The 71,747-nt window shown below is 42.1% G+C and overlaps 4 protein-coding genes and 1 long non-coding RNA gene across 14 annotated transcripts; all 5 read left to right on the top strand.

Annotated features, from left to right (window-relative positions):
* The first annotated feature begins 27,022 nt into the window (after nucleotides 1-27,022).
* LOC102079319 (P2Y purinoceptor 14) lies at nucleotides 27,023-34,467 on the top strand. 10 transcript variants are annotated; one of them, XM_025906112.1, is made up of 4 exons: nucleotides 27,023-27,531; nucleotides 31,006-31,093; nucleotides 31,198-31,400; nucleotides 31,583-34,466. In XM_025906112.1, the coding sequence occupies exons 2-4, from the start codon at nucleotides 31,007-31,009 to the stop codon at nucleotides 32,220-32,222; spliced, it is 930 nt and encodes a 309-aa protein (XP_025761897.1). In that variant the 5' UTR covers nucleotides 27,023-27,531; nucleotide 31,006; the 3' UTR covers nucleotides 32,223-34,466. The 10 variants fall into 10 exon arrangements, with proteins under 10 accessions (XP_025761897.1, XP_025761894.1, XP_005464541.1 ...); XM_025906109.1 differs by having other exon boundaries at nucleotides 31,141-31,400; XM_005464484.4 differs by having other exon boundaries at nucleotides 27,023-28,524; nucleotides 31,141-31,400.
* Nucleotides 34,468-35,489: 1,022 nt separating this feature from the next.
* On the top strand, nucleotides 35,490-37,641 carry LOC109201138 (uncharacterized). The gene is made up of 3 exons (XR_002061144.2): nucleotides 35,490-36,302; nucleotides 37,299-37,413; nucleotides 37,519-37,641. It is a non-coding gene; the product is annotated as an uncharacterized LOC109201138 (long non-coding RNA).
* Nucleotides 37,642-37,709: 68 nt separating this feature from the next.
* Nucleotides 37,710-38,602, top strand: LOC112846544 (P2Y purinoceptor 14-like). The gene is made up of 2 exons (XM_025906135.1): nucleotides 37,710-37,778; nucleotides 37,958-38,602. Exons 1-2 carry the CDS (start codon nucleotides 37,729-37,731, stop codon nucleotides 38,550-38,552), a joined length of 645 nt encoding a protein of 214 aa, XP_025761920.1. The 5' UTR covers nucleotides 37,710-37,728; the 3' UTR covers nucleotides 38,553-38,602.
* Nucleotides 38,603-51,387: 12,785 nt separating this feature from the next.
* On the top strand, nucleotides 51,388-52,423 carry LOC109196862 (P2Y purinoceptor 14-like). Its single transcript, XM_019351366.1, has 2 exons — nucleotides 51,388-51,620; nucleotides 51,808-52,423. The coding sequence occupies exons 1-2, from the start codon at nucleotides 51,388-51,390 to the stop codon at nucleotides 52,421-52,423; spliced, it is 849 nt and encodes a 282-aa protein (XP_019206911.1).
* A 13,721-nt stretch (nucleotides 52,424-66,144) lies between these two features.
* On the top strand, nucleotides 66,145-67,641 carry LOC102080206 (P2Y purinoceptor 14-like). Its single transcript, XM_019356688.2, has 2 exons — nucleotides 66,145-66,583; nucleotides 66,682-67,641. The coding sequence occupies exon 2, from the start codon at nucleotides 66,752-66,754 to the stop codon at nucleotides 67,289-67,291; it is 540 nt and encodes a 179-aa protein (XP_019212233.1). The 5' UTR covers nucleotides 66,145-66,583; nucleotides 66,682-66,751; the 3' UTR covers nucleotides 67,292-67,641.
* Nucleotides 67,642-71,747: the final 4,106 nt, after the last annotated feature.

Here is a 71,747-nt window from a genome sequence, read left to right as displayed (position 1 = left end):
TGTCCATTTTTATTTCTTTTCTCCCTCTTTCTCTCTCTTGTCGCTCACCTTGCTCTTTGGTTTCTTTGCTTCTCTTTTCTATCACTGCGGCGATCACCTGTTTCCCTATCCATCCACAAACAACACCGTCTATTTCTACATTCTCACTCTGCACGATCACGCACACACATGCGTTTAAAGGCAACACATTTACAACAGCCACACAGTGCACACAGATATAGGACACACACGCACACATTTGCTCATATTAGTTATTATGCACACACATAGTCAGACCTATGGAGCTTCTCGCTGCGCATTTTCTTCTCTTTATTTACAAAAAAAAATATGATGTGTTTCCATTTTCCTCACCCGTCTAAGCAAGACTCACAGCGTATGTCATTAGCCACAAACACACAACTATGGGCACGCTAAGGTTTGTCTCATGGAATGTGCATGGAGCTGGCTCTAGGGAAAAAAGGTTAAAAATACTCAACCAACTTAAAAAACTACAGGCAGATGTTGTTTTATTACAGGAGACCCACATACCTGTCACAGGTTTGAATAAACTTAAAACACCTGAGTTTCCTAATGTGTTCTCAGCCTGTTATAATTCTAGACAAAGAGGAGTAGCAATTCTAATACATAAAAATATTAATTTCACAATATTCGACATAGTTATAGATCCAGAGGGCAGATTCCTAATCGTTAAACTATCTATACTTAACCAAAAGCTATGCATTGTAAGTATATATGGTCCAAATGTTGATGACCCCTCATTCTTCCACGGTTTTTTTAGTACACTCTCCGAACACCTAGATTGCACAATTGTTCTTGGGGGAGACCTCAACCTGGGACTAAATGAAGAAATGGATAGGCTCAATACAGCAGGAACTTAGCGTAATTGGCAGTCCACAAATATAATCAAACAGTATATGAGCGACTTTGGTCTTTGCGATGTATGGCGCTCCCTTCACCCCGACAGTAAGGAATATTCTTTCTTCTCACATGTTCATCACTCCTATTCTCGTCTGGATTATTTTTTGGTCAGCAGCTCACTGCTGAGTGACATTTCAGACACTGAGATTCATCCTATACCTGTCAGCGATCATGCTCCTGTATCTTTAACACTAATGCAGAAGAATAATACCACACCAAGTAAAAACTGGAGATTTAATACATCGCTGCTCAAAGATGAAGAGTTCATCAAATACTTTAAAAAAGAATGGACTCTATATTTAGACTTTAATGACATTCCTGGAACATCAGCATCTGTCCTCTGGGAAGCAGGGAAAGCCATGATGAGAGGTAAAATAATCTCTTTCTCATCACATAAGAAGAAAGAAGAAAACAAAAATATTCAGGAACTAGAAAAAAACATCAAATCCTTAGAAAAAGCCTATGTATCACACCAAGATCAAGAAATATTAAACAAAATACGCAAAACAAAACTAGAATTAACCCTTTAAGACCTACCATAGAACCAAGTCCGCCAGAGCTTATATTATATTTTTACATGCTGTAGTGCCAATTTTGGGAGCATTTCAAGTTGATATACATCAATACAACCATTATAGCCCAAATTTTAATAATATGTATGCATTAAGTGCATAGTAATTACATAAATTGCAAAAAAGTGCAATAAACTTGTTTTTTTAACATATATTTTTAGTAAGAGAAATTTAAGAGGCTTATCCCTCAAAACTGTAAATACAAAAAAGTTGCACAAACTAGTTTCCCACCACAGGAAATTTATTTGAAGTGTCTTCATAGTTTTACTTTTGAAATACACCAATTTTTATATACTGCAGGAAAAACGAAAATAAATATTATAGTGCAACTTTGCAAAAAAGCAGCATATGCATCAAAATAAACTATTTCCAGCAGTGCAATTCGAGTTCTAAGCATCCCAAAAACGACACAGAAAGTCATAAAGTCAAAGATAACTTTTAAAAACACCAGTATAGGCTCTGAGGCCCTGATAGTAAAAAAAACTACATTTCCGCGAAATGACGTCACTTCCGGTTTTGGGCAGGTAATGGCGGACATGCGAAAGTTCACGCTGACGTCCAGTGTTGGTCAAGTTACTTGAAAAAAGTAATCAGTTACTAATTACTGATTACTTCCCCCAAAAAGTAATCCCATTACTTTACTGATTACTTATTTTCAAAAGTAATCAATTACTTAGTTACTTAGTTACTTAGTTACTTTTTAAAAACACGATTTACAACCTGAATAGGTGATAAAGCGATAGATCTTTCAGCCCAATTCTACTTTTTCTGCATAATCCATCATACAAAATGTAATCAAATGGAAAAGTCTCCTTTTAAAACTTGTTTTATTAGTTTTAATCTTTTAACTTTATGCATCAAGCAAAAATTAAATTATATGCAACATTCTCTGACTGGAAGAAATTTGTTTAACATTTAAACCTATTTTCTGCACATTCCAGCACATAAAATAAAATATTTTTTTGTGTTTACACTCACTCTTTCAAATAGATGCAAGTAAAACACAGCAGAAAATAAATAAAATCAAAGACTAGCGGTCCTGTTGCTCTATTTTCACCTGTAAAGCAGGACTGGGGTAGGCGGAGGAGGTTTACCCTGGTGCAGGTGTGCCGCAGCGGTCAGTGGAAGAATCCGCGAGTTTCTCTGTGAATTTCACATTACGTCGTAGTACACTCGGTGCTTGCTTGGAAGTTTAGGGGTTTTTTCGCTGTAAAAAGAAGTTTTCTTCCCACGCACAATGGACACTAATGTTTTTGTCACTTTTTATGGAATCAAACTCAAAATAAGGTCAGTACTTCCACGCTTTAAACGCTGCATGCTACACTCTGTCCCGCACTCGATATATTATGATCTGCAGACAGCTGTTGTCACGAACGTCGCACTCGCTTACGTCACTGTCATGAGACGTTCTCGCAAAAAATCACGGTTTTAGTAACGCGGTAACGCAGCGTTCCTACGTGAAAGTAACGGTAATCTAATTACCGTTTTTGCAATAGTAATCCCTTACATTACTCGTTACTTGAAAAAAGTAATCAGATTACAGTAACGCGTTACAAGTAACGCGTTACTGCCCATCTCTGCTGACGTCTATTCCAAGTAGGAAGTGTTGTGAACAGCTGATCGGGTCGGCAAAACGTCTTTCTGCAATATTATGTTTTTGTTGCTGCAAGCGCTTTTTATGCAGTTTTTGCAAAGCTATATGTGGAAGGAAACCATGACCTAGGACAAGCTGATGGCATAAGATGTAAATACAACTTCTCCGGTTTCATATGTAAAAAAAATTATTGCTCTAGCTTACGTGGTTGTAGAGCTACCGGGATTTAAAAATAGTTACGCAAAACGGAGCGTGCCCGCTCCGACCGGTTTTAAAGGGTTAAATGAAATTATTAATAAAAAGACTAAATTCTTAGTACAAAGACTTCGCCTGCAAAATTATGAACACGGTAACAAATCCGGACAATTTCTTGCTAACCAGTTAAAAATCAATAAAGAAAAAACAACTATATGTGCTGTTAAAGATCTATCGGGGAACACAATATATGACCCTGGAAGAATAAACAACATTTTTAGGGATTTCTATGAAACTTTATATACACCACAAATAAACCCATCTAAAAACGAAATTGATCAGTTTTTGGACAACATAACTCTTCCAAAATTATTAGACACTCAAGCAATGGCACTGGATTCGCCACTGACGCCAGGTGAACTCCAGGAAGCCCTGATAAGTATGCCCAATAATAAGGCTCCAGGTCCAGACGGCTTTCCTGCAGAATTCTACAGGGAGTGCAGAATTATTAGGCAAATGAGTATTTTGTCCACATCATCCTCTTCATGCATGTTGTCTTACTCCAAGCTGTATAGGCTCGAAAGCCTACTACCAATTAAGCATATTAGGTGATGTGCATCTCTGTAATGAGAAGGGGTGTGGTCTAATGACATCAACACCCTATATCAGGTGTGCATAATTATTAGGCAACTTCCTTTCCTTTGGCAAAATGGGTCAAAAGAAGGACTTGACAGGCTCAGAAAAGTCAAAAATAGTGAGCTATCTTGCAGAGGGATGCAGCAGTCTTAAAATTGCAAAGCTTCTGAAGCGTGATCATCGAACAATCAAGCATTTCATTCAAAATAGTCAACAGGGTCGCAAGAAGCGTGTGGAAAAACCAAGGCGCAAAATAACTGCCCATGAACTGAGAAAAGTCAAGCGTGCAGCTGCCAAGATGCCACTTGCCACCAGTTTGGCCATATTTCAGAGCTGCAACATCACTGGAGTGCCCAAAAGCACAAGGTGTGCAATACTCAGAGACATGGCCAAGGTAAGAAAGGCTGAAAGACGACCACCACTGAACAAGACACACAAGCTGAAACGTCAAGACTGGGCCAAGAAATATCTCAAGACTGATTTTTCTAAGGTTTTATGGACTGATGAAATGAGAGTGAGTCTTGATGGGCCAGATGGATGGGCCCGTGGCTGGATTGGTAAAGGGCAGAGAGCTCCAGTCCGACTCAGACGCCAGCAAGGTGGAGGTGGAGTACTGGTTTGGGCTGGTATCATCAAAGATGAGCTTGTGGGGCCTTTTTGGGTTGAGGATGGAGTCAAGCTCAACTCCCAGTCCTACTGCCAGTTTCTGGAAGACACCCTCTTCAATCAGTGGTACAGGAAGAAGTCTGCATCCTTCAAGAAAAACATGATTTTCATGCAGGACAATGCTCCATCACACACGTCCAAGTACTCCACAGCGTGGCTGGCAAGAAAGGGTATAAAAGAAGGAAAAACTAATGACATGGCCTCCTTGTTCACCTGATCTGAACCCCATTGAGAACCTGTGGTCCATCATCAAATGTGAGATTTACAAGGAGGGAAAACAGTACACCTCTCTGAACAGTGTCTGGGAGGCTGTGGTTGCTGCTGCACGCAATGTTGATGGTGAACAGATCAAAACACTGACAGAATCCATGGATGGCAGGCTTTTGAGTGTCCTTGCAAAGAAAGGTGGCTATATTGGTCACTGATTTGTTTTTGTTTTGTTTTTGAATGTCAGAAATGTATATTTGTGAATGTGGAGATGTTATATTGGTTTCACTGGTAAAAATAAAAAATTGAAATGGGTATTTATTTGTTGTTTGTTAAGTTGCCTAATAATTATGCACAGTAATAGTCACCTGCACACACAGATATCCCCCTAAAATAGCTAAAACTAAAAACAAACTAAAAACTACTTCCAAAAACATTCAGCTTTGATATTAATGAGTTTTTTGGGTTCATTGAGAACATGGTTGTTGTTCAATAATAAAATTATTCCTCAAAAATACAACTTGCCTAATAATTCTGCACTCCCTGTACAAAGAATTCTGGACGATTCTAGCACCAGTTTTTTACAGAATGTTGTTGGAAATCAAAGAAAATGGCAGACTTCCATCAAATATGAATTCTGCAAACATTAATCTCCTGCTAAAACCAGGCAAAGACCCTGTATTTCCCTCAAGCTATCGTCCAATATCCCTTATAAATGTAGACCTTAAAATAATCTGCAAAGCCCTCTCAAAGAGATTAGAGAAAATAACCCCCCTCTTAATTCATCCTGACCAAACTGGTTTCATAAAAGGTAGGCACTCATCAACAAATGCACGTAGATTACTTAATTTAACAGACTACTCATGCAGTAAAAACATTGAAACCATAATATTGTCTCTTGATGCAGAAAAAGCATTTGACAGAGTTAACTGGAAATTTCTATTTGCAACTTTACACAAATTTGGTTTTGGAACCTCTTTCATAAACTGGTTAAAAATATTATATAATTCCCCAACAGCTTGTGTCAGAACAAATGACCAGACATCCTCCAGCTTCTGTCTCCTGAGGGGCACCAGGCAGGGATGCCCACTCTCCCCTTCACTGTTTGCAATTTTTATTGAGCCACTAGCAGCAGCAATTAGACAGGCTACAACAATTAAGGGCATAAAATGTAAGAATGTAGAACATAAAATCAGCCTTTATGCGGATGATGTGTTACTTTTTCTCCAAAACTCACAAACCAATATCTCTGGGGTGATTGCATTGATAAATTCTTTCTCAAGAGTCTCAGATTATTCAATCAACTGGTCAAAATCTACAGTTCTTCCGATTAATTGCTCCTTCCATAATTCTTCTCCTACACCACTGCAATCTGGAAATATAAAATATTTAGGTATTAATGTCTCTCCTAAGCTTTCAGAATTAACTAAATTAAACCACATCCCGCTTTTAAAGACAGTAGAAAGCGATCTAGCTAGATGGAAATCTTTACCCATATCACTCATGGGAAGGGTCGCCGCTATAAAAATGATGGTCTTGCCAAAAATAAACTATTTGTTTTCAATTATCCCAAATAAGCCATCACAAGATTGGTTCAGATCTCTAGACTCATATATTTCTAAATTACTTTGGAAAGATAAACCCCCACGTATCAGCTTAAAAACATTACAAAGGACCAAGGATAAAGGAGGATTAGATCTGCCCAACTTTAATCACTATTTTTTAGCCAACAGGCTTCAGTTCATCTCTAGATGGTTTAAACACACCTTCTTAGATGAACCTTGGATAGATGTAGAACAGGCACTATGTAATAATCTAGAAATTTCAGACCTACCATTTATCAGTTCAAACATCAAACGACATGAACGCTTTAAAAGCATCAACATCAGCTCTTCTCTGACAGCATGGTGGGAGTTTCTAAAAATGACGGAGTCCTCATTAATCCCATGCAAACGTACACCTATCTGGAACAATCCGGACATATTACAAAACAATAATATGATAAACTTTCCAGATTGGAGTTGCAAAGGAATTAAATACTTGGAACATATATTGGAAGGAACAGACTTTATTTCGTTTGACAGACTAGTTACACAATATGGGATCAACAAGAAACGATTTTTGGAATATCAACAAATTAAATCCATAGTAAAAAAGAAATTTAATCCCAGTGAAGCTGAATTACAAACACCACCAAGTGTGGTACATTTTTTTAATCTAAAACCCCCCAAATTGTTGTCTAAAATATACAGAACACTTTCTAAAATAGATGAATCAATATCCCTTCCTATTGCAAAATGGGAAGCAGATTTATCAATCAGCTTAGACCAAAACCTTTGGTCTCAGATATGCTTAAAAACCTTTCAGTGGATCAGAAATCCCAGTTTGCAATTAATACAATACAAAATATTACATAGAGTGCACTATACTGGTCATAGGATGTTCAAGATGGGCTATACGTCTTCCAACAACTGCTCACACTGTCTAGCAAATACACCGGACAATTACATCCACGCTCTTTGGTTCTGTCCACCAGTTCAGAAGTTTTGGCGTGAGATATGTGAAGACTTATCAAAGTGTCTGAAATGTAACATTCCAGCCTCCCCTTTAGTGTGCTTGCTGAGCAACTTGGATGAGGTCACTGCAGAAATAAACACAGCCCACATTGTTTTTACAGCCCTATGCATTGCCAAGAAAACGGTCCTCCTTAACTGGAAAAATAAAAATAATCTTAATTCTAATCAATATAAAAACCATCTAATAGATCACATTAGTCTTGATACAGCCTCTGCCACCACATTTGATCAATCCCTTTGGGCTCCTTTGATCGACTTCATCACCTAGTGGGGGTGGGGGGTCATGGTTTAGTCCTGCCTTCGCTATTGTGGTTGATATGGGGGTAGGGATGGCCTTAGGGCGTCTGGGGAGTCCCTAGGGACGTTTTCCCTGGAAGGCTTAACCCAGGGGATGTGGCCATGACCTGGTTAGGGGCTCTGATGGCTCCTAGATGGTGTTTTCCTTGTGGCTGCGTACAGCGGAGATGGGGGAGGGTCTGTACTGGCGGACGTTGGTTACTGGGCTGGTGGCCTGGTTGCCCCCGGGTGGGTCCGGGACGGGCGTGGAGGCTTGGAGGTCTGGGGGTGCTCCGCCCCCGGTCTGGGGTGCTGGCAGGGCCTTGGGGCTTGGGTCCTGGCTGTTGTGTCGCCGGGGCTGTGGGCGGGTGGGTGCAGGGGGGCTCAGCCCCAGTGCAGGGGACCTCTAGTGCATCAGCCCAACTAGGGGGCTCTCTAACTGGTGGGGAGGTTGTTACATCTTTGCAGGTGGTCTCCTCTCTACAGGAGCTCACTTTGCAGGTGGGGGAGAGATATAGGAGAGATAGAGAATGAACTCAACCTGGGTGTCTATTGTCTTGTGTAGTTTGGGAGATGATTGGATGATGGGGTGGGTGCAGTTTTCTCTGCGGTGGAGTCGGGTGGGCTGCCCCAGACTCTGTAGGGCTGGGCGGTGCTGCTGCTGTGGGCCCCGGTCTGGATGGGCCTGGGCCCCCTTGCCCTGGTGGGTTCCAGAGTTGGGGGTGCCTACTGGGGTCAGCGGGGGAGCTGGCCCCAGGGAGGGGCCACTTGCCCCTCCCTTTCTTCCCTCCCCATCCTCAGCTACCTCCCTTTTCCCGCTCTACCACACCCACCCACACACGCAGGGCTTGGGGTGCAGATCTGTCACCAGGGTGCAGGGGAGGCACTCCCCCTCTGTCCCCTTCTGGCCACCTGTGCCTCAATTTTATTCTGCAACCTAGACATCCAGATTACTCACACTCTCACATAACACATACATATAAGGCCTTGGGGGTGGGCACGTTTTACAGCATCCAGAGGATGGTTGGTGTATTTCAACCCACCTCTGGCGCTGGTGTCCTACCCTCAATTTTAATGCATATAGACACTGAGGGTTTTCGGGAAGAGCCGTGCATCTCTCTGGCAGGAAGCACCATGCCCTCCTGTGTTTTAAATGCACTTTAGAACAGCACACAGCAACACTATGAGCAGGCGGGGGGAAGTTTGGGGTCTTCACTCACCCCAGTTCTGTTAGCCGTCAGGGCTGGGGGGCTGGGAGGAGCTGCTGGCCGTCAGATTGGGGTCAGGGATGCGGGGCCTCCCTGCTACTGCAGATAGGGGGGCGGTCCGCTTGCCTCCACCCCAGAGAGAAGGGTTACATCTCCTGGGTCTAGGTGTGGCTTGCCCCTCTGGGGGCGGGGGTACCTGGACCTGGGATACAGAGTATGTTTGGGGAGTGTGAATGTCTGTGCAGTGTCTATTTGTGTCTGTCTACATGTTGGGTAAGTGCCGTGTATATGGGGGTGGGAATGCACGTTTGAGTCTGTGTGTGTCTGTTCGTCTGTGTCTATATGTCAGGTTGGGTCTTAGACTCTACCTCTCTGGGAACATCTCAGGCCCTCCAAAGTACGGAGGCCTATCTCCCCTCACCACACTCCCTGCCGGTGGCTGATGCCCTCAGACGTTGGTGTGCTGGTGGTTCTTGTCAACTGGGTCTGGGCACTCATGTATGTACCGACTCACTCCTGGTGGCCGATTGGCGGGGCCTGGCGCCTGTGGCCCGGCTGGGCCCCTTCCGGGGAGTGGGGTGCCCTCAGGCCTCTGGGCCTGAAGCTCGGTCCTCTCTGGCGCAGCTGGCTGCCGGCAGAGCCCGCGGGCACGTCACTGCAACCCACTCTGGCCTCTGCTCTGTGGCTGCTGGGTGACCTCTCGTTTGGGGCTCTACTCAGCTCTTCCCAGGAGGGTGGCACGGTTGCCCCCCCTTTAGTGGTCCTCCTTGGGTCCTCATTCTCTGGGGCCTCTGGATGTCTGGGGCCTGGATCTCCTCCATACCTGCTTCATGCCCTGGGGAACAGGGCTATGGCTCCCCACACTCCCTAGCAGATCGTTACATGGAGAAACCTTTGGAATACAAGCATGCTTATCCACACAGGTGTACACACGGGTGTTCACAGACACAAACTACACCTTTCTTGGCTGCTACCTCAAAGGACATTGTGCGCTGTCTATCTTGCGTGTTGCACAATACCATTTAATATTTAGTATCTACTGTTATCTACTGCTAGCTAGTTTATTGCGATGGTGCTGTATTTATTATGTTGCTCTTTTTTGTTTGTTTGTTTTCTCTTCTGTTTTTTTTTCTCCATACAGGTGATCCAGGTGTTTTGTTTGTTTTCTTTCTTTCTTCTCCCCTTTCTCACCATCTCTTCTCCCCTCTATTTTCTTTCTCTCCCTCTTTCTTTCATTCTTTCTCCCTGTCCTATCCCCCAGTCATGTCTGTCCCGACTGTAAAAACTGAAAATAAAATAAATACATGATTATAATAAAGGTCAATCAAATGGACCAATATGGCAAAGCCATGATGATCCACTTGGTAAAGTAAATCCGCTTGGCATCTCTCTTGGCCTTAAGACAACAATTCTGATGGCTAAAGATCTAAACGGGACAGGGAAAAAAACCCCAAAACAATTCAATCGTGCCGATGGTTAAAAGTTATGGTAATTTGACCTAAAATGACAGGTTTGGCTCCACTGTGACTAATTAGTGAAGTTGGATGCTGTCTGCTTTGTCTTCTCTATCCAGGTATCTAAAGATCGTCCGACCTTCAGGAACTCATGTCCTGCAGTCAGTACGAACTGCCAACATTGTCTCAATGGTCACCTGGATTTGTCTCCTGGCTCCATCAGTTACTTACGGCATCATGTTTTTAATCACCCAGAAACCTCTGACCTCTATCCCCAGCCACTGTGGGCTCCTCTTTAGTGCATCAGCCTGTTCTTCAAAATCCTCCACACCATCTGTGCCATCATCTTCCTGTTGGTCTTCATATCCCTGGTCTTCTTCTACTACAGCATCTCCCGCAGGGTGTTGCAGGCACAGCAGACACAGCTGGCCTCCTCCAATGCTGAGAAGCTGGTGAAGTCTCGCAGAAACATCTTGGTGCTGGTCAGCATCTTCTGTGTTTGTTTTGTCCCCTATCACCTCATTCGACTTCCCTATGCTTTTCTGTGGACCAGTTGCTCTGCGGGTCCAGTATTGTTCTACTTGGAGGAGGTGGCCACCATGGTGTCAGTTTTCAACATCTGTCTGGACCCTCTTGTTTACTTCTTTCTCTGTAAGACTTTTTGGGCTCAGGCGAGCCAGAGAATTGTATCAATGGGGACAAACATCTAACAAGCAAACAATAGCAAGAGCAGGAGCAAGAGAGCAAGTGGACATTGTTACAGCAACAAGTTAAATCAATGAGCTTTAAGGAAAAGCTCCCACACAGACAACTTCAGTGTTCATGTGTCAGCTTTTGTCTGTTCAGCCTTTAGGGTGTTCTCATATCCTGCTGATGTAACACAAAATCAAAAATCATTTTTCTCATTAAAATCCCGTCAATTAAATCTGATCAAATGCACTTTACATCATCATTACTATGTAATAATGCAAAGATAAGCTGTGGCCTCTACATGTCTGCCTCCACCCAATCAGATTCACAGTTCTAACTAATAGTCTTGATTGAGCTCATGATCTAATCAGTCCTCACGGGACAGTTATAAAACTCTTTAACTTTACTTTATTAGTTACATAGACAGGACAACAGTAATGTATCTATTTATATGTTTGTATGATGTGCACGTATAACCACAGGAGCTACTTCCTGCTCCTTCTAGCTAATAATAAAGTGTGTATAGTGTTACAAAGTGTGTGTCTCTTTGGTACCTTGCATTTAAATATCTGTTGTTATTTATGAATAGGAAAGATGATCATAGAGCTGCAGGAACCTGGTGACACTTACTAACATTTGGTTTTTTTAAATGACGCTTCATGGGACGTCTGTGCTGTATTATCTCAGCCAGGGTTTTATTCACATAAATGAACAAAACAAAGCAACAAAATTAAACCTAATCTGAAAAATATCAGCTAAAATAAATACAGTGGCTGAAGCAGCCCAACACAGAAATGACCAGAAATCACACTGCATGTATCTAATAACATGAGCTGGTGTATTTTAGTGTCGACCATGACTTGACAAGAATTGTTTTTCTGTGGATCGTATTTAGGCTACTTTGTGGTATCACTCCACTAAATGTTCACGCTAAAAGATCTTTTTAAAAAAGGTGTCCTATCTTTATCATCATATGATCTGTAACGATGTTCAGTTTGAGCTCAGGAAGTAGTTTGAAAGTCTAAGACCTCGGAGCATCATGAAGGAGGCCAGAGTTCTCAGCCTTCCTGTGGTTTGCAGCTTTTTTTCTGATTGGCTGCTGTTTAAGTGAAGAACTTTTCGAATTGCTGATTAAAATTATTTTTAGATTTGGTCTGTAATATCTTTGGCCTTACACTTTAACACAAAACAAGACATATGCATTTGTTACCTTTAGAAAACAATAGTATGTGAGTGTGTGACCGATGCTTATGAAAATCCACATTTTAAATTACTAAACACCCACTCATTTAGTAATTCTCATAAATGCCAATCTGAAAGTGCTGCTGAGCCTGAACCCGATTAACATGCCTGTTGTATAATCAGAGATGGTGAGAGCTGCTGTCCCCTAACTGTGCGTTCATAATAAGTTAGTAACTCACAGCACAGCAGTGAAAGCTGAGGCAGCAGAGCACCTCGCGTGCTGCTCTTCCATCAGTTTCCATCAGCTGGTGCAGCTGGTTTTGATGAGCAGGATGACTAAAACAGTTCAAGATAACATCAAAGAGCAGCAAAGAAGGAATGTAGTACTGATCCCCAAGCCTTTAGAAAAAAAATATGCAGTATAGATAAATCAAAGATCCACATCCCCCAAAAGTTCAGATCAAAGACAGATTTTCATGGAGGTGGAAATGCTCTGTGCTGCTGCTTTGCTTCCAGATTGCATGTGTTTAATTATGCATCTTGTTGAAGACTTATTGCTATAAGTTATAAGAAAAAAGTGCAGACACATGACTGATAAGAAATAGACGCGTCTGTTTCCTGTGAATACAAGGCCAGTAAACACGAAGAGGAAATGGTTGCATGTTAGAAGTGTGATCACTGTGTGTTTCATGATCTACAAGAATATCATTAGACTGAGAGGACATAACGACTCAAGCAGCTTTCCCTGCTCACTGAAAAATTCAGAAATACAGGTGAGTCTTGCTAGTTGCTCTGTGGGCACAGGTGTTTCTTCCAAAAACTTCACGTACAGTTATCTGAACAGTTTAACTAAAAGCTCTGCTCATAGGAAAGATGTACAAAACTTTTTCACAGCTGAACTACAGCATTATAAAAACATGAGTGCTACAGACATAAAATCTGAAAATGAACATTTCATACTTCATACGATAATAATCATAGTTTCACATCAAGAATTTTCATCTTTTCGGCATGCTTTGTGAAGCCAAGTACAGCATCTGTGATAAGAAATATCACATGGAAATATTCAACATTCACTGTTTTCTTTATTTTTCCACCCAACAACATGAAAATTTACTTAATGTAAAATACAAATGTTTCCTTGATTTTCAGTGTAAGGCATGAAGAGCTGAACCAGTGTGAAACTTGATGCATTATATGTGACAGCTTAACACCTTGCTCCGATTCAGATATCATTACATGGACTATGGAGCAATGCCATGTTACTATCTCTTTGTAAAACAACATGAGGAAGTGACTCATTGGTCTATGATTAACACTAGACTCTATCAAGCCAGACACTTTGAAAGACGGATCTGAATGAAAAGGATTAAATTTTCAGCTTCAGGAACATGGTTGACCCAAAAATCATGACTTCGCCTTTGAACGAGACCTGTGATCCTGTCGGCACATCAATCAACCCTTTCTTTATGCTGGTCTACAGTTTGTTGTTTCTGGTAAATTTCAAATCTTCAGATTGTGCACTGTTAGAAATTTGACAAAAGACCTTTGTGCATGTGCTAAATTCCTGTTCTCCATGCTCTGTGTCTGTTCAGGTGGGTTTACCCCTCAATGGCTTGATCCTGAAGTTTTACTTTTGTGGAGCTCAGCAGCAGGCATCAAGCAGTTTGATGGTCTACATGAAGAACCTGACAGCTGCTGACTTCCTGCTCTGCCTCTCTCTGCCACTGCGCATCGCCCACTATGGTAGCACATCAGTCATCGTTTGGCAGCTCTACTGCAGCTTTGGAGCTTCTGCCCTCTTCCTCAACATGTACGCCAGCATCTTATTCATGTGCTATGTAGCTGCCAACAGGTAAGAAGCCTTTACTGCTATTGACTACAAAAAGTGTTAATGACCAAAAACCCTTCCTGACTAAATTATGAATGTGTATGCACTGTTGCACCCAATGTGACCCTGTGTCCTGTATTGAGATTTACTGCCAGTTAAACTCTCTCTTGCATCACTTCCTCCAAGGAACAGGCACATGTTGTATTTGGACAGGATTTAATGCAAAAAAAATGTGAAACTCAAATGATACAAAATACAGAAATGTCACATAAACTCAAGCTTCTTTCTATTGACATGTAAAACACATCATACGTTTCAAATCACTTTATTAATATCATATACCCTGTCTGATAATTGAAAACAAGTAAGAAACTTACTCATGTTGCCACTCAAAGGGATTTAATACAGTGGACGGCTTTAGATTGGAAAGAACAACCATGTCTTGCTTCACTCATGAGCAAGCAACTTCCTATCACACTTCTAATAACTAACAGTTCCTGAAAGCAGCAACTCAGTGATATTAGTTTCAGTATTGAAACTAATATCATGAACATTACCTGTCATATTCTCATGTTTTTGCTAAGGATTGTCTCATTGCACTGAAGTCACACTGGGTTAAATAGTCACACTTGGGTCTAAGGGGAATTTAGTATTTATTATTATTTGTTGTAGAAGCTCCAAACACAATTTCATTGTTCTTGACAATGACAATAAATACTTGAATTGAATTGAAAAAAAAAAAAAAATTGAAAAAAGAATTGAAAAGTATGATAATCTCAGGCACTGTGTTGCAGCACCCCCGTGAAGATGAATTTTGGTTGAGAAAACAGACAGTGAGTGTGATGGAGTTCTACAGAAAACAAGCATTTATTCAGGCATTTGGAATATTCTTTTAAAAATACTGTTTTGTTTTGTTTTTTACTGTTTGCAGGTTTTTTTTGTCTGTGCTATTTGCCGAGATTACTTTAATGATGCTAATATCACTGAAAAAGCATGGAGTTGATACTGTCACAAACAGTTGGAATTTTTCAATCGTGCCGATGGTTGAAAGTTATGGTAATTTGACCAAAAATGACAGGTTTGGCTCCACTGTGACTAATTAGTGAAGTTGGACGCTGTCTGCTTTGTCTTCTCTATCCAGGTATCTGAAGATCGTCCGACCTTCAGGAACTCATGTCCTGCAGTCAGTACAAACTGCCAACATTGTCTCAATGGTCACCTGGATTTGTCTCCTGGCTCCATCAGTTACTTACGGCATCATGTTTTTAATCACCCAGAAACCTCTGACCTCTATCCCCAGCCACTGTCAGCACCTCTTCAGTGCATCAATCAGCCTGTTCTTCAAAATCCTCCACACCATCTGTGCCATCATCTTCCTGTTGGTCTTCATATCCCTGGTCTTCTTCTACTACAGCATCTCCCGCAGGGTGTTGCAGGCACAGCAGACACAGCTGGCCTCCTCCAATGCTGAGAAGCTAGTGAAGTCTCGCAGAAACATCTTGGTGCTGGTCAGCATCTTCTGTGTTTGTTTTGTCCCCTATCACCTCGTTCGACTTCCCTATGCTTTTCTGTGGACCAGTTGCTCTGCGGGTTCAGTATTGTTCTACTTGGAGGAGGTGGCCACCATGGTGTCAGTTTTCAACATCTGTCTGGACCCTCTTGTTTACTTCTTCCTCTGTAAGACTTTTTGGGCTCAGGCGAGCCAGAGAATTGTATCAATGGGGACAAACATCTAACAAGCAAACAATAGCAAGAGCAGGAGCAAGAGAGCAAGTGGACATTGTTACAGTAACAAGTTAAATCAATGAGCTTTAAGGAAAAGTTTGACATTTTAGTTCAGTGATACCAGTGTCATGGATCCCAAGTCCTCATGAACCACAGGAGTTTGTACTGAGCTCAGAGATCAATAGAAGGCTGATCTCAGCACAAACCCACTCCCACACAGACAACTTCAGTGTTCATGTGTCAGCTTTTGTCTATTCAGCCTTTAGGGTGTTCTCATATCCTGCTGATGTAACACAAAATCAAAAATCATTTTTCTCATTAAAATCCCGTCAATTAAATTTGATCAAATGCACTTTACATCATCATTACTATGTAATAATGCAAAGATAAGCTGTGGCCTCTACATGTCTGCCTCCACCCAATCAGATTCACAGTTCTAACTAATAGTCTTGATTGAGCTCATGATCTAATCAGTCCTCACGGGACAGTTAATATCTGTATAAAACTCTTTAACTTCACTTTATTAGTTACATAGACGGGACAACAGTAATGTATCTATTTATATGTTTGTATGATGTGCACGTATAACCACAGCAGCTACTTCCTGCTCCTGCTAGCTAATAATAAAGTGTGTATAGTGTTACAAAGTGTGTGTCTGTTTGCTACCTTGCATTTAAATATCTGTTGTTATTTATGAACAGGAAAGATGATCATAGAGCTTCAGGAACCTGGTGACACTTACTAACATTTAGTTTTTTTAAATGACGCTTCATGGGACGTCTGTGCTGTATTATCTCAGCCAGGGTTTTATTCACATAAATAAACAAAGCAAAGCAACAAAATTAAACCTAATCTGAAAAATATCAGCTAAAATAAATACAGTGGCTGAAGCAGCCCAACACAGAAATGACCAGAAATCACACTGCATGTATCTGGGCGACCGTGGCTCAGGGGGTTGGGAAGCGGAAGGTCGGAAGCGGAAGGTCGCCAGTTCGGTAACCGGAAGGTCGCCGGTTCGATCCCCGGCCTTTCTGTCCTGGCCTTTGTGTCCTTGGGCAAGACACTTTACCCTACCGCCTACTGGTGTTGGCCAGAGGGGCCGATGGTACGATATGGCAGCCTCGCCTCTGTCAGTCTGCCCCAGGGCAGCTGTGGCTACAACCGTAGCTTGCCTCCACCAGTGTATGAATGTGAGCATGAATGAATAATGGCATTGTAAAGCGCTTTGGGTGCCTTGAAAAGCGCTATATAAATCCAATCCATTATCTAATAACATGAGCTGGTGTATTTTAGTTTATTTTACTTGACAAGATTTTTTTTTCTGTGGATCATATTTAGGCTACTTTGTGGTATCACTCCACTAAATGCTCACGCTCTTTTTCATCATATGATCTGTTACGACGTTCAGTGTGAACTCAGGAAGTAGTTTGAAAGATCTCGCAGCGTCATGAAGGAGGCCAGAATTCTCAACCTTCCTGTGTGTAGCGACTTCCACAGTCGCTAGAGGCCGGGGATGGAGCTTGCCTCTTTGCCTGACGGGCTGTCAACTTATGCAATAATGCGAAAGGTGGAATTGTTTGCTTATTTATTAAAGTGCTTTGAGAGTTTACAGAGTAATGTGATCATCTCACGATTTGGACTCTTACAACGTCACAGGCTCTAATGTAACAAGGCAAAACATGTTGTGCAGCGGTCAACAAAAACTACGGCTACCCAGCCCTCCTCTCTGTCAAAATCAAACCCAGTGAATGACAGACTGACAACGCCCATTTATGTCACCGCTAGCACCCACGTGACTCCCATAACAACCAAACAAATGAAAACCCAGTGATCATCAAATTTTATATATTTAGTTATGGCTCCTACACACCAGCCCCTAATTATTAGGATCCCTTCTAATAATTACCCAGAATTAACCAAGTAGGAGACATAAAAACATGCAGAGAAAAGTCAATCATTTACTGTATTTCAATATTACCCACAGGAATCCCATAGGTAGCCTTAAAGTCTATTTTTAAAGGAAAATGAGAGACATTTTATGTCCAACTACAATCAAAGTCTGATAATTGGATCTAGAAGTCTTTAACTGTGATCTGCCTCCAGCAGTAGACACAGTTTGGTAATAGGTCGATCCAGGCAACTAGTCTGAGTCTTAATCCGAACTTGACGAACAAATCCTCTTCGGTCCGGAAAAGTCTTTATCACACGTCCCATTGGCCAAGAGTTTCGAGGTGCCGAACTGTCCATGATGAGAACCAGATCTCCCACGATGAGGTTCCTCTTTACTCCAATCCATCGCTGACGTTCCTTGTTGCTGTAGTAGGTATTCCTTCACCCATCTTTTCCAAAACAAGTCAGACATGTATTGGACTTGTTTCCATCTTCTGTGTGTGTACATATCAGTGGAATGGAATACTCCTGGTGGTAATATCGGGGAGGTCTTTAACAGAAGAAGATGATTAGGGGTCAAAGCTTCCAGGTCGTTAGGATCCATTGAGGCTTTGGTAATTGGGCGGCTGTTAATGATGGCTTCAACCTCACAAAGTACTGTATGAAGACCTTCTTCATCCAGGTTTTGTACTTTCATTATGGAATTAAGTACTTTGCGAACCAGTCTTATCAGTCGCTCCCAGGTTCCTCCGTGATGTGAACCTCCAGGTGGATTAAAGGTCCATTTAACTCCCTTTTGCAGAAAGACATCATTGATTTTCGCCTGGTTCCAATGTTCAATGGCAGTTCTAAGTTCACGTTCAGCACCTACAAAGTTGGTTCCATTATCAGAACGCAGTTCTCGAACCTGACCTCTTCTTGCATTGAAACGTCTGAACGCATTAATGAAAGAGTCAGCATCCAGTGATGGAGAAACCTCAATGTGAACAGCACGGATAGCAAGGCACGTGAATATAACACCGTATCTCTTCACCACGCTCCTCCTACTTTTCACACTGAAGGGTCCGAAGTAATCCACTCCCACCTGCGTGAATGGAGGTTCATCTGGAATGATTCTTTCATTGGGCAAATCCGCCATCTGTTGATTCACTGGTGGAGCATTAAGACGTCGACAGATGACACATTTAGATAACACTTTTCTTATTGCTGTACTAGCTCCAATCAACCAGTACTTTTCTCTTAGCTTAGACAGCATGTGGTTACGACCACCATGTCCAACTTCCTGATGTATATGTCTAAGCAAGAGCTCGGAGATGTGTTGATCCTTTGCTAGTATTATGGGATGTTTCACCTCAACTGGCATCGATGATCTACTGAGTCTCCCACCCACTCTGAAAATTCCATCTTGCAGCTGTGGGCAGAGTCTTCGCAGAGGACTTGATTTTATAATGGGTTGTCCCTTCTCCAGACTCACAAGCTCCAAGGAAAATCTCATCCTCTGACAGAACTTGATGATGGCAACCTCAGCTTTGTCCAGATCTTCCACTGTAAGATTCTTAATCACAGATGTCCTCTTAAAGTTCCTCAGCTTTTCTTTCACAAATGATTTCTGTTGCTCTTTACTGACCTCTGACTGTGGTAAGCTTGAACACAATTCTCTCCTTTTCTTCACAAAGGACAGAAGCAAGTCCTTAAATTTCAGCAGCCATGCCACTGACTTCCTAAGACGTGTCCAGGTGGAAAAACGTTTAAACAAGCGAGTAACAGAATTTTCTCCAGCTTGCTCAACACTCACTGTGGCAACTGTTTTTACCTCAGGATCATCAGATGAAAGCAGACTGATGTCATTTGGGTAGACAGGCCATTCACTCCTAGATTGTAGAAGATACTGAGGCCCAGATAACCATTTTGTATTCTTCATAAAAACATCGGCTTTCACTCCTCTTGAGATTACTGACTGTGTCCACATATCTCCATTGTGACGATGATGAAACTCTTAAGATTTGTGAAACTCTGTTGGCCACAAAAACCTTGAATCTTGAAGTCTCACTCCTGATGTATTTAAGAACAGAAGCACTGTCTGTCCAAAACACAGAATCCAGAAGTTCCATCTGCAACTCTTTCCTCCAGAGTACATCTAATCGACTGGCCATGGTTGCTGCAATGAGCTCCATTCTCGGGATGGTAAAGGATTTAAGAGGAGCAACACGAGCCTTTCCCATAACAAACGCACAGTGTTGTTCTGAACAGATGTTTTCAATCAGCAGATAGGTCACTGTTCCATACCCATCCTCACTGGCATCACAGAAATGGTGCAACTGAGCACTCGTGATTTCTCCAAATCCATCAGGTTTCAGACATCGACTCACTTGAAACTTGCTCAATAGCTGGAGCTGCTGGAGCCATGTTAACCATCTTTTGGAAAACAGCTCTGGTACATTATCGTCCCAGCCGATTCCTTCCTTGCATAGATCTCTTAGGATTTTCTTAGCAGTTAAGACCACAGGACTTAGCATTCCAAGAGGATCATAGATAGAACTGACAATTGAAAGGATTCCTCTTCTGGTGAGTGGTCTGTCCTTGAGCAAAATCTTGAACTTAAAGGAGTCTGATTTTATGCACCACTCCACACCCAAAACTCGCTCAATCATTGAGGAATCCAATTTCATGTTCAACTCTTTCATGCCTGTTGCTCTGTGACTTTCAGGAATGGCCTCCAGCACTCCAGGCTTGTTGGTAATCCACTTTTTGAGCAGAAATCCTCCTTTGGCACACAAAGAAACCAACTCTTGGTACATTAACACTGCTTCCTCATCAGTTCCAACGGACACAAGACAATCGTCCATGTAAAAACAGTGCAACAACTTCTTCACAGCTTCCTCACTGTAGAGATGTCCAAAGTCATCCGCACACTTTCTGAGTGCAAAATTGGCGCAACTTGGTGATGAAGTTGTCCCAAAGAGATGTACATTCATCCTGTATTCAGATGTTGGTTGTTCCAGATCACCTTTAGGCCACCGGAGAAATCTCAATAGATCTTTATCTTCAGCTGGAACCATGACTTGATGGAACATGGATTCAATATCTCCCATAATTACAACTGGCTCCTTCCTGAATCTTGTGATCACTCCTATTAAAGAGCTTGTAAGATCAGGTCCTTGTAAGAGTTGGGAGTTTAAAGATGTTCCATGATAACTCACTCCACAGTCAAACACAACTCTGAGTTTCTTCTTGGTCGGATGGTAAACACCATGGTGTGGTATATACCACAGCTTGCCATCATTGCGATCGATCTCCTCTTCCGGGACCTTTTCAGCATAACCTTTAGCCAGGAGCTCATTCATGAAAACTTTGTCCTCAGTATGAAACACTGTGTCTCTCTCAAATCTCTTTTTTAGAAAGTGCAGACGTTGTTGAACAACTTTCTTATTGTTTGGCATACTGATACTGGCATTCCGAAAAGGTAATGCTATCTGGATATGACCACCCACATATTTGGCAGAGTTAGTCACTATTTCCAGAAATCTCTGATCCTCTCTTGACAATCCAACCTGTTCATCAACTTTGCTCTCAGGAAAGTCAATTTTGAACTGTTGCTGCCAAAGCTCCTCCAGCGTGACAACAGAAATTCTGTTGACTGTAACTTGTGGATGCTTCTGATCACCTGTAGCTTCACAGTTTCCTGAAAGTGGCCCATTGATGGTCCAGCCAAGCCTTGTCCTTACGGCATACGGTCCTCCATCAACACTACACACCACTTCCAGAGGTTCCAAGGCTTTGGGAATGTTTGTTCCAATCAGAAGTTCGATTCCTGCATTTATTTGAGGCAAGTTTATGTGTTTTAAATGTGACCATCCTTCAATATCTCCTGGTGTTGTAATATTTCCTTTATGTACAGGCATGGACTCCTGTGTGTACACTGTTGGCAGCTCCAGAAATTCGTCCCCACAAAGAGCGGCAACCTCCAGTCCTGATAAAGTGTTGCTGCTCACAATTCTTTCCTGGCCCATGGTTCTGAGGAGGATGTTTCCTTTCCTTCCCTCAAGGTGTAGTCTGCGCATCAGACTCTCAGTACAGAAAACTGCTGTGCTCCCTTGGTCCAAAAAAGCATATGTTGTAATAATATTGCTTCCTTTCTTTGACTTTACTTGGACAGGTACAATGGGCAGTTTACAGTCCTGATCTCCAGCCCCTGTAAGACCACTCGACACCAATGTGCTCACATGCGGCTGCATGTTCCTGTCGGTCTTTTCAGAGGGTGTACTTTCTTTGTGCAGGATGGTGGGATGTTTCCGGCTGCATTTAGAACAGGAAATCCTCTTACGGCAATCTTTACTGATGTGTCCTATACACAAGCAGCCAAAACAGATGCCATTTTCCTTTAAGAAGGTTATCTTCTTCTCATGAGCCATTTTTCCCAACTGTGCACATACGTCCAACATGTGCCTTCCTCCACAACAAATACAGACGTTCCTTCCAACCTGATTATTTTTAATTTCCATTTCCGCAGTCTTAGGTGTACTCTCCACAACTTGCATGGTGGTGGCAAAGCTTGTTCCTTTATTTCCAGGTCTGCCTTGATACTTGGGTTTACTCATCCCTTTAGTTGGTAAAGAAAGCAGAGAATCTTGAATATTACCGAATACAGGATCAGTTAATATTCTTATTTGCTTCTCCAAAAAGTCTGCAATATCCATAAATTTGGCTCTCCTTTTATGCTTTTCTTGCAGGTCACAAACATGGCTTCTCCATCTGTCCCTAAATTTATACGGCAATTTTTTAATAATGTTCACCATATTAGAAGGCATGTCCAAATCACTCAGATGCTGCACCTCCTCCATTGCATTACAGCATCCCCTGAGGAACAAACTGTAGTTCTGAAGAGCTTTTACTTCCTCTGTTTTAATCGATGGCCATGAAAGTGCCTTGTCCAGATATGCAGCTGCGACCTTCTGTTCATCGCCATAGTGCTCCTTTAACAGTGATTTTGCCTTCCAATAACCACGATCTGAGTTCATTTGTTGACAGCTTCTTACCAATTCCTTTGCATGGCCTCTTGTGTACTGTTCCAAAAAATATAAACGATCACTGTTATTTTTTGTATTGCACTCAACTGCATTCTCAAATGCTTTAATAAATGAATAATATTGAAGTGGATCTCCATCAAAATGAGGTATTTCTCTCTTTGGTAAGGAAAAGAGGCTTTGCTGTTGAATTAAAAGTGTTGTTATTTCATTTTGTTTAGTCATTATTCCAATAACATCATTTTGTGGTTCCAGTTCCACCATACCATTTGTATGACAGTCATTTTGTCCATTTGCCTCAGATGGGTTTGAAGGAATAACTGAATATTGTCGAGGATGATTATTTTGAGAAGATTCAGTCAACACTGCTTGTTGCATGACACATTCCTGGGTTTTTTCTTTTCTCCTGTTTTGAGTTTCAGCATTAGTCAATGAATTTTGTTTTGCAGAGATGTGAGGTATAAATTCCAATGCATCAACATTAAGGGTTTGTTTAGATCTTTCATTGGAAATGTATGAATTCATTCCATCTGAAACTTTTGAAGATCCTTTTTTACTTGTTATACTTTGAGCTTTAAGGACATTTATTGTTGCCATTTTTTCAGCAATTTCAGTGTTCAACTTTAGCCTTTCCTTTCTTTTACAAAGACGTTCCTCCTCTTCTTCCAGTACATGTTTTTCATCCAATAATTTCCGCTTTATCATTAAAGCTGCCAACTCTGCCTCAGCTTTCATACGAACAGATGAAGTTGAAGATCATGATGAAGAAGTTTTGTGGCTTTCAACATTTGAAACACTGTCACTTGGCTTGATATCATCCTCTACTTCAGTCTCAGTTTTTGATGCAACTTTATTTTCCAATAAATTAATTTGCTTTGGACAAACAGCAGGGTTTTGTTCTCTTTGATTTATCCAATTTTGAATTTCATTTAAAAACACATTGGTGTATTTCATGATACTTGAAAACCATTCCTCCTGTTTTATTACTTCTTCCTCTGGCACCAAAGGCAACACCTCAACATGTGAACTTGAAGCCTTTTCACACAGTGCTTTTAAATCCACCACATACTGCTTAATTTGAGAAAGATTTTCATTGTGTTGCATGAGCTCTTTCATTTTTTGTATTAGTCCTTTCATTTTATTGACATATCTTTTGCATTCATTTTGTAATTTTTCAATTTTATTCAACAATGCTTTTCCAGTCATTTTGCTTTCTCTCTTTCCCCCCAAATCATTAGAGGAACAATCATCACCACCTGTTTGACTCATGATTTTCCCGTTTGTTTGTTCAGTTTTTTTTAATTTAATTTAATCTTCAGTGATCATCCATAAAACATATATCCACTGGAAGCCACAATAAACTTTGACCATAAAATCCTTTCAACGTAACAGCACTTTAATTGTCCATTTGAACGTCATCCAAGCAGCATAATTAATAAGACGCAGCGCAGACATCAATCCAAGAGTGCAGCCAAAAACGTTGCATATTTAACCAACATTCATTCCATTCAGTGTCTCCTCTTGAAACATCTTAGTGCTAATGCAATGTGGCTTCCTTTTCCACAACCAGACATGCACAGGTATTCTTACCTGCGCTCCTCAGAATTGCGTCAGGTGTGTCGGTGCTGCTGGCTCACTCATACAGATGCGCTGCACTTACTTGGCGTCTTTCAGGTTCCTTGATCTGATTTCTTTGATCCTGCTTGCGGCTTGCTTCTCCAGAATGCCGTTTTTTTGTTGACTAAAAATGTAGCGACTTCCACAGTCGCTAGAGGCCGGGGATGGAGCTTGCCTCTTTGCCTGACGGGCTGTCAACTTATGCAATAATGCGAAAGGTGGAATTGTTTGCTTATTTATTAAAGTGCTTTGAGAGTTTACAGAGTAATGTGATCATCTCACGATTTGGACTCTTACAACGTCACAGGCTCTAATGTAACAAGGCAAAACATGTTGTGCAGCGGTCAACAAAAACTACGGCTACCCAGCCCTCCTCTCTGTCAAAATCAAACCCAGTGAATGACAGACTGACAACGCCCATTTATGTCACCGCTAGCACCCACGTGACTCCCATAACAACCAAACAAATGAAAACCCAGTGATCATCAAAATTTTATATATTTAGTTATGGCTCCTACACTGTGATTTGCAGCTTTTTTCTGATTGGCTGCTGTTTAAGTGAAGAACTTTTCGAATTGCTGATTAAAATTATTTTTACATTTGGTCTGTAATATCTTTGGCCTTACACTTTAACACAAAACTAGACATATGCATTTGTTACCTTTTGAAAACAAATGTGAGTGTGTGACCGATGCTTATGAAAATCCATATACACACCCATTCATTGATTCATTCCTCCAACATTAAACACACACCCATAAACCAGATGTGAGCTGAGGAGAGAGTCGTAGGATCAGTTCTGAAGATAAATGGATCATCTCAGCTAAAGTGGCAAAGACGTTTACTTCCTTCAACCTTCTGAGATCTCCACTCATCCTCCCTCCTTATTTATGAAACAGTCTGCACCACCTATAGAAACATAGAGAAAACCTGGACTGGAACACTGGTCTGACTGGAGTCAACACTCTATTGAGTAAAAGAAAAAAGAAGAAGAAGAGAAATGGCTTGATGTTTTGTTTTAGGAGAATGTGGTTAGAGGGGTTTAAGTGAAGAATCTGACAATAAATATAATAAATAAATAAATAAATAAAATAAAATCATATATTGTTGACATGAAGAGAGAAAGTGCTCTCAATTATGGAGACAGCCAAAGGGTTTATTTATGTTTGATGTGTGCTTTACATGTGTGTGGCTGTTAATAAAAGTTGGCGCTCTCTAGGGGGCGTGAGTGTTCACCCAAAATGGCCGAAGGCTGATGTGTGTTTATTCCTTCCTAAGTACAGTGGTCCCAAACTTTTTTTGCCAGGCCCCCCTTTTTTGCAAGAAAAATGTTCACGCCCCCCACTACCTAACCTAACCCCCCCCCCCCCCCGCACAAACACATCCTCCAAACACACACACCCATATTTTGTTTACAAACTCCACTGCGGTTTATTTCACACCTCAAACATTTAGTAAACAATTAAGCAAATACAAGTAAACGGCAATAAATTACAGGTAGTAATAAAATATACTACTAACTCTTTTACGCTGCGTCCACACCTACACGGGTATTTGTGAAAACGCAGCTGTTTCTATGCGTTTGGGCCTTTCGTCAACACGTAAACGGCGTTGCGATTCACCGAAAACGGAGATTATTTAAAACTCCTTTTTTGCGTTTATGTGTGGACGAGGATTACAGAGTTCGTCACGCAACGTCAAAGGTATGTGCCTCTTTTCACGTCACACTGTGCGCCACGTTATTGTTTACATGAGATGAATTGCAGAATGGCAGATAGAGACAAAATACTGTTACTGTTAATCTGACTATCTTCAGGTTTTATACACTTACATACACACACGCAGTTACTGTCCCTCCATTTAGAAAGGCAGAGGGGTCACGGTGTAATTATTTTACGTGTAGTTGTTTTTTTTTTCCTGTGTAATAATATTCAACATTGCTATCAATACATTTTTCAAAAAATGCCTCTCTGTGCAAAATGGGTTCAAAAACAAAAACAGCTGTGGGATACTGTTTGTCCGTGATTTGAACCGGGGGAACAAATTACGGCAGGATCAGCCTGATATTATTTGTATCCCACTGTAACTTTACTGCATAAAGAGCTAACATGTCCAAAATGTCAGGAGTAGTTAGTTATTACAAGAAGTGTTTGTGAACTAAAAATCAAGAATGTGGGATACTGTTTGTCCGTGATTTGGAGAGCCCAGCGCTGCTCCCGACGCAGGGAAACTAATTTTGCAGGGGAGACCTACCTTGGCACTTGTGCAGGTGAAGCCAAAGGGAAGATATGCTTCACCATATTGTAACGTTCTCAAGAACCAGACGTTTTGGTCTCAGTTTGTCCGTTTATTCGGTGACAGGCAAACAGGCCGTAAACTCCGGGGAGAGTGCTCTCATACCACCTCACTTCAGCCCCGCACAGTCACACACAACCACACAGACCCCCCTCCCCTTCCTGCACACATTAACTCCCTTTTTCCTGCAGCACAACCAAACATGTATCTTAAAGAAATAACAACAGTGTGCAGAGATAACCAACATGTCACTGTAAAATAACATTTAACCATCGTTACAATATTTTCTAGTCTTTGGCTTGGAAGGAAGTTGGTTTGGAAACATATTTGGCGATGCTTCATCTCCTGCTTTGCGTTTATGTGGGAGCCCCGTCAAAAACCTGTCCACAGTGTCCAAGCGCTCTTTTTTTTTTTCTTTTCATACCGCGCCCCCCTGCAATGGCTCTGCGCCCCCTTAGGGGGCGGGCCCTACACTTTGGGAACCTCTGCTAAGTATCGTCGGTGAAGTTTGCCATGCACGTCAGATTTTCCTGCGCATTTTCATATCTCTGCTAACAGGTTATGGGCCTAGAGAGCTAAGAAATTTTCCAAAAAGATGTGTTTTGTGTTTTTGCCACCGAGAGAAACGTCACAACGTACAGCGTGCTCAGTGAGGATTAGCATACCATGCTAACGGCATGAGCCGACGAGCCGCTGAGTCAAATAGCCGTTGGGCTCGGCTAGTTTTTGATGGAGACAAAAAGAATTACGAACTATTGGAGACAAAATTTTTGGGCCACCTTCGTTTGCAAGGTTTAAGAGACATTATTTTGAAGCAGCCTACCGACGCGGAGGGAGAAGAACACAGAGCAAAGAATGCAGAGGCCTACGCGGAGCTGATCCAGTTTCTGGTTGACAAAGGTTTGTCTCTTCTTATGCGAGAAGCAGCGGATGATGGACGGAAGGCGCTGGGGATTCTAAGAAACTATCATGCAGGTAAAGGGAAGCCTCGTATAATTAGCCTGTATACAGAACTCACTTCGCTCCCAAAGTCCAGCAGTGAGAGTGTGACTGACTATGTGATACGAGCAGAGACAACAATCACAGCCCTGAGAAATGCTGGAGAAACTTTGAGTGATGGGCTATTGGTAGCAATGGTTTTGAAGGAGCTGCCAGTATAATTCAAACCGTTTGCGATCCATGTCACACAAAGTGAAGTTGAAGTGACTTTTGCTGAATTTAAAACTAAACTGCGAAGCTATGAAGACACAGAGAAAATGTCTGCTGCAGCGTCAGATGACAATGTCATGAAAGCACGTGCGCGACCGAGCGACAAACCCACTTTTGAAAAATCGAATGACCGTGGGGCCGGCAATGCAGACAGTGTGTTTCAGATGCGGACTAAAGGGACACAAAGCCAGGACGTGTCAACGCAAGCAGTGGTGTAGCGAGTGTAAAAGCACCACCCATCGGGACTCAACCTGCAGACGGAAAGGGCGGCAGGACAACGCACGGAAAGTTTCTGAGGAGTCGGGTAGCAAAGACTACGCATTCCGGGTAAGCAGCGAGGATGCAGCGTTCCAGTCAGAGCATGGCGTCAACAAAAAGGGTCTGATGGTGGACACAGGGGCAACTTCGCATATTGTTACAGATATAACGAAGTTCAGGAGATTCGACGACAGTTTCCAGCCCAAGACACACTACGTAGAGTTGGCTGACAGCACTAAGTGCACTGGAGAGCAGAGCAAAGAGGGGAGGCAGAGTTTTGCTTGATGGACAGCAGGGGGCAGTGCCACAAAACAACCTTGAAACAGGCACTGTACATCCCATCATATCCACAAGACATCTTCTCTGTGAAAGCAGCTACCTCAAATGGAGCTACTGTGATCTTCAAGCAAGGAAAAGACACCCTGCAACACAAAGACGGTACAAGGTTCCCAATATATGAATACAACAGACTGTACTACCTGCAAACAGTAAACACTGAAGGTAAAGACCAGTGTAAGGGTTGCTATGACATGCAAACATGGCATGAAATTCTTGGCCACTGTAATTATGATGACAATCTGAAATTACAGGGTGTTGTTGATGGTATGGCAATCAAAGGGAAAACAGATAAATCTGTCTTGCATTGTGAAGTGTGCACACAGGGAAAGTTCATTCAAACTAGAAACAGGGACCCTGATGCACGAGCCAAAACCGCCTTAGAGCTGGTACACCCAGATCTAGCTGGACCAGTAGACCCAGCGTCCAGAGATGGATATAGATTTGCACTATCATTCACTGATGACTATTCCAGTGCAGTGTTTGTGTATTTTCTGAAAAATAAGAGTGACACAGCAAAAGCAACACAGAAGTTTTTGGCTGATACGGCCCCATTTGGGCAGGTTAAATGTATCAGGTCTGACAATGGAACAGAGTTTATGGGAAATGAGTATCAGGCACTCCTTTTTTTTTTTTTTCCCTGTCCCGTTTGGCTCTTTTGCCATCAGAATTATTGTCTAAAGGCAAAGAAAGATGCCCAACGGATTAACTTTACCAAATTGACCATCCCAGCCTTGCCGTAATGGTCCATTTGATTCACCTTTTATTGTTTATTTTATTTTATTTTCACTTGCTGAATACGGGACAGACTTGACTGAGGGAAAGAAAGAGGGAAAGAAAAACAGCTGAGAAGAGGGACGGGCAAAAAGGGCAAACACCAAAAACCAACAGAATAAACAGACAAAAGGCACTCCTTAGTAAAAATGGAATCAGGCATGAGACCTCAGCACCATACTCACCCCACCAAAATGGTACTGCTGAATGTAATTGGCGCACACTTTTTGATATGGCCAGGTGTATGTTAATAGAGAAAGAGTTACCCAAAGAGTTGTGGACTTACGCAGTGCAAACAGCAGCTGTAGTGAGGAACAGATGCTTTAACAGAAGCACAGAACAGACACCATATTTAATGCTGACAGGAAGAAGGCCAAACCTTTCCAGGATGCAGACATTTGGGTCAGTGTGTTATGTCTACAGGCAGAACAAGAGAAAACTAGACTCAAGGTGTGAGAAAGGAATTTTTGTTGGATATGACAAGAACAGTCCAGCTTATATGGTCTACGACCCAGACGGGGAAAGTACAGAAACAAAGACTGGTGAAGTTTGAGACCAAAACAAGAGTAGAGAGACAAACACAGACTGACATGGTGCCAGATGATGAGGGTGACTTTGAGACACAAAACAGGTCCACCAAGACTAGAGAAAAGAGAAAAGATATAGATGTTCAGGATGCTAAACCCATCAAACAGCATCCCTACTGCGTAAACTCCACCAAGCGTTTGCTGATGCAGAAAGAAACTGAAGAAACCAATGAAATTTCTGTAGAAATTTCTCCACTGTGGTCCAGCCATTAACGGGCCAGTTCAGCCCCAAGGTTGAATTTTTATGGACAAATGAAGCGCCAAAATGCCTTTGAAGCTGCAAAGTCTCTGCTGTGTCTACCCCCGTGTTAGCTGCACTGGATTTAACACGACTGTTCAAATTGGAAGTGGATGCCAGTGCTGTGGGAGCTGTGGCAGTGTTATTGCAGGGCGTGGACCACCCCGTGTGCTACTACTCCCGTAAATTTACTGGATTTCTGGTAAATTACTTAACTATTGAAAAGGAGGCGTTGGCACTGTTCCTGGCTCTTCAGGACTTTCATGTATACCTCCTACAGTGTATACTGATCACAATTTTCCTTGCTTGGATTTTTAACCACAACCAACACGTCATGTGATGGGCTCTGATGCTGCAAGAATACAACCTAGACATTCGCAACAGGGTTTGGCCTAGGGTTTTGGAATATATGAGGCGACATGTTTTCCTCCAGGCAAATCCAAGTGTCAGCCCTTGCAGGTGATTGGCTGGCTGAAACCCTGTGGAACACCAGGACGATTGAGCTCACCTGTGTCTATAAAAGACTGATGAGCTGTCATTTGGTGTGGCCTCTTTTGACTGAGAGCGCGGTCTGAGAATGCCTGCTAATTAAACTGTGTGTGTAAAGCCGAGCACTGTCCTGTCCCACTTGTTTGTTCCGGGGAGGTTAGCTGTGTAGGGTTTATTGTATTGAGTTATTTTTCCTCCCTTCCTCGAGCCTCGTTCAGCTATCTAGAGTGCCCTTTTGTCTTATTTCCTTTCTGTGGGTATTTAATGTTGCCCAGTGGCTTGTTGTGCCCAGCCTTGACAGTTTGCAGTTGTAAAATTGGTAGTAAAATCCATGTTTCTGTTTGATTCCTGTGTAAGGGCTCGTTTATGTTACTCTCCCTCTGGCCCTTAGCAGAGGGGGTCATAACAGAACTGAAAGCTTTCCGATGAGTTTTAATAAAGGCATGATAATGAGGAAGTACAGCAATCATCCTTAAACACATTCAGTAACTTTGAACTGAATGAAGGCAGCTCCTCTTAATGTGTAAAGTATCTCTGTGAATTATATTTATTTTTCAGTATGACTTCATCTGTCAACCATACCTGTGATCCAGTTGTCCCATCAGTCAACCCTTTCTTTATGCTGGTCTACAGTCTGCTGTTTCTGGTATGTTTGAAATTCCTCTTGTCTACATCCTCTCTGTGTCTCTTCAGGTGGGTTTACTCATCAATGGCTTCATCTTAAAGTTTCACATTTCTCAAACTCAGCAGCAGGCATCCAGCAGCTTGATGGTCTACCTGAAAAACCTGACAGCTGCTGACTTCCTGCTCTGCCTCTGTTTGCCACTGCGGATAACCCACTATGCCAGCAGCTCTGCCATTTTGCACAGAGTCCACTGCAGCATTGGAGCTACTTCCCTGTACCTCAACATGTACACCAGCATCCTTTTCATGGGGTACATCGCTGTTAACAGGTAAGGAAAGTTTACTGAGTTCATGACAATGTTAAAACAAGATTTTTGTTTAATTACACTCTTAAACTCTGTACTTTTGGCAAGAACATGAATATTTAGTTTCACCTTAACAGTGACCTCTGCAGATTTGGCACCACTGACTTGTTTGGCAAAGTTGTCTACTGCCTCTTTTCTCTCTCCAGGTATCTAAAGATCATCCATCCTTTAGGAACTCACATCCTGCAGACAGTAAGGACTGCCCACATCGTCTCCACGGTCACCTGGGTTTTTCTTCTGGCTCCAACAATCACCTACAACATTATGTTTTTCAAAACTCACAAACCTCTGACCTCTCAATCTGGGTACTGTGGGCCCCTCTTCAGTACATCATTCAGCGTCCTTCATAAAACGTTCCAGATCAGTTGCACCATCATCTTCCTCTTAGTCTTCATATCCCTGGTCTTCTTCTACTACAGCACCTCCCGCAGGGTGTTGCAGGCACAGCAGAGGCAGCTGGCCTCCTCTGGCTCTGAGAAGCTGGTGAAGTCTCGCAGGAACATCTTAGTGCTGGTCAGCATCTTCTGTGTTTGTTTTGTGCCCTATCACCTGGTTCGACTTCCCTATGCTTTTCTGTGGAAGAGCTCTGTGGGCCAGCTCTTATACTACCTGAAGGAGGCAGCCACCATGGTGTCAGTTTTCAACGTCTGTCTGGACCCTCTTGTTTATTTTTTCCTCTGTAAGACTTTTCGGGCCCACGTGAGAAAGGCATCCTGGAGAGTCAACGATCCAAACAAACAAACCAGGAGAGTGAGAGCAGCAACAAGCCAAACCAATGAGCTGTAAAGAAAAGAGCTCAGACATCAATATGAGGCTCAACTCAACATTTCATGGGGTGATGACATCATGATCACTTTTTTTTAATTTTCAATATATTTTCTAAAATAGAAAACAAAATATTTTTCACTTTGTCATTATGAGCTATTTTTTCACATTAATTTTGAGATGAAAAGAAAATGAATCATTCTGGAATGAGACTGTAACATGACAAAACGTGGACCAAGTGACGCGCTGTGAACACTCTCTGGATGCACGGTAGCTCAACATCACTGCTTCACACATGGCTCATTTTTAACCTCCTTCTTTCCACCCCACGCTAACATGTAGCTTAAATAATCACATTTTATATCTTGTTTACTTTCTTTCAGTTGTTTTTTTCCAAAACCTGGAGCTGATAAATGATCACCATGTTGTTCTTTAGTGTTTGTTTGAGAGTAAAACGAGCGTTGTTCTTTGTGACCTGGATTGTGTCGTTAATCTGTGTCACAGACTGACTATATGTCAACACTTGTAGCTACCTGCAGCAATAATAGCATGTTTGCAGATGTAAATGTCTTATTATCAGTTACATTCTCTTTAGATACTGTAGAAAATAATCTAAAGGTTTTTTATTTTCGTGCTGTATTTATGTGTACATCAACAACATGACATGTGAAGCTGAGCTGAACTGATCAGAAGCGGAGAACTTTTAACCCTCAGTTTTTTAGACTATAGAACACTTAGAAATATCATCAATGTCATTAATACAGCTCCAACATTGCAACAAACCAAACTGTTTTAAAAATCAGGTCTCAGATTTATTCGACCTCAGGCTCCACAGATATACAAGCACTGGGAGGCACAGACAACCCTGAACAATATGGCTGCTGTGCTTCTGTATGTTTCATGGTTTGTTTTGTTTCATGTTGTGCATGTATAACACAGCAGCTACTTCCTCCTACTGTTTCCACTGAACCGATGGCTGAGGCTACAGTCAGATTTCTCAACACAAAACTAATAATAGAGTGTGTATAGCTGTGGGAAAGTGTGTGTCTGTCCTGTACATTGTGGTGAAATATGCGTTATCTTTGCTCTTCTGTTGATAGTTATGAACAAATATAGCTGCAGTGATAAAATCTGTAAATCCTCTTTTCATCAACAGCTAGACATTAAACTTTATCGTAACACCTAGAAGAACAACCACACTGAGCCGTGTGTAAACGTTCAGTGTGAGAACAGGAAGCAGTTTGAAAATCTAAGACCTCGAGTGTCATGAAGGAGGCCGGAGTTCTCAGACTTCTTGTGGTTTGAGGCTTTTTTCTGATTGGCAGTTGTTTAAGGGAAGTACTTTCAGATTTTAACTTTGGGTTCGCCACTTATAGAGTGCTTTTCTTCTCTATCTGAACACTCAAAGCACTTTTAACTACATGCCTCATTTAGCCAGTCACACACAAATTCATACAACGTTTTTTTTTTAAATTAATCTAAGCACCTTATCTAACATTCGATCGGATCCACCTACATTATAATTGCTAGAAGACCTGCTCTTCCTCCTGAGCCTGTATGTTTATAAGAGACAAATGTTGAAAATTCCTCAGTGGCGTAGTCCCCTGGCCCAAACACTAAAGCCCCTCAGCTATTTTAGTACATTATACACTTATATCTATAAAAATCCCAGCTTGCACTGCGGGATGTGTTTTTTTTTGCTTTCAGCTTGGGTCCTCTATCAGAGTCCTGGGAACTTAAGGGTCCCAGTGGCCAGCTCAGATATTGTTCTAGATTCTGGTTCTGCATTAATTTTTCCATAGCAGACTAAATGATCAAGCTTATAAGTAGACTTTTATTTTTGACTTTTAAATGTGTCCTGAACAGGAAGCACGTAATTATGCTCTTAGCCCTCTGTTGGGTTGGGGTTTCACAGTTCCAATGAGCATAACCAATTTTGGAGGTGTGCTGCCATCTGCTGGCTGCTCCCAGTTGCTGCTCAGGGTGTCCATCTCTGAGAGGACACTGGAGCTATAGCACTAAAATGAAGCTGTGTAATATTAAAGATGAATGTTTATTAAAAGTTCCACCAGATCTTAATTATGACTTCAGTGCTGTTCACAGTTAGAAAGTGACTTTGTGTGGTAAATCGGCTAACTCAGAGACTGAATATTTGGGCTTAAACTACATTATTTATAGTGACTCAGTCTCCAGTTTACACCTGACATTATCTCCAGTAGTTTTAGTGTTTCTCAACCAGCAAATTCAGGTTATACTCCCAGTGTTCTGTCTGACCCAGTCAATGTGGATGTTCAAGAAGCTGCACAGTGTTTGCGAGCTGGCTAATGCTACACTTCCTGTGACTGAGCCTGAGTTGTCTCACCCTGTGTTATCTGAGTTGGTGTCCACAGTAAATGTTTGCAAGCCTGGTAAAACCCCTGAGTCAACTGTGTGTGATCCTGCTGATTTAAGGATGAGACTCAGTCATGGGGACTCTCTAATCCATAAACTAAATATCCATGAAGCTAATCTTCCTGTGTTTCGTACTCCACAGAGGCAAAGCCTGCAACTGCATAAATGTTTTGTTTTTTCTAAAGCCACCCCTGTACCATCTCCTCTGCCTGTTCCTGCTCTGAGGGTGGCTATGGTCCTGCACATCCTGTGGTTGTCAAGCTATTGCTAACCACTTGCCAAGCACTGAGCCGCTGGCCCCACTGGCCCCACGGTCGGCCTCCAGACCAGCTCAGTTGCTGCTGCTGACCCCGTTTTGGTGCATCTCAGACACCTTTATCCAAAACTCACTGGGTGTAGTCGATCAGTAATTAAACTCAGGTAACCTCTGAAGACTACTGCATTGCCACTGCAGGGTGACAAGTAAATTGGTCGACTGCTTGTCGAGTGAGAGCAGCAAACTCCAGGAAAGACGAATGAATCAATGAGCACAGGAAACCAGTTTAATTATAGCAGAGAGAAGACCCACCAGTAATCAACCTGCAATGTAGCACCTAACACCAGTGCAAGAGAACGAGGAATAGATAATATACAGGGTGACACTGTGAGCTGATCGGCTGCAGTAACAAAATAGCAACAGTAACACTGATGCTGTCTATGTGGGAGTGTGTTTGTATTGATTTAACTATCATATAGATCTTCATGAAGACTGACATTTATGGCACTGACTTTAAATCTCACCCAAAAGCCAGAGGGGCCTCTGCCACTGCTGTGCCAGCAACATCCTGCAAAATATGTGTTTTAGTAAAAAAAAAAAGACAGATAAGGATCACAAGGAAGATGATGATGGAGCTGCTGTGGATGGTTTAGATGGATGACTGATGCAGTTAAAATAGAAGATAACATCAAACTGTCATGGTCTGGAGTCTAGTGACTCCGTGGTTATGTTTGTGTTTATTAATATTCACAATTTGATCTTGTTTCCTGGTTATTTGTTAACTATTTCCAGTGTTTAGGTGTTCCCTCTGCCTCCTGTGTTTCTTGTGTTGTGTCTAGTGTCCCTGGTTTGATGTTTGTGCTTATTCTGCTTTTACTGTGTCTCCTTCCCATTTCCTCATTTTCCCTTCGTGTGTATTTATTATGTGTGTTTACCTCTGTTCTTCGTCTGATCATCTGTGTTTCCTTCATGTTTCATGTCTCAGGCTCCATGTTCTTGCTTCAGGTTTTAGTTATGTTTCTTTGTTCTATATGTTCTTTAGTTTAGCTGTTTCCAGTTTAGCTTTTCTTTAGTGTTGTCAGTTCCCCGTTTACTTTGTAGTGTTGTGTCCAGCCAATAATAAAGGCTCGCTTTCTTTAACACACGCCTTCACACCATTTTGTGTGTGCTTAGGTCCTCATTCTCATCATGAGGTCATCTGAGAAAAATAGAACAAACACATGACACAAGTAATATTTAGACAACCTGTTTATAACAACTGATCAGAAAACTGCATGCCTGTATTAGAAACATGTTGGCCCGGTTTAGCAGGGAAGGCGAGCAGGAAATAAGTCAGAGTGCCTGTTAGTGGTGTGATCACTGTGTGTTTCCTGATGTGCAGCAATACTGTTAAACCAGATGGGCATAACTACTCAAGCAGCTTTTCTTGCTCACTGAAAACTGCAGAAGCAAAGGTGAGTCTTGCTGGTTGATCATCCTTAAATTGTTTGTACTTCTACATATTTCATGCTTAGCTTAAAAGATCACTTTTAGCGACTACTGACATGGGGAATCGAAATACTCTACACAGCTGCATCAGCATTACACGTGGCCTCTGCCAGTGTTCAACATTAAAATCTAAGATCCAATAATTTAATATTTGGTATTTCCTGAGGAAATCACTGAGGAGATACAGCTACTGGTTTCACTTTCCTCTTGTTGGCATGCTTTCTGCTGATCATAAATATTTGGATACAACTTTTGTTTACACTTCTGGGTGAAACACAAATGAAATGCCAGTATGAAACTTTGTCCAACATATGTAACTACTTAACACCTCCTTGCTCTGATTCTGTCCCATAAGTGAAAGTGACTGTATCATCTGTATAGACACGCTTTATATATCAGACAGATTATATAACAGACTGTGCAGCAATCCCATGTTACAAGCTCTTGATAAGAAGAACATGTTGTAGACCTGGATATATGCAGACAGGATTATAACCAGTTATATGTTGTTATACATGATACCTTGTAATGTTCAGAGTAAAGAATTGTGGATTGCTACCACTCCCACGTCTTGGTCCATGTTGAAATGATTGTTATGATTAGACTTGTGAGAGGAAGTGATTCATTTTTGCTTCCATAAATATAAACTGTACATGAAAGATGACATCACTAATGATTTCTATACTTGCATGTTAAGCTCTCAACTTTGATTTTAATGCTGCAAGACTGTAGGGTGCATCATATAGAAAGCAACCTGAGATAACTGTTGTGAACTGAATTTAGTGAAACTGTCAGCAAACTCCTCCAGAAAGCTCCATGTATTAAAATTACTGTCTCAAAGAGAGATGCAGTAGAGCTCAAAACAATATTTAAAATTAGTTTGCTTTTGTTTTTTTAACAATAAAATTAGACTATGATGGTAAATCCATTCAAAGAGAGAATAAAGTGGATTTTTTTTTCAGCTCAAGAAACATGGCTGACCCAACAAATATGACTTCATCTTTCAACCAGACCTGTGATCCAGTTGTCCCATCACTCAACACTTTCTTTGTACTGGTCTACAGTCTGGTGTTTCTGGTAAGTTTCTAATCTTCAGCGCTGTGTCAGAAATTGCTTTAAGGTTCGCAAAGTACTGTATGTACCGAAGTGATGTTCTCCTCATCCTTTCTGTGTCATATTCAGGTAGGTTTACTCCTCAATGGCTTCATCCTAAAGTTTTACATTGGTCAAGCTCAGCAGCAGGCATCAAGCAGTTTGATGGTCTACCTGAAGAACCTGACAGCTGCTGACTTCCTGCTCTGCCTCTCTCTGCCGCTGCGCATCGCTAACTATGGTAGCAAGTCATTCATAATTCAAAAGGTCTACTGCAGCTTTGGAGCTTCTGCGTTCTACATGAACATGTATGCCAGCATCATATTCATGTGTTATATCGCTGCCAACAGGTGAGGGACCTTTACTGATTTCCCACTACAGTTAATGACAGTGTTAATGACTAAAAACTCTGCATTCCCAATGAATGTGTAGACATCTCATTTTAACTTGATAATGACCTTTGCAAATTTGGTACCATTGTGACTGATTCGTGAAATTATCTACTGTCTCCTCTGTCTTGTCTCTCCAGGTATCTGAAAATCGTCCATCCTTCAGGAGCCCATGTCCTGCAGTCAGTACGAGCTGCCCACATCATCTCCATGGTCACCTGGGTTTGTCTCCTGGCTCCATCAGTTACTTATAGCATCCTCTTTTTCATCACCCAGAAAGCTCTGACTTTTACCCCCAGCCGATGTGAGCCCCTCTTCAGTGCATCAATCAACCTGTTCTTCAAAATCATCCACACCATCTGTGCCATCATCTTTCTCTTAGTCTTCATATCCCTGGTCTTCTTCTACTACGGCATTTCCCGCAGGGTGTTGCAGGCACAGCAGAGGCAGCTGGCCTCCTCCAATGCTGAGAAACTGGTGAATTCTCGCAGAAACATGTTGGTGCTGGTCAGCATCTTCTGTGTTTGTTTTGTGCCCTATAATCTGGTTCGCCTTCCCTTTACTTTTCTGTGGACCAGTTGCTCTGCGGGTCGGGTATTGTTCTACTTGGAGGAAGTGGCCACCATGGTGTCAATTTTCAACATCTGTCTGGACCCTCTTGTTTACTTTTTCCTCTGTAAGACTTTTTGGGCTCAAGTGAGCCAGAGGATTGTATCAATGGGGACCAACATCTAACAAGCAAACAAGAATAGCAAGAGCAGGAGCAAGAGAGAGGGTGGACATTGTTACAGCAACAAGTTAAACCAATGAGCTTTAAGGAAAAGTTTGACATTTTAGTTCAGTGAAACCAGTGTCATGGATCCCAAGTCCTCATAAACCACAGGAGTTTGTACTGAGCTCAGAGATCAATAGAAGGCTGATCTCAGCACAAACCCACTCCCACACAAACAACATCAGTGTTCATGTGTCAGCTTTTGTCTATTCAGCCTTTAGGGTGTTCTCATATCCTGCTGATGTAACACAAAATCAAAAATCATTTTTCTCATTAAAATCACGTCAATTAAATGTAATCAAATGCACTTTACATCATCATTACTATGTAATAATACAAAGATAAGCTGTGGCCTCCACACAACCAGATTCATAGTTCAAACTAATAGTCTTGAGTAGGGATGGGTATCGTTTAGGTTTGATCCGATATCAGTATCAAACCGGTACTTTTGAAACGGTGCCGGTGCTTAAACGGTGCTCAAACCTGTGCTTAAAGAATGGAGAACACAAAATTGGTCCAAAAACCTCTCATGTTCAGCTGTCTTTAGCTGTCTCAACATGAAGCTACTCACGCAGAGGAGAACGGCTGCTGCTGCCATCATCATCCTCATCATTTCTGTTACACTGGCAGGGCTAGGGGCCAGGACTCTCCTCTTCCGGTTTTTGGGGGATGTTGCTAACTCCGGGTCCGATAACAGGCACCTATCAAATGCGGTGCATTTCTCGGCTTAAAAAAACGCTATGCGTCGTCAGGTGTTTCATCAGATTTGAGGTGTTACCTCCTTTGACAGTATCACAGTATCACCTTAAAGCACTTGTTGCAGGCTGCTGAGTTTGCATCTTTTGCTGTGAAGTACAGCCAGACTTTAACCGCTTCGCCTTGAGCATTTTTAATCTGTAGCTCTGCTCTAAAAGAACGTACGTACCTGGGCCCGCCTACTACGCTTGCAAAGGTAAAATGATTGGCTCGAATCCAAAGTGTATGACATCTCAGAAAAATAAAGCACCGAAATGTGCGCTGCTTTTCGGTCTGGTTACTGCCGTTTATGTCAGAACTGGTGCCACCATGGCACCGGACACCGGTACCCATCCCTACTCTTGAGTGAGCTCATGATCTAATCAGTCCTCACGGGATAGTTAATATCTGTATAAAACTCTTTAACTTCACTTTATCAGTTACATAGACAGGACAACAGTAATGCATTAGAGCATCTATTTATATGTTTGTATGATGTGCACGTATAACCACAGCAGCTACTTCCTACTGCTTCTGCTGCAGCAAGATTTCTCATCGCAGAGCTAATAATAAAGTGCATCTAGTGTTACAAAGAGTGTGTCTGTTTGGTACCTTGTGTTTAAATATCTGTTGTTATTTATGAACAAGAAAGATGATCATAGAGCTGCAGGAACCTGGTGACACTTACTAACATTTAGTTTTTTTAAATGATGCTTCATGGGGCATCTGTGCTGTATTATCTCAACCAGAGTTTTATTTACATAAATAAACAAAGCAAAACAAAATTAAACCTCATCTGAAAAATATCAGCTAAAATAAATACAGTGGCTGAAGCAGCCCAACACAGAAATGACCAGAAATCACACTGCATCTAATAACCTGAGCTGGTGTATTTTAGTGTTGAGTATGACTTGATTTTTTCTGTGGATCATATTTAGGCTACTTTGTGGTATCACTCCACTAAATTCTCACGCTCTTTTTTTATCATATGATCTGTAACAACGTTCAGTTTAAGCTCAGGAAGTGGTTTGAAAGTTTAAGATCTCTGAGTGTCATGAAGGAGGCCAGAGTTCTCTTCCTTCCTGTGGTTTGCAGCTTTTTTCTGATTGGCTGCTGTTTAAGTGAAGAACTTTTCGAACTGCTGATTAAAAGTATTTTTAGATTTGCTCTGTAATATCTTTGGCCTTAGACTTTAACACAAAACAAGATATATGCATTTGTTACCTTTTGAAAACAATAGTATGTGATTGTGTGACCAATGCTTATGAAAATCCACATACACACCCATTCATTGATTTGTTCCTCCAATATTAAACACGTCCATAAACCAGATGTGAGCTGAGGAGTCATAGGATGAGCACTGAAGATAAATGGATCATCTCAGCTAAACTGGCAAAGTGGTTGTCTTGGTTTACTTCCTGCAACCTTCTGAGATCTTGACTCATCCTCCCTCCTTATTTATGAAACAGTCTGCACCACCTACAGAAACATAGAGAAAACCTGGACTGGAACACTGGTCTGACTGGAGTCAACACTCTACTGAGTAAAAGAGAAAAGAAGAAGAAAAGAAATGGCTTGATTTTTTGTGTTGGGAGAATGTGGTTAGAGGGGTTTAAGGGAAGAATCTGACCATAAATATAATAAATAAATAAAGAAAGAAAGAATAAATAAATAAATCAAATATAATCATATATGTCAGTAGCTGGCTGGTTATGAGAAAAACAACTGATAAATCTAATCATTAAAACAAAGTGCCACAAGTGCAGCTCAGTGATGTTTTATTTTTAACACTAGGCCTATGTTTCATAGACAGATCGCTCTACCAAACTGCACACTTCCTGCTGGGTCTCTTTCACAACACTTTTAATTTGAAACTAAGGGAGGAAGCAGTTTTATTCATGGTACTGTGATGTTGTGGACCAGCTGATGTGATCTTTTTTTCTCATAAACTGGGGAAGTCAACATTTAGGACAGAACAAAATGGAGGAATTATTGAGTTTGAATCCACTAGAAAATGTCCTTTCATTCGTATAAAACTGTCCTCAAAAACCTTTTTATGAGTTTAAATGTGATCGATCTAATGCATTAATTAACTTTTCCTCATTCTATCATTTGTATTTGTTTTAACAAAACACACAGCCCATGGTTCTGGATTTGGGTTTACAGATCTGTAAGCCAAACGTTGTCCTTGCCTCACTGAAGGAGTCTACCTGTCCAAGCACTGGTGTCCAGTGAGTGGTCCCTAACTGGTCCCTCAAGGCCGCAGACCTGAGTACATATATACAGTGTTTATTTTGTACATCGTGTTATCATAAAAATAACAAAAACAAACAAAAACAAGTAGGCATTCATGGACAAAGGATGAGAACAGGTCGCTGTTTGAATGCTACAATCCACGTAACCCCAGTGGAGGCGGTTCCATGAATAGGATGTGGGACCTTATGGATTCTTTGACACCCAACATCTGGACTAACCTTGAAATAACTAGTAGCTCAGTGTACCAACAAGAAGTTCCAAGAAGTAACTACTATCACAATTGGAGCTTTATAAAGTACAATACAAATGCCAGGGCATGGGGGACCCAGGATATCAGGAAAGGGGGAGCTGTGATCATCCCTGCCCTCTGAGAGAATAGTGGTTCAGACACTCAGCAGTCTTCAGCCTCCATTCTTTCGCTTAACACAGAGTCTTAGGCCATCGTAGTCTAAGGAGCTTGGAAAGAAAAGAGTCTGGACTTCTTTAAGTTGCTTGAAGCGGGTTTCATGGAACATTGAATTGGGATTCTCCTTAATAATGGTGAACCATCTCTTAACTCGATCACCTCCTTACCCCAAAAAGCTGCTCTGAGTTTTCATCAAATGAGAAGGGAACGGAGACCATCGACCATTTCTTTCATTTCAGCTGAGTTCACCTCTGTGAAAACAATATTTCATTTAATCCAGGCGCATTTTGGAACCAAAACTGACTGGACGTTGACTTGTCTGACTAAAGGTAACAGACTACGAACCAGAGGAAAGTTGGACCTCAGGAATGAATTAAGAAATTTCAAACTGTGAAAAATCCCAGAGACATTTTCCTGTCACAGGCAGTTCTGTAGGTGGCAGCGCAACAGGCTACAGCATTATGTTTTCCAATACTCAAAAACCTCTGACAACTAAATCTGGCTACTGTGGGCCCCTCTTCAGTACATCATTCAGCATCCTTCATAAAACATTTCAAATCAGCTGCACCATCATCTTCCTCTTGGTTTCCATATGCCTGGTCTTCTTCTACTACAGCATCTCCAGCAGGGTGTTGCAGGCACAGCAGAGGCAGCTGGCCTCCTCTGGCTCTGAGAAGCTGGTGAAGTCTCGCAGGAACATGTTGGTGCTGGTCAGCATCTTCTGTGTTTGTTTTGTTCCCTATCACCTGGTTCGCCTTCCCTATACCTTTCTGTGGACCAGCTGCTGTGCGGGTCGGCTATTGTACTATTTGAAGGAGGTGGCCACCATGGTGTCAGTTTTCAATATCTGTCTGGACCCTCTTGTTTAGTTTTTCCTCTGTAAGAGTTTTCGGGCCCAGGTGAAAAATTTGTCTAGGAGAGTCAAACATACAACAAACAAACCAGGAGAGTGAGCGCAGCAACAAAACAAGGCAAACCAATGAGCTGTAAAGAAACGTCCAGCAATAAAGTGAAGAAATTTGCATTTGTATTTGGAGTTAGATAGGACCAGTGAAACCGGTATCATGGTTCCCAAAGTGTAATGAACAGCTAGAATGAATACACAGAACCAACCTTTGGTCAAATTCATACAAGCTATGCAGTGTTAAATGTGTGAAATCATATGCACCACAGACATAGCCTGAAAGAACCTGGGTTAACAACAGGGTGTACCAGCGGACCAGAAAAGCTTGGTACAAATGTGATTGGTTCTAGGGCAGTCTCTGCAAACAGCATAAGTCTTCATCACTAGAGGAGTGCCATTTAGGCTATTATCAGTAACTTTTAAACAACTGATCTCTGTATATCTTATGGTAGTCCCTGAAGCTATGGTCATGTTGGTTGATCAGCTGGCCTTGCTGTAAAGGTGTGTCATCAGTTTGCTGATCATCACACTCCTTCCAACAACCAGTAGCTGCAAACAAGTGCTCATGAGTACCCTCAAAAACCACATCACACCTGGCTTGGTGCTCAGTAATACAGTCTTTAAACTACACATGCAATCGTGGACACGGCTGTGCAGGAAAACAGTTAAGTAATGGACCAAATTATGATGATGTGCTCCATGAGACATGTATAGATAGAAGTTCATGATAAAATTGGGCTATCATGCTGTCCCTGCTTTTCTGAAGGCTAAGCAACACTCTATCCCTACCCATGGCTTGGTACCTGCCTTCCTTCTCAACCAATGTAAACACAATTATATTGGAATTGTAACCATTTCCACTCATGATGGAGGTGGGAAAGTCTTTAATAATAAAGGCTGTATGAATATTTCAGCCAATGGGAGAGAATTTGACATCATGTTATATTTTGGTCTTTTTTCTTTTCAATAAGTTTGCAAGAATTTAAAGCAAAGTGTCTTGATACATGCTTAGTCATCCAGGTAGGTAAATCCCAGAACATCCTGTGGTTCAGTGAGAGAAACATTTCGCCACTCATCCAAGTGACTTCTTCAGTCACCATCCTACAATGCTGTGATTGCAGCCATTCCCCAACTCTCTGTGAATGGTACTCGTTTAATGGTACATATTAATTAGTTTAATCAGTCATTGTACAAATGTACTGTTTATAAGATTGAAAACCTGCAGTCAGCTGAGAATGAAGAAGTCACTTGGATGAGTGACGAAACATTTCTCCCACTGAAAACGCTACGTCCAGATGAACAGAATCAACTTTTGGAATATAAAGCAAACCTTTTCACTTTGTCATTTGGGTTTTTTTGTTTATAATTATTATGAGTTGAGAAAGAAATTAATGAGTTTTAGAATGAGGCTGTAACATAACAAAATCTGGACCAAGTGAAGCACTTTAAACACTCTCCAGATGTACTGTGGAGAGTGTATGCACACACACTGTGAAAAGATTTTGTTTATTATTCAAATATGCTTTGCTTGTGATTGTGTAAACTCTGAATGACGATTCACCCTGATAAAACATGAAACCTTGCCTATGCTTATCAAATGCCTGTGAAGACAAGTTCCTGTGCAAAGAGCAACGGAAAATGCCACTTAAGCAGACGTTTAGTATAGTACGGACAGAATGTTTAGTAAGATATGCATTTGTCAGTTAAGCATTATATTCTGAGAACAGGCGGAGACTGCCTCCGTCTGCTGTGTAACCTACGTGCCTATATAACCTGCAATAAAGAAGAGTACTGTGTGACTCTCCCGAGAGTTCACCCATGTACATATGATTGTTTATATTGTCTCACTGTGTCTCTGTTTTACTTTGGCAGCCTTCTATTTGGGAAATTTTCCCCTGACATTTCTTGGTCCTTCGAGCCGGATGAGACAGCCTATTTAAAGCAGCTCTCACAGAAAGCACCTCACCAGGTCCCATCGGTACGAGAAGCCCACGTTGCAACGTTTTACAAGCGGTCCGCACCGTCGGGGGCTGATCAGGTGCATCTGAAGAAACCAGCGCCAAGGTAGGACAGACCACTTTGAGATAATAAAGGTTTGCGCAAAAACGAAAACGAAACTTAAGACTCGTCCAAGACAGACTGGAAGCATTAAGCTCGTCCTGAGGACTGGTAGTCAGCTCGCCCGCAGAGGGCTGGAAGCAGTAAAATAAATATTGAGCTCGTCTAAGAATGATTGGTAGCTCCCCGAAAGGGTAAAAATAAGCTCGCCTAAGAAAGGCTGGAAGCACTACGCTCGCTTTAAGGAAGCTGGTAGCGTGAACGCGCGTTAAAACTGTCTGTCTTTTATTGTTTTTTTGGTGGAATAAGTTGATTTCTACAGCACAATAAGGAGGCTGAACTATTCCACTGATTTGTTTACTGTTGGTTGCTGAAGTACTGGTGAATCGAGAAGAAGGTCGTGTTTTATCACATAAAGTTGACACCGCTTTTGAGAATAGCTCAAAAGTAGAAGGGCGTGTCAGCCATCTCTCTCTGTTCTCGTGCCAGCGAAAGCGCCGCAGGTGTGTGTGTGTATTACTAAGCGCTAAATACATAAAGAAATAAATAAAAAAAACAAAGAACTATCGAATAAAATAAATCAATATTAAATATGGGAAATAAATCTACAAAACCCGAATTGACAGCAGATGAACAATGGTTAGAGAAAAAATGCCCTGGTGCCGGACAGATAAGCGCAAATAGGTGGAGAAATCCCAAAAAAACAAACTGCACCGCCTGGGAGGGGAACTGTAGCCCTGGCCAAATACAGCAATTAAGTAAATGCCTACACGCAGAGATAGAAAAGACTAGTGGTAAAAAGAAAGTCCTGCGCATGTTCGAATACGTAAGTTTCTTTGTACCATCGCAGGAGGAAAGTAAGAAGCGTGAAGAGAAAAGAAACAAAAAGCAAAACAAACAAAGCGAAAAGCCACCTACCGAAACCACCAATCCTCCTCCTTGTCAACCACCTCCCTCAGCCCCAAGTCCCCCTGATACTGAGCAACCATACCCCCCAAATCCTTATCCCCCTGTTTCAAAAAATCCCTTTGTGAAACCACAAGACCCTTATGTCTCAGCGAGACAACAACTGGACCTAATGACCCGCGAAGACCCACCGCCATGGCCTCCAGGCCCGTTAGGGCAATTTCCGTTAATTCAGGCGCCAAACCCAAATTACGAGAGAATTAGAACAACATTAGCGCCTAGGCCTGACTACGAAAAAATAGGAGAAACAAAGCAAAAAGAAAACGAGTCTGCCTCTGACTTCCTAGACAGACTACGACCAGTCTTTAGACAAAACTCAGGTCTAGAATATGATGAGGGCGTGAACACCCCTTTTGAACAACAACTAAAAAACGCGTTTCTAAAAGGCCTCCTCCCAAAGGTCCGCGCCCACGTAGATAAACATTGGGTCACTCAAAATACCGGAAGTCTAGCTGATGCTTTACAGCATGCAGAGCATGCAGTAAAGGTACAGAAAAACAAAACAGCACTGCCAGACTATGAGAAACCTTTCTACCTGTATGTAGACGGAGGAGCAGGTTACATGAAAGCAGTTCTGACCCAATCCTTCGGAGAAAAACAACGCCCACTCGCATTTTATTCATGCAAACTAGATTCAGTAGCCTCAGGCCTACCTACATGTGTGCAAGCCTGTGCAGCAGCAGCAGAGGCTGTTAAAAAATCTGCCGACATTGTTTTGGGACACAAGCTGATTATCAAGGTCCCACACGCAGTAACTTCAATACTACTACAGGCTAATCTTTCTTATCTAACACATGCAAGACAGCTCTCCTACGTAGGCATCCTGCTCTCACAGTCACACATCACTGTTGAAAAGTGTGGTCAGCTAAACCAAGGCACCCTGCCCTCAACAAAAGCAGAGTGGATGACAAAACTACTGGAAAACAAAGAAATAGTTTTGAGCAACCAACTGCCGCGTGATTCTCTCCCAGTCTCTTCCAGGTCCTGCTCACAACACCCACAGCATGCAGGATTGCTGAACGACCCTCGTGGATTCATCAAAGCCACACAAAGACGGTTGAACCAATCCAAGACCCACCAACATCTCCTTAAAGTGAGTGATAAGTTTAGACTCTGGTCCTCCCCAACCTCTAGTGTTCGCTCGGTGGGGGGTAGGGTGATCAGTGGCAACACTCGTGATCCCACTCCTCTGGCTGAGGTCTACTCATTAGAGGCTACGGGTGTGTCTGGTGGTCGAGAAGAGGAGAACACTCACAGGAATGGAGATGCTAGACAAAGAACCCAAGATTCCACTGAGGGAGAAAGGAGAGATGGACATAGACGACGTCAATATTGGACAACAGGATGCCAGCTGACAACAGTCACAACCCTGTGCTTCATGTTTGTGTTCTCAGTGTTCCTGACAATAGCCATCGTATCCATGAACATGACCTGCACCGATAATCCCTGTGATCCCCACTGCCAGCAGATTTATCGCCAGTACCCAAATGTGACATGCTCAGAACAAAGCGCTGTCCCCAAACAAGATCATCGCACCACGGAAAAAGTGGAACTAACCCGGAAAAAGCGCAGTTTCTGTAGAGGATACTGCTACGGAGTGGCAGGGGCCAGGAAATATGACAACCCATGTAACCAAACTGCAACCCTGAAGAAGACCGAAGATCTATACCTATGCTACCACAAAACCAGTTTTTCCTCTGCAGTATGGATCCCACTAAACTCATTCCACATTGGAGGCCGTCGAGGTGACAAGTGGAACGAATATGACTGGTACCTGTCAAGCACGGACTGTGACCAAGGCTAGGACACAGTCTTCACCTACACTGGCAACGACTGGACCGTAAGAGCCCTGATCAACAGGCTGATAGCAACTGCCATTACACCAGACCCTGTCAGCCCAAGAGAAACTATGACGTTATTAGAACACACTGACACTGACACAGACACTGATGATGAAGCGGATTCAAATGAAGAGATTAATGCCCTGCGCATAACTGTGATGCAACACCGAGTCGCACTGGACATGATTCTGGCTGAAAAAGGAGGACTCTGTATACTCTTTAACAACACATGCTGTACGTACATTCCAGATAATGTTCACTCTTCCAACATGACCGACGCCTTACGCACGCTGAAACAACTCAGGGACGCTCAGCAACAGGACTATGTCACGAACACTGAAGATTGGCTTACCCGGCTGTTGAGTGGTTCCTGGAAATCTCTTTTAATAAAAGGACTGGTTTTTGTAGGAGTTCTTCTACTCCTACTCTGTTGTTTTACTTCTTGTATTTTGCCATGTGTACAATCAATGATTAATAAAGTTGTTGCAGTTCATGTGCAGGCATACCTGACACTGCCCATGGACGAAGATGATGATAAATCCCCCTGACACTGAAATACTGTGATACACCAATGTATGACGTGCTGATTAAAAATGCGCTGCAAGAAATCATGCACAGATAATAAACCAATGGTGTTTTAACTAGTGTGAAAGTTAAACAACAGGAGGGAAATGTGAAAAGATTTTGTTTATTATTCAAATATGCTTTGCTTGTAACTGTGTAAACTCTGAATGACGATTCACCCTGATAAAACATGAAACCTTGCCTATGCTTATCAAATGCCTGTGAAGACAAGTTCCTGTGCAAAGAGCAACGGAAAATGCCACTTAAGCAGACGTTTAGTATAGTACGGACAGAATGTTTAGTAAGATATGCATTTGTCAGTTAAGCATTATATTCTGAGAACAGGCGGAGACTGCCTCCGTCTGCTGTGTAACCTACGTGCCTATATAACCTGCAATAAAGAAGAGTACTGTGTGACTCTCCCGAGAGTTCACCCATGTACATATGATTGTTTATATTGTCTCACTGTGTCTCTGTTTTACTTTGGCAGCCTTCTATTTGGGAAATTTTCCCCTGACACACACACACACACACACACACACACACACACACACACACACACACAAAATTCAAAACTATTTTACTGTATTTAGTGAAGGTCTATTGAAAAAATCACAGTACTTAAATGTTAGATTTCACTTTTTAAAAGTTTAATTCACTCTACTATTTTTTTGCTAACACTGAACTGCCTCCTCCCAAGATTCAGATGTAGAGTCTAGTTTAGTTTTCATTTCAAAATTCTGATAAAATCTTCAGTTGTAAGTTAACATCTGTTTAGACACAAATTTTAAATAGATTCAAATGAACCATGTGGATTTTCTGTGGAACCACAGCAGCTATTTCCTCGTCCTGTTTCCACTGAACTGACATTGAAAGTGTTAGTGACATTTCTCAGCACAGAGGTGATAGTAGTGTGTACATGATGTAAAACCGAAAATATGACAGAGTGGCCGGAAACTCCTGAAAGGTTCAAAGAAAACTTCTCACGATGCTTCATGGGAAATAAGAACTCTCTTCTTTTAATGCACATTGTACAATAACAGTTCTGTTACCACCTACAGTGACATCCTCAAAATCCAGTTTTTCAATAATACCCGGTCATGAAACTTTAGTGCATTATTTTGGAGAACACTGACACTGAGCGTCTAATTGAAGATGAATTTGGACCATTTTAGCTCTCAATCATAGCTCCATGTTGGCTGGGAACTTAGGGCTGCCTGCATTTGGACCCTTAAATGACATTCAGTACTTTATGAGCTCATCCAGTGTTTTATTAATTTAAAAGGAAGAAAAGAAAAAAAAGAAAAAAAAAGAAAAAAAAGACTGAAAAGGCAACAAAATCTAAGATACAGTGACTTGCAAAAGTATTCGGCCCCCTTGAACTTTTTCCACATTTTGTCACATTACAGCCACAAACATGAATCAATTTTATTGGAATTTGGAAATTGGAAAGGATTTATATACAACACCCTTGAGATAAAATAAAAGGCCGATGCACACAATGTTGCATGTCGAGTGTTCGTTTTTATTGTCCAGACCGTTTCTGTAGCACCTTTTCAGCTGCCGCCTCCTGCTTCACACCACACACTCTTCTGTCCTGACAACCTAAGAAGAAGAAGACGATCATCAGGAAGATGATGATGCAGCTGGTTTGCTGGTGTGATTTAAACCAAAGTAGACTCACACCATGATAAATGATGTGCAGTGTTAATACCTCAACCCTCCATTTTAATTTCTACAGTTTTGGTCAGAACTCAGACAGATTTTTATGACAAGAACCTCAAATCAACAGTTTTTTCTTTTTGCTAATTTCAGCTTGTGAATTCTGGATCTTGTCAAAGAGTGATGTTGAAACTTAATGTATGATGATATGAGAAAAAAAATGCAGACACATGAAGTATGCAATAAATGTACAACATTTAAATTGCAGCCGATTAGAAAATTATGGCTTTGTTCTGCATGTGAAATGTATTGCACCAGCAATAAAGGCAAACAGGAAATACTCAGGGTTCATGCTACAAGTGTGATCAATGCGTGTTTCCGTATCTTCAACATTAAACTGAGAGGACATAACGACTCAAACAGCTTTTCCTGCTCTAAGCTGAAACCTGCAGAAACACAGGTGAGTCCTACTGCTTGCTCATCCTTTACCTTTATCCTTAACCTAGAAGTAAAAAGCTCGATCTGAGAGGACACTAATACATTCAACACCCAAAAGTCTAATAAGTAAATACAGTAATCTGTCCTCAAAGTAACAAATGGATGAGTTTTGATCAGCTGAAAAAAGGCAGCCCTAGAAACTTGTTTAACGTGTGAGTTATACTGATCATGAATCAGTCCATGGTTTCTCTTTGTTACTGATTCATGTTGCTGAGTTATTGCTCTTATGTTCCTGTCCTGTGTTTAAGAGACTGAGTGGAGGAATTTATGTGTGTAATAATGAATTAAAACAAAGCTGGTGTTTGTGTTCCCACTCCTCCTTCTCAGACTGTGCTTAAAGTATTATTATGCCTAATATGACTCATGAGCGGAGCTGATTCATTCACAGATTTTCCACCTCATAAATATAGCATAACAGATCACTAATTTTTGACTCTCATTTTAAGGCCTCGGCTTTTTGCCTTTAGGGCTGCGAGAGGGTGCAAAGCACCTTAAGGCAACTGTTGTAGTTTGGCGCTATATAAATAATATTGAATTGAACAGCAACAGACAACAGTTGTGAAATTAATAGTATGAACATGATAAGACAGCAGAAAAGTGAAACAATTTAAAGGTGAAAAAAGCTTTTATGTACACATTGTTCTAAACAAATATCTGTGAATGGGACTTTTTTTCAGCTCAAGAAGGATGACTGACTTAAAAAATGTGACTTCAGCTCTAAACCAGACCTGTGATCTGGTCGTCCCATCAGTCAACCCTTTCTTTATCCTGGTCTACAGTCTGCTGTTTCTGGTACGTTTCAAATCGGCAGATTGTGGATTAAGGTTCCCCTTCAACTGATTCAGATTCCCCACATAAACCTCCTCTATCTGTCTCATCAGGTGGGTTTACTCCTCAATGGTTTCATCATGAAGTTTTACTGTTGTGGAGCTCAGCAGCAGGCATCGAGCAGCTTGATGGTCTACCTGAAGAACCTGACAGCTGCTGACTTCCTGCTCTGCCTCTCTCTGCCGCTGCGAATCACTGATTATGCCAGCAGCTCTCCTATTGTTCAGCAGCTCTACTGCAGCTTTGGGGCTTCTGCCCTGTATCTCAACATGTACACCAGCATCATATTTATGGGGTTCATCGCTGCCAACAGGTAAAAAACCTTCAATTTCAGACTTCAATTAATGACAATATTTAAACCAGATTAATGGGTAATCTACAAACCCTTTGCTCCTGACTAAAACATACACAACTTTTTTGGTCTTAACAATAACAACATACCTGCTCCATTTTTACTGGTAAGTGAAGGTGTTACCGCCTCCATTCTCTTCTCTCTCCAGGTATCTGAAGATCGTCCATCCTTCAGGAACTCACATCCTGCAGACAGTACAAATTGCCCACATTGTCTCCACGGTCACCTGGGTTTTTCTCCTGGCTCCAGCAATCACCTACAACATCCTGTTTTTCATTAACCACAAACCTCTGACCTCTGACCCGAGCTACTGTGAGTCCCTCTTCAGTACTTCATTCAGCGTCCTTCATAAAACACTTCAAATCAGCTGCACCATCATCTTCTTGTTGGTGTTCATATGCCTGGTCTTCTTCTACTACGGCACCTCCCACAGGGTGTTGCAGGCACAGCAGAGTCAGCTGGCCTCCTCTGGCTCTGAGAAGCTGGTGAAGTCTCGCAGAAACATGTTGTTGCTGGTCAGCATCTTCTGTGTTTGTTTTGTTCCCTATCACGTGGTTCGTATTCTCTATAGTTTTCTGTGGAGCACCTGCTCTGTGGGTCCAGTGTTGTACTACCTGATGGAGGCGGCCACTGTGGTGTCAGTTTTCAACGTCTGTCTGGACCCTCTTGTTTACTTTTTCCTCTGTAAGAGTTTTCGGGCTCAGGTGAATCGGAGGATGGTGTCAATAAGGACAAACATCCAACAAGCAAACCAGGAGAATTAGAGCAGCAAGAAGCAGGTGTTACAGCAACAATTTAAACCAATGAGCTGTAAGTAAAAGGTCAACATTTCATGAACTTGAAAGATTTACATTTTTTTAGAGTCAGATTAGACCAGTGAGGTCATGGATCCCAAGCACTCATGAACCACAGGAGGTTTTGCTGAAATATCATTATGAGTCTAAACTCAGCACTAACACACTCCCACACAGATATCATAAGTTCATGTTGCTAGCTTTCAGCTATGGAGCCATGAAGAAGTTTATTCTTTTATTAAATTTGACAATAGGCTGATTAAGTACCAAATCTTGATTAGTTAGAAAAAAGAAAAATCAAACAGCTTTAAGTTTAATATTGCAAGAAATAAAAGATGTTGTAAACAATAATGTCTTAACTGCTTTTGCTTATGTAGAAAAAAATCTATTATTCACAACCCAAAATGCTACTTAACTTTTTTTTGCAAAAACATTACTTTCACAGTTTTGTTTTGCTGTGAAGAAAACATTTAAAATAAAGACCAAACAAGTCCTTCAGGGTTCATGTGTCTGTGTTTCCTTGTCTGTCTTCCTCTCCTCAACCCCAACCAGAGCCTCCCTGAGCCTGGTTCAGCCGGAGGATTCTTCCTGTTAAATTTTTCCTTCCCACTGTCACTAAGTGCTTGTTCAAAAGAGTTGATGTTGTGGTTTTCTCTGCATTATTGTAGGGTCAATATCTTACAATATAAAGCGCCTTGAGGTGAATGTATGTTTTGTCTACTTTTGTAAGTTTGCATGTGTTAGGTTTGTATTGTTTATTGCCATTTATGCTTAGAAATATTTACTCATATATGCTTAGAAGTATATAATCATTTGTAGATTGAAAGAATGTCTCATCCTAGGAGGTCTGTAACAACTCTGTGTAGCATGAAGAGGGGAGTGCGTTCACTCATCTTCAGAGTGTTCTGGCATAGATCATACACCTCCTAGGAGAGGTCGTATCTTCTCTTGCTGATATATGGTATAGCAAACATACGTATATCTGTTTGAGTCTAAGAGCCTTTTGTTCAGATGTACCGCTAGACTCCTGGCACCAGCTTTGGGGAGTCTTCCTGGGGTTACATCTTGACCCCATATACACACACACACACACTCAGGGTATTCTTTGTTCACATGCATACCTATATAAGATGTCGTATGTTAATGAACCTATGCATATTCATGAAACCACAATAAAAGAGCAGTGTTACGGGAGAGCGGACGAGAGCAACTGGGATCAAGCGAAGGAACGGCGCCTGTCCAGTTCTCTCCCGTGCACGTGAAACATAAAGAACTTTGCCTACTTCGTGTCTTGCTTGCTGTGTGATTACATTGCCTTCAACGTTCCAGCGAATAGGTTCAAGCTACAAACCTATCATTAATTGGTCCTTCGACGCCGGATCCCTGGAGTCGGCATTCACCGAGGAGAGAACCCTGACGTCAGCGAGACGTGAGAATTTGTCATCGGGCCGGTGGATGAGCTGTCTGTTTTCTCTCCCCGACGAATGACGATCGGCGGGATCCGAGGCTGATATTACACACTAAGCAACACCGAGTAAGTTGAGAGAGCGACTATATAGCCGCACAACTGGGTTAGGGTCCCGAAAGAGAGGTTTTGGTAAAATCGCCCAAGGGCCCAAGCGTCCGGTGAGAGTCCGGTTTTGAAATCGCCCTGGGTTTGTGTCCCGAGCGTCCCTTCACTGGGTTTTGAGTCGCGCGACTGGGTTAGGGTCCCAGAAGAGTGTTGCTGTGTTTGTGTGAATGACTGCGGAGCAGGCGCGGTCTGTGACACGGTTGTTGTTGTTATCATGGGTTCCCGAGCAAGTAAGACTGCCTCACAGGGAGATGACACATTCGTGCAAGAATTCACTCCCGGCAGCGCGAGCCATTTATATTCTCATAATTGTCATGAGCGTAAACTGGTCGCGGAAGAGATTCAAATGTTGGAAGTTTTCAGAAAACACATCAGCCTTGATGAGCGTACAGAGAAGGCCAGCCCACATCAGCAGCAGTTAAGTTATGCTCTGGTGAATGGCTTTCACCCACCCATTGCTGATTTCATTAGGAAGCAAAATGTTAATCATAACTCTAACGGGTCCTTCACATGCATTAACTGCACCCGCTGTGCACAGGAAGGAATTAAAGACACACAGAAGAAGTCACAAAACTCTGCAGCCGCTGCTTCCCTAGCAGATAAAATCATTTTCCAGGGACAGACTGGAAGAGGGCTGAATAGGGGCAGGAATAAGAGAGGTGAAGGCCCGCGGGGATTTAGGTGGGAACGCGACAGAAGGAAGGAGAAATGCTATGCATGTAGAGAAAGGGGTCACTATGCTAGAGAGTGTCCTAAGCGCAAGCCTGAGTAACCCCACCTGTAATAAATGATTAGTACCCGTCAAAACTGCCAATACACACACGTTTAGATTATTTTTTTATTTATTTATTTTTTAGCTTGCCCTGATCAACAACAGCCGTACTCCAGACCACAGATTTGATTGAGGTGGATAAGTGTTAAAAGTAATCTGCATTAAGCTTAAGGTTGCTCAAATTCAGTACAATGACATATGAGATGAAGTAAAATAGGCAAATATTCTAACTAATGAAGTGCATAGAGGCACTTAACCTGTTTGTAAGACTGTCGTCTTATTATGAGCCATTGTTGAGATATAGAGCACACCTGTGAAAACAACTATTATGCTGAACCCTGTGTGAAACAGCTGAAAACTACATGATAGAGAAGCTGAGTTGAATATGAAAATGTAAGTCTTTGCCACTGTGGGCAAAGCATGCAACCACTGTGTGAGGTTGTGTTGCGGTCTCTTCTGAGCTGATGAGCAAGCTACACATTATCAGATCGGGAGCTGGCTGAGAACTCATCAAAGAAAGGGGAAGAGAACTATGATAACTCGAGTATGTAGCGTATCCGTGAGTTCAGCTTCTTCTTTCAGATGCGCAGCAGTTTTCCTGGATCTTGACTCGTGTGTAGAGTGTTCATAGCATCAGCATCATGTTTTTGTTTATTTGCTTTGTTGGGTTGAAAAATAATTAAATAAACTTGTGATCATACTTATGGATCACCATGGCACATATCATCAGCCATATGTTTTATTTATGCAGATGAAAAAAGTGAGTGTGAATGTGCCTGACGTCGCAGTGTGTGTGTGCGTTGTGTAAACGTAATTGTCTCCAATTGTGAGAGTGGTGATTCTGCAGGTCACCAGCTAGTGTAAAGAAAAAAAGAGTAAAACAGAGACAAAATCTATATTGTAGATGGAAAAATAATAGGAAACAGGTTTTGTGTTTATTAGCCAAGAACAACTACAATCTCATTTTCTGCTTTTAAGAAAGGAGAGATGTGTGTTGGTTAAGCAGTGATAATAATAATGAAAATGTCTTAGTTTTGTCACTTTCAGATGAAAAGCAGATCTGGATCAGTTTTCCACATGCAGCAGTCGGAATAAAGTTATAGTTTAACATCATTGGAAACATTCAGGCCAAGGTTCTGGCTAACTTATTTACAGCACCATGTGTCCCCCATCCTCACAAGCGAGCTCTCACTCCTCCCTGAAGACAAGGAATGCAGTTCCAAAGAGCAATAACATGGCAGATAAAGAGACAGCAGCAAAGTCCTGAGCAAAGAGACCCAGCAAGCAGCAGCAGTGTGGACAAACAGCAGTGGAGAAGAAGAGCAAACCATCATCCTGACTGATTGGATGAATGACACTGTGTTTCCAACAAGCTGCAAAGTCACTGTGCTTGTGAAAAGAACGTTTGAGGAGAACTGAGGAGACTGTTGGAGTTTGACATTTGCCACTTTCGGAGTAAAATGGCAAGAAGAGACAGTGGAACACATGACAAAGCTGAAGGAGAACTGCCGGCTGTTGGACTGTTGAAGTGGGAGAGGACAACAGAGTGAGAGGAGGTAAGGACACAGAGGAAAGCTGTTGTTTAATGTGGGAAATCAAAATTTGGGTTAGCAAACCTGGGGAAAAGAAAACTGACTGCTTAAGTGGAAAATTGTGAAGGAATCTGAAACACTGCAAAAAGAAACATATACAAAATCACACACACAAGCAGAACATGCATTAACCCTACTAACACAAACACAAGAGAGCTCATGAAGATTAGACACCATCTTGAGTATGTGAGCCTGTTTATCATCTTGTCCAAGTCACCTCGTGTGATGCAAAGACCAGTGGACTCATAGCACATTAGTTGAAAATGATGATCAAATAATAGCAGAGAAGTGTGTAGGAAAGGCAGCTTTAAGAACATGCCCTGCTGGAGATGCAGCTCCACAGACATTGATTAAACCTGCCTAATAACACAAACACACATGCAATGAAAATCAGCTTGTTATCTCTCATCAGTGTTAAAATAGTGTAAATTTAACAGACGCTTGTTATCAAATGCTGAATTTATCCAATGCTGACAATTAACTAACTATGTTGCAGGACAACAGTTTAATTTTTGTGGGAAAAGAAAAGATTCTGGTTTGAACAACCAGTGATCAGAAAATAAATTTAGTTGTTAATATAGTAAATTGGGAGATGCTTTCTGCCTGATTGATGCAGCACAAAATATTTTACTGTATGAGGGAAAATTCTGTTTCTATGATAATATTTTGAACATGCATTTCTGTTGTCCTGTCAACTTAGTGGGTTAATAGCTGATATGCAAATTAGTATGATGGTATGATAAATCATGCTAATAGTATGATTTACCCTCCTGAGATGAGGAGCATGTGTCATGACTTAACGAGGCCTTTTTATTTTGATACTTTCACAGTGCACTGAAGGTTTTATTGATAATCTCTGTTTGAGCAGATCTGCACGATAAGAACGGAAGCGCTATACGACACGTCGTCGAGAAAATTGTTGCAAGTGAGTTTCTCCACATTAAAATGGGCTCTGGAGAAAGTCACTTATATGGGACAATTAGAGAATAGGTCCCTACCCAAAAAAAGGATTAAGCGAGATAATCCAATATAAAGTTCTTCTTTTCTTTTTGAAATGACGTCATTTTGCTGAGAAGTGGAAATGAAAATGCGACGGTAATTCCCACTGTCAGCAAAGAAAGAATGAATGAATGCATGAATGAATGAGTGAGAGAAAAAAAAACTGACTGACTGGTAAAAGCGGACAGAAGCTGACAGACTGACTGACATCACTGTGCGAAGTTAACCCCCACCTGACAAAGGTGCAGATGAATCTATGTGTGTTTCTTTTTACAGGAGCGGAAAGATGACAACAACATTCGAGGTTGCGTGATGATTTAACCTTTTAAATGTCACTTTCTGTGTCTGCGCATCTACCAGGGGTGTTATTCACTACCTTGTGTTGCTCACGGAGGTGACTGTGAGAAAGGGTGTATACACCTGCGCAGCGCTAACATTTCTACAGCATTACAGTCTTCATGTGATTTATACCAGGATAGCTGGTTGATGTTTTCTACTACAGGATTTCTGGGTTTACGTGTGAAGAAGACTGTGCTTACAGGTTATGAGTTGGTGATGCTGTTACACTGTGTTGTTGGGGAAATGTTAAAGGTTACTTTGATGATGTGAATAACATGTAAACCATTCCCTGTGTTGAAACTAGTGCCACTTCTGTCCACAGCTATGGTCTTTATGGTCTTTTTATAGCACCTCTGGAACCTGTCAATTTGTGCCTGACCTCCAGGATTGTCGATGTGTGTTGCTAATGTTTGTTTTTCTAAGAGTGCATGTAGAGGATTCAGCAGAGACGGACAAGTAACATGAGAAAGCAACTAAGAGATGCAGTGTTTAAGGAATAGTTTAATATGGGGCTCATTAGCTGGCCACTACTGAGCTCCTAGTGTTAAATACATGGAGTGACTTTGCTTAAGGGAAGTCACCGATTACATTAATGTTAACTGAGTACATGGGATGATCCATGTCTGAGGCAAATTATGCCAATAATTGTAGTTTACTGATTTGAGAAAACCTGCACATGATACTTGTCCTGTTGATGCTTTATTACTCTTATGATACAATTGTTTACCAGTGTGAAGGTTGATTTCACTTCCGGATCTTGTTTTCCAGGCCATGATGGTGTGTATGATGGCTCTAGGCAGAGCCAGATGTTGAGCACACTTACTGTGCAAAACACACTAACATCTTTTATTGCAGGGTTACAGAGCTACTCCAGAGGGGGAGACGCCCTGATGTTGCCTGGGACATGTTTTCTATGTTTTCTAAACTATGTTTTTATGATTTTTGTGTGATTAACAGTTAGTCAGCGGGTATTAAACCTATGCAAGTGGTGCATCTGTGTTCAGATGAGACTTTGATGGTCCATAAAAGAAGCTCACTGAACTAAAGAATGTGGTTTGATGATGCTTTACATGCTCTCCAAATAGAAGTTTTTCCTCCTAGCAAGGAAATACAGGTGCTGCAGTCAGAGTATTGCTGAAAGGAATCTCCTGAGAAATCTTCAGAGGCCCAGTGAGAAGCAAGAACCATTCCAGGCATAACTGCGCCCAGGCAGTGGTTGAGGTCAAAGGTCGAGCTGTTTGGGGCCCATTGGGAGATCAGATTCCACAACCACAGCAAGGACCACGAAGCTGCGTTGGAATGAGAGCTGTGCCAAGGGGGCTTTCCAGAGGCCAACAGAGGAGATCGTGGACGACAGACGGGCACCTGAAGGATGAGGGGAGCATGCCAAGCTCCACCGACAGAGCAGGGGGAGTTCAAGGATGGCATCATGATTCTGTGAGAAGCACAGGAACCAGAAGCTATGGTGGTGATGACAGCAGTTTCCTATGAACATCACCTAATGCTGTGTCACTGTACTATGCACACGATGGCACTCTGAAGACTGCTGGAATCATAACAGCAGTAAGATAACGGGATCCAGCACCCTTTCCACAGAGGGTTTTCCTGCAGAGGATGGACAATGGAGGAGTCATATGTATCCCCCACAGGACAGAGGCCTGAAGTGAGGTGATGGGGGTTGGCAGAGAGGCCATAAAACTAGAGTGCTGAAGAGGTCTGCAGCTTTCACGATAGCTGAGACCCATGTTAACAAACAATAAACTCAACTGGTATGTTTGAATGTCTATTCTACATACATTTGGACTCTGGTCCTATGAACAGTGATGGAAACAACTGGAAGAGACATTTATGACGCCCTGCAGAACTTAAACCACCCTGTAGAGAGACGTGTGATTTACATGTCTTGCAGAGGAGCACCACCAAGCTGGAGTGATCTTGAAAATGTTAATTTCTCTTTTGACCATTAACGATTCATTTGTTTGCTCGTAGGATGCAGTTTACCATTGAATGAGATTAATGAGAATTTGGATAACTGCTAATATATTTGTCAGACTGTGTACGTTTACATATGCTGAGTATGAAAATGGTTGCATTGACACTGTCAGACATGACGTGATCATAACTGGGGACTTTTCTAGCATAATTGTCAAAAGGGGGGAAATGTTAGGTTTGTATTGTTTATTGCCATTTATGCTTAGAAATATTTACTCATATATGCTTAGAAGTATATAATCATTTGTAGATTGAAAGAATGTCTCATCCTAGGAGGTCTGTAACAACTCTGTGTAGCATGAAGAGGGGAGTGCGTTCACTCCTCTTCAGAGTGTTCTGGCATAGATCATACACCTCCTAGGAGAGGTCGTATCTTCTCTTGCTGATATATGGTATAGCAAACATACGTATATCTGTTTGAGTCTAAGAGCCTTTTGTTCAGATGTACCGCTAGACTCCTGGCACCAGCTTTGGGGAGTCTTCCTGGGGTTACATCTTGACCCCATATACACACACACACACACTCAGGGTATTCTTTGTTCACATGCATACCTATATAAGATGTCGTATGTTAATGAACCTATGCATATTCATGAAACCACAATAAAAGAGCAGTGTTACGGGAGAGTGGACGAGAGCAACTGGGATCAAGCGAAGGAACGGCGCCTGTCCAGTTCTCTCCCGTGCACGTGAAACATAAAGAACTTTGCCTACTTCGTGTCTTGCTTGCTGTGTGATTACATTGCCTTCAACGTTCCAGCGAATAGGTTCAAGCTACAAACCTATCAGCATGTTGTGTCTGTAAAACCACAGCAACTCCTTCCTCCACCAATTTCCGCTGAACTGACGCTGACACTGACGACATTTCTCAGCACAAAGCTGATAAGAGTGTGCATTGACTGTGACGCAGTGTGAATCTCTTGATACCTTTTGATAAATTGTTTTTTAATCTTCTGCTGTTAATAGTGGGTGTTTTTCCGAAACAGGAAAGATGACCACAGAGCTGCTGGAAACTGTTGACAGTTTCTAACAAGTTGGGGTTTTTGTTGTTGTTGTTTTTAAATACCTCATGGGAAATGAGAACACTGTAATACCCTGAATAGTAACAGCAATGGTATGACCTGCAGTCACATCCTCTTTTGCAATGACGTCTGGAAATCATACTTTATTACCAGACTGACAGCCTGCCCAGAGTGATCCCTGCCCCTCTCCTATTGCAAAACAAAAGCCTGGTTGGATAAGTGGTCATAAAAAAAATAAGAAAAGTTATGCAAGCGAGTATATAAGATATTTAATCCTCCGAATTTAACTAAACAACTCAAAGAAAGCTCAGAGTAACAGTTCAAAGAAAATGTCATATTTTCTGCAGCTTTTCTCTCATGTGGCGAAATGCTGTTCAAAATATTTAGTGTTAAAATCATACATACAGAACCATAGCCCTTAGACAACACTGAAATGAAGAAAAAAAACATTGAATGAAAAAGTAATGTGGAGTGGGTTAAACACCCACTCATTTAGTCATTCTCATAGATGCCAATCTGAAAGTGCTGCTGAGCCTGCACCTGCTTAACCTGCCTGTTTTATAATCAGAGATGGTGAGAGCTGCTGCCCTCTAACTGTGCTTTCATACTAAGTTAGTAACTCATAGCACAGCAGTGAAAGCTGAGGCAGCACAGCACCTCGCATGCTGCTCTTCCATCAGTTTACACTCACACAGCAACAGTTTATTCACAGTACACACATACAAACCATCAGAAACATGCTGCTGCACTCGCAGCTCGCCCAGCTCCAGCCAGACTGAAATAAATGCATCTTTGACAATGGTCCACTGTGGCCACAAGATGGCAGCAATGTGAAAGCTGGATGAACATTAATTTGCAGGTGAGGAGCTTTAAGACAGCGCTGACTGTGATGAAAGGAAACAGATCGCTTTTCTTTGGTATTTTTTTAATTTATTTCTAATTTTGATTTCACCTTGACTGATGAAACGCCACTCAGTGAATGAACACTAATAGGAAGCCACTCCGCGATCGATCAGCAGTTGTGCTACCTATCTGGTCTCCATGACAATGGCTTCATTGGACTTACCTGGCTGAAAATACTGCTTTTTCTGTACCAGCAATATCCTGCAGAAGGCTATGTTATAAAAGAAGACCAACAGGGAGGTGTTAATGCAGCTGGTTCTGATGAGCAGGATGACTGAAATAGTTCAAGATAACATCAAAGAGCAGCAAAGAAGGAATGTAGTACTGATCCCCAAGCCTTTAGAAAAAATATGCAGTATAGATAAATCAAAGATCCACATCCCCCAAAAGTTCAAATCAAAGACAGATTTTCATGGAGGTGGAAATGCTCTGTGCTGCTGCCTTGCATCCAGATTGCATGCGATTAATTTTACATGTTGTTGAAGAGTTATTGCTATAAGTTATAAGAAAAAAGTGCAGACACGTGACTGATAAGAAAAAGACGCGTCTGTTTCCTGTGAATACAAAGCAGTAAACACTAAGAGGAAATGGTTGCATGTTAGATGTGTGATCACTGTGTGTTTCATGATCTGCAAGAATATTGACTGAGAGGACATAACGACTCGAGCAGCTTTCCCTGCTCACTGAAAACTGCAGAAATACAGGCGAGTCTTGCTAGTTGCTCTGTGGGCACAGGTGTTTCTTCCAAAAACTTCATGTACAGTTATCTGAACAGTTGAACTAAAAGCTCTGCTCATATGTTCTGAGAAAAGATTACAAAATGTTTTAACAGTTGAGATGCAGTATTATAAAAACGTGAATGCTACGGACATAAAATTAGGATCTGAAACTGAACATTTGATACTTCATTCAAAAATAACCGTAGTTTCACATCAAAAATTTTCATATTTTTCATCATCTGTGATAAAACATAAATATTAAACATTCACTGTTTTCTTTATTTCTTCCCCATCAAAATACTTGGATATGACTTAATGTAAAATACAAATGTTTCCTTGATTTTCAGTGTAAGGCATGAAGATCTGAACCAGTGTGAAACTTTGTCCATTTTATGTGACAGCTTAACATCTTGCTCAGATTCAGATATCATCATATAGACTATGGAGCAATGCCATGTTACAATCTCTTTGTAAAACAACATGAGGAAGTGACTCATTGGTCTTTGATTAACACTAAACTCTATCAAGCCAGACACTTTGAAAGACGGATCTGAATGAAAAGGATTTATTTTTCAACTTCAGGAACATGGTTGACACAAAAAACATGACTTCGCCCTTGAACGAGACCTGTGATCTTGTCGGCACATCAGTCAACCCTTTCTTTATGCTGGTCTACAGTCTGTTGTTTGTGGTAAGTTTCAAATCTTCAGATTGTCAAATTTCTAACAGTGCACAAAGGATCTCTGTGCATGTGCTAAATTCCTGTTCTCCATGCTCTGTGTCTGTTCAGGTGGGTTTACTCCTCAATGGCTTCATCCTGAAGTTTTACTGTTGTGGAGCTCAGCAGCAGGCATCAAGCAGTTTGATGGTCTACCTGAAGAACCTGACAGCTGCTGACTTCCTGCTCTGCCTCTCTCTGCCACTGCGCATCAGCTACTATGGTGGCACATCAGTCATTGTTATGCGGCTGTACTGCAGCTTTGGAGCTTCTGCCTTGTTCCTCAACATGTACGCCAGCATCATATTTATGTGTTATGTAGCTGCCAACAGGTAAGGAGCCTTTACTGCTATTGACTACAAAAAGTGTTGATGACCACTAACCCTGTGTTCCTGACTAAATTATGAATGTGTATGCACTGTCGCACCCAATGTGACCCTGTGTCCTCTATTGAGATTTACTGCCAGCTAAACTCTCTCTTGCATCACTTCCTCCAAGGAACAGGCACATGTTGTATTTGAACAGGATTTAATGCAAAAAAATGTGAAACTAAAATGATACAAAATACAGAAATGTCACATAAACACAAGGTTGGATTGGAAGTCTTTATATTGACATATAAAACACATCATACAGTTCAAATCACTTTAATAATATCATATACCCTGTCTGATAATTGAACACAAGTAAGAAACTTAATCATATTGCCACTCAAAGGGATTTAATACCGTGGATGGCTTTAGACTGGAAGGAACAACCATGTCTTGCTTCAGTCATGAGCAAGCGACTTCCTATCACACTTCTTCTTTTTTGTTTTTTTTGTCTGTCCCATTTGCTTCTTTAGCCGTCAGAATTGTTGTCTGAAGACCAACAAGGATACCAAATGGATTTATTTTGCCAAATGGATCATCATGGCATTGCCGTATTGGTCCATTTGATCAACCTTTGTTGTTATTATTTATTTTATTTTCAGTTGTTACAGATGGGACAGACATGACTGGGGGATAGGAAAGGGAGAAAGAAAGAGAGGAAGGAAAAGAAAAACAGAAGGGAAAAGGGACAGTGAGAAAGGGCACTTACAAAGACAAAGAAAAAAAATCTCCTGGATCACCTGTTGAGAGAAAAAGGAGAGAAGACAAGCAAAAAAAAAAAACCAAACAAAAACAAAGCAACATACTAAACACAACACCATCACGTTAATCTAGCTAAGTGTGAACAGCAGTAAATACTAAATATTGAAAGTTGTTGTGCCGCACGCAGGACAGACAGCGCACAATGTGCTTTGAAGTAGCAGCTAAGAAAGGTGTAGTTTATGTCTACGAACAGTGAACACCCGTGTGTACACCTGTGTGGATCAGTGCGCTTGTATACAAAAGGTTTCCCCATGTAACGGTCTGCTAGAGGGTGTGGAGGCCCATAGCCCCGTCCCCCAGGGCATGAAGCAGGCATGGAGGAGATCCAGGCCCCAGACATCCAGAGGCCCCAGAGTGCGAGAGCCCAAGGAGCACCACCGGAGGGGCATCCGTGCCACCCTCCTCGGAAGGGCTGAGGAGATCCCCAGACGAGGGGGTCACCCAGTAGCCACGGAGCAGAAGCCAGAGGGGGCTGCACTGGCGTGCCCGCCGGCTCTGCCAGCAGCCAGCTGTGCCAGAGTGAACCGAGTTGCAGGCCCCGAGGCCGGAGGCCCGAGAGCCCCCTTTGCCCCGGAAGAGGCCTGACTGAGCGACAGGCACCAGGCCCCGCCAAGTAGCCACCGGGAGTGAGCTGGTGCATACCTGAGCGCCCAGCCCCGGACACCAAGAACCACCAATGCACCAACCCCTGAGGGCATCAGTTACCAGCAGGGAGTGTGATGAGGGGAGATAGGCCTCCACACTTGGAGCGCCTGGGAGTTCCCAGGGAGGTGGAGTCTAAGACCCGACCTGACATATAGACACAGACATACAGGCACACACAGATACAAACATCCATTCCCACCCTCATGCACACATATACAAACACTCAGCACTCACCCAACGTAGGGATAGACATACATAGACATGTACACACAATCATACTCCCCAAACATACTCTATGCCCCGGGTCCACGTACCCTCGCCCCCAGAGGGGGAAACGGCATCCAGACCCAAGAGATGTGACCCTTTCCCCCGGGGTGGAGGCAAGCAGACCGCCCCAGGCTCCGCAGCAGCAGGGAGGCCAATCGGACAGCCAACACCTCCTCCCAGCCCCCCGCCCCGATGGCTAGTAGAGAACGGGGGTGTGTGAAGACCCCATACCTCCCTCCTCCCGCTCATGTGTAGTGTTGCTGCGTGTTGTTCTAAAGTGCATTTAAAACAAGGGAGGGCATGGTGCTGCTGCCAGAGAGCAGCAGGTGTTAGCACGGCCCCTCCCGAGAACCCTCAATGTCTACATGGATTTAAAATTGAGAGGTGGGCATCGGCGCCAGAGGTAGGGTTGAATACACAGACCGTCCTCTGGACGCCGTTAACGTGGTCACCCTCAAGGCCCTATATATATATATATGTGTGTGTGTGTTATGAGAGTGTGAGTAATGTGGATGTCTAAGTTGTGAGATAAAATTGAGGCACAGGTGGCCAGAAGGGGACAGAGGGGGGGGAATGCCTCCCCTGCACCCTGGTGACACACCCGCACCCCAAAGCCCTACCTGTGTGGGTGGGTGTGGTGGAGCGGGAAGAGGGAGGCAGCCGGGGATGAGGAGGAAAAGAAGGGAGGGGCAAGATGCCCCTCCTTAGGGCCAGCTCCCCCGCTGACCCCAGTAGGCACCCCCGTCCTCTAGTACCCACCAAGGCAAGGGAGCCCAGGCCCATCCAGACCGGGGCCAATGGCAGCAGCACCGCTAAGCCCCACAGGACCTGGGGAAGCCCACCCCACCCCACCGCAGAGGAAACTATACCCACCCCAACAGTCAATCATCTCCAGACTACACAAGACAACAGACACCCAGGTTAGGTTTATTCTCCACCTCTCCTGTGTCTCTCCCCCACCTGCAGAGTGGACTTCTGCAAGGATGGAACAACCTCCCTGCTACCACATTTCTTCTAATACCTAATTGGCTTAACATAGCAAACTGTGCAAACCTTTCTACATTTGTAATTCCTGTAACTCCTGAACGTTTGCTCAACTGAAAGAATTCCAACAGTTCCTGAAAGCAGCAACTCAGTGATATTAGGTTCAGTATGGTAATCTCAGGCACTGTGTTGCAGCACCCCCGTGAAGATGAAGGTTGGTTGAGAAAACAGTGAGTGTGACGGAGTTCTACAGAAAACGGGCATTTATTCAGGCATTTGGATTATTTTTTTAAAAAAATACTGGTTTATTTTTGCAGTTTGCTGTTTTGTTTTCTGTGTTTCTTGCTGAGATTTGGATGTGGTGCCCTGTCTGGGATTACTGTAATGATCCTAATATCACTGAAAAAACACAGAATTGATGCTTTCAGGAACAGTTGGAATTTTTTGATCGCGCCAATGGTTAAAACTTACGGTAATTTGATATAAAAGTTTGACCAAAAATGACAGATTTGGCTCCACTGTGACTGATTCCTGAAGTTATCTACTGTCTCCTTTGTCTTCTCTATTCAGGTATCTGAAGATCGTCCGACCTTCAGGAACTCATGTCCTACAGTCAGTACGAGCTGCCAACATTGTCTCCATGGTCACGTGGATTTGTCTCCTGGCTCTATCAGTTCCTTACACCATCCTGTTTTTCATCACCCAGAAACCTCTGACCTCTATCCCCAACCACTGTGGGCTCCTCTTTAGTGCATCAGTTAGTCTGATGTTTAAAATCATCCACACCCTCTGCACCATCATCTTCCTGTTGGTTTCCATATCCCTGGTCTTCTTCTACTACAGCATTTCCCGCAGGGTGTTCCAGGCACAGCAGAGTCAGCTGGCCTCCTCTGAGAAGCTGGTGAAGTCTCGCAGGAACATGTTGGTGCTGGTCAGCATCTTCTGTGTTTGTTTTGTCCCCTATCACCTGGTTCGAGTGCCATTTGTTTTTCTGTTGAACACCTGCTCTGTGGAACCAGTGTTGTACTACCTGATGGAGGCGGCCACCATGGTGTCAGTTTTCAACGTCTGTCTGGACCCTCTTGTTTACTTTTTCCTCTGTAAGAGTTTTCGGGCTCAGGTGAATCGGAGGATGGTGTCAATAAGGACAAACATCCAACAAGCAAACCAGGAGAATTAGAGCAGCAAGAAGCAGGTGTTACAGCAACAATTTAAACCAATGAGCTGTAAGTAAAAGGTCAACATTTCATGAACTTGAAAGATTTACATTTTTTTAGAGTCAGATTAGACCAGTGAGGTCATGGATCCCAAGCACTCATGAACCACAGGAGGTTTTGCTGAAATATCATTATGAGTCTAAACTCAACACTAACACACTCCCACACAGATATCATAAGTTCATGTTGCTAGCTTTCAGCTATGGAGCCATGAAGAAGCTTAATCAGCCTATGGTCAAATTTAATAAAAGAATAAGTACCAAATCTTGATTAGTTAGAAAAAAGAAAAATCAAACAGCTTTAAGTTTAATATTGCAAGAAAAAATAAAAAGAAAAAAATCTATTATTCACAACCCAAAATGCTACTTAACTTTTTTTTCGCAAAAACATTACTTTCACAGTTTTGTTTTGCTGTGAAGAAAACATTTAAAATAAAGACCAAACAAGTCCTTCAGGGTTCATGTGTCTGTGTTTCCTTGTCTGTCTTCCTCTCCTCAACCCCAACCAGAGCCTCCCTGAGCCTGGTTCAGCCGGAGGATTCTTCCTGTTAAATTTTTCCTTCCCACTGTCGCTAAGTGCTTGTTCAAAAGAGTTGATGTTGGGGTTTTCTCTGCATTATTGTAGGGTCAATATCTTACAATATAAAGCGCCTTGAGGTGAATGTATGTTTTGTCTACTTTTGTATGTTTGCATGTTGTGTATGTAAAACCACAGCAACTCCTTCCTCCACCAATTTCCGCTGAACTGACACTGACACTGACGCTGACACTGACGACATTTCTCAGCACAAAGCTGATAAGAGTGTGCATTGACTGTGACGCAGTGTGAATCTCTTGATACCTTTTGATAAATTGTTTTTTAATCTTCTGCTGTTAATAGTGGGTGTTTTTCCGAAACAGGAAAGATGACCACAGAGCTGCTGGAAACTGCTGACAGTTTCTAACAAGTTGGGGTTTTTGTTGTTGTTGTTTTTAAATACCTCATGGGAAATGAGAACACTGTAATACCCTGAATAGTAACAGCAATGGTATGACCTGCAGTCACATCCTCTTTTGCAATGACGTCTGGAAATCATACTTTATTACCAGACTGACAGCCTGCCCAGAGTGATCCCTGCCCCTCTCCTATTGCAAAACAAAAGCCTGGTTGGATAAGTGGTCATAAAAAGTAAGAAAAGTTATCCAAGGGAGTATATAAGATATTTAATCCTCCGAATTTAACTAAACAACTCAAAGAAAGCTCAGAGTAACAGTTCAAAGAAAATGTCAGATTTTCTGCAGCTTTTCTCTCATGTGGCAAAATGCTGTTCAAAATATTTAGTGTTAAAATCATACATACAGAACCATAGCCCTTAGACAACACTGAAATGAAAAAAAAAAAAACATTGAATGAAAAAGTAATGTGGAGTGGGTTAAACACCCACTCATTTAGTCATTCTCATAGATGCCAATCTGAAAGTGCTGCTGAGCCTGCACCTGCTTAACCTGCCTGTTTTATAATCAGAGATGGTGAGAGCTGCTGCCCTCTAACTGTGCTTTCATACTAAGTTAGTAACTCATAGCACAGCAGTGAAAGCTGAGGCAGCACAGCACCTCGCATGCTGCTCTTCCATCAGTTTACACTCACACAGCAACAGTTTATTCACAGTGCGCACATACAAACCATCAGAAACATGCTGCTGCCCTCGCAGCTCGCCCAACTCCAGCCAGACTGAAATAAATGCATCTTTGACAATGGTCCACTGTGGCCACAAGATGGCAGCAATGTGAAAGCTGGATGAACATTAATTGGCAGGTGAGGAGCTTTAAGACAGCGCTGTCTGTGATGAAAGGAAACAGATCGCTTTTCTTTGGTACATTTTAATTTATTTCTAATTTTAATCTGACTTCACCTGATGAATCGCCACTCAGTGAATGAAAGGGCATGGGTGTTGTATGTTCACCAGTATGACAATGATGAAGCAGTTGATTCAGTTAACGTGGTTTTATTAACTAGCAGAGCAGCAGAGAACTTACATGCTTGGATTCAATAACCGAATGTCACATACACCACTCAAAACATATAACATATACAGACCTACACGGAGGTACGGCAAGCGGATTAGGACAAAATACCAAACTGACAGCAGGTTATCTACATCCCCCTTCTTTAGTACATCCCTAACCAGATATAAAGTGTAATGCATGCTAAATAATAATAATCACAGCATTAAAGGTGACATACACTGATCCTTAGGAACATTTAAATTTGCAACCAGATGGAAGAAATAAACATGACAAAATATCCTTTTGCTGTATAAAGTGAAATATGATTACTACTGAAAATTACCTCAAACTGAATTTAACTTGAAACGTGGACATCAGTTACTGTTGGATCAAATATCAAACCTGAACAAGTTCTGTGTTTTAACTAGTACCCAATTAATCCCTATATCTTGGATTTGGTTTGCATACACGACCAAAGCGTGTCCTGTAAACACCATCACTCTTGGAATGAACAACATCAGAAGAGCTCTCAACATGAGTGCTGTCTTTAAACTGTTCTACATCATTGTTTTGACCCACAACCTGCAGTCCATCACAATGATGATGATGATCAGTGTCTTTCTGAACAGTAACAACCTCAGATACAGGCAATATATGTCTGCGATTTCTCCTGTAAGTGTTCCCATCTGACTGTACCAGGTAGGATCTAGGTTCTTTACAAAGTTCCTTCACCACACCTGTGCGGTCATAGCCCTGTGGGGTCTGTAACCGCACTACTTGTCCTTCAAGAGGTGGAAGTGGTCAGCTGGATCTGTCATAACAAACCTTCTGAGTCAGTCTTTTGTTGAGAAGTTGGGCTTTCACTCTCTCAGATTCACGGTGTTTTGGTTTGAGCAGTTTGATTGTGATTGGGAGTGTAGTTCGAGTCTGTGTGGATAGAAGTCGTTCTGCAGGGGAACCCAGGTTCACATCACTTGGAACATTCCTGAAATTCAGCAGGTTGAGAAATACATCAGTGCCATCTCTGTGAGATTTCTCCATCAGCTGTTTAGCACTGCGCACTGCTCTCTCAGCAAGCCCATTGGATTGAGGATACTCTGGACTGCTGGTGACATGTTGAAAGTCCCACTGTGAAGCGAAGTCTTTGAAACGCTGGCTCGTAAACTGCCTTCCATTGTCTGAGATCAGAGTGTGTGGAGCACCATGAACTGAGAAGTGTCTTTTCAGCTTCTTGATGACTGTTGCTGATGTCAAATCCTTTAGCAGGTCAATTTTAAGTTAATTTAACTTTAAGTTCCTCCAGGTGTGAAAAACAGATGCAGCTCACCGTCATGACATCAAAGTTGTCCTCTTCTTCAGACTGCTGGAAGGTGGATCTGCTGGGAGCTCCAGCGTGTCAGCCAGATACATTTGTTTTCCACATTTTTATGTGAGCGTGATGTTGTATTATTGGAGCCTTAACAACATCCTCTGTAATCTGGCTGGTGCGGCGTGAATAGGTTTCTTTAGTATGGTGACCAGTGGCTGACGGTCTGTTTCTACGACCACAGGCTTGCCATAAATGTAGTCATGAAACTTTGTACATGTGAAAACAACAGCCAGTAGCTCTTTTTCCTATCTGAGCATATCTGGTTTCAGTGTCTGTCAGAGTACGTGAATCATATGCTACAGGTTGCACTTCCTGTAAGCAAGCTACACCAAGACCATACTGTGATGCATCGCATGTTAGTGTCACAGGTTTGCTGACGTCATATTTGACAGAACAGGTGGATTAGACATGTGCTCTTTAAGTGCTTCAAACGCAGTCTGATGCTGTGTGTCCCACATCCACTCGGTGTCCTTGTGTGTGAGCTGTTGCAGAGGGGCTGACAGATGGCTGAAGTTTGGAATGAATTTTCCAAGATAACTGACCATCCCCAGGAACCTCTGCAGGGCTTGGACATCTGATGGAACTGGCATCTCTTTGATTGCAGCTGTTTTGGAAGGGTCTGCTTTAAGTCCCTCGCTTGTGAAAATGTGTCCGACTTAACTGACCTGATTCAGCCGGAATTTGCACTTTAATGGGTTTAGTCGCAGGTTTACTTCTCTGGCACGATCAAGGACTTTTCTCAGGTTGTCGTCATGTTATTTCATGGTTTTTCTGCCAATGAGTAAATCATCAACAATGATGGCACATGGATACCCAGCGAATATCTGCTGGATACCCAGCAGATATAGTTGTCAAACAGCTAACAGATCATGTGCAGAGGAATGGCTTATTTGAAGAGTTTCAGAGCTCATCACAGCACAGAAACAGCTTTAGTGAAGGTTACAAATGATCTTCTTATGGCCTCTGACAGTGGACTCATCTCTGTGCTTGTCCTGCTAGACCTCAGTGCTGCGTTTGATACTGTTGATCATAATATCCTATTAGAGCGATTAGAACATGCTGTAG

Source organism: Oreochromis niloticus, linkage group LG3 (genome assembly GCF_001858045.2).
Source record: "Oreochromis niloticus isolate F11D_XX linkage group LG3, O_niloticus_UMD_NMBU, whole genome shotgun sequence".
Taxonomy (NCBI): Eukaryota; Metazoa; Chordata; class Actinopteri; order Cichliformes; family Cichlidae; genus Oreochromis; species Oreochromis niloticus.
Note: the sequence above shows the minus strand (reverse complement) of the source record. Positions and strands in the feature narration are given on the sequence as shown.

Coding starts and splice junctions, on each gene's coding strand:
- LOC102079319 (XM_025906106.1), top strand. CDS start 30,308: ATGCTGCAAGAATACAACCTAGACATTCGCAACAGGGTTTGGCCTAGG. Junction 30,418..31,005: donor CCAAGTGTCAGCCCTTGCAG/GTGATTGGCTGG, acceptor TTTATTTTTCAG/TATGACTTCATCTGTCAACC. Junction 31,094..31,140: donor TCTACAGTCTGCTGTTTCTG/GTATGTTTGAAA, acceptor GTGTCTCTTCAG/GTGGGTTTACTCATCAATGG.
- LOC112846544 (XM_025906135.1), top strand. CDS start 37,729: ATGAACATGTATGCCAGCATCATATTCATGTGTTATATCGCTGCCAAC. Junction 37,779..37,957: donor TGTTATATCGCTGCCAACAG/GTGAGGGACCTT, acceptor TTGTCTCTCCAG/GTATCTGAAAATCGTCCATC.
- LOC109196862 (XM_019351366.1), top strand. CDS start 51,388: ATGAAGTTTTACTGTTGTGGAGCTCAGCAGCAGGCATCGAGCAGCTTG. Junction 51,621..51,807: donor GGGTTCATCGCTGCCAACAG/GTAAAAAACCTT, acceptor TTCTCTCTCCAG/GTATCTGAAGATCGTCCATC.
- LOC102080206 (XM_019356688.2), top strand. CDS start 66,752: ATGGTCACGTGGATTTGTCTCCTGGCTCTATCAGTTCCTTACACCATC.